The 72,089-nt window shown below is 39.4% G+C and overlaps 1 protein-coding gene across 2 annotated transcripts; it reads right to left on the bottom strand.

The window, feature by feature from the left end:
- Positions 1–32,846: 32,846 nt before the first annotated feature.
- LOC126272444 (p53 and DNA damage-regulated protein 1) lies at positions 32,847–52,782 on the bottom strand. 2 transcript variants are annotated; one of them, XM_049975319.1, is made up of 3 exons: positions 52,657–52,782; positions 50,473–50,709; positions 32,847–33,163 (listed from the first exon to the last, which is right to left on the bottom strand). In XM_049975319.1, exons 1-3 carry the CDS (start codon positions 52,685–52,687, stop codon positions 32,994–32,996), a joined length of 438 nt encoding a protein of 145 aa, XP_049831276.1. In that variant the 5' UTR covers positions 52,688–52,782; the 3' UTR covers positions 32,847–32,993. The 2 variants fall into 2 exon arrangements, 1 of the variants encoding a protein (XP_049831276.1); XR_007549224.1 differs by lacking the exons at positions 32,847–33,163; positions 52,657–52,782 and adding an exon at positions 51,494–52,650 and having other exon boundaries at positions 50,627–50,709.
- Between the last annotated feature and the right edge of the window lie 19,307 nt (positions 52,783–72,089).

The following is a 72,089-nucleotide window of genomic DNA, read 5'->3' as shown; positions in this document are numbered from 1 at the left end:
CATAATTTTTTCCGAGGGCATGCAGCTCTACTGTATGGTCAAATGATGATGGTGTTCTCTTGGGTAAAATATTCCAGAGGTAAAATAGTCCTCCATTCAGATCTTCAGGCGAGGACTACCCAAGAGGACGTCATTATCAGGAGAAAGAAAACTGGCATTCTACGGATCGGAGCGTGGAATGTCAGATCCCTTAATCGGGCAGGTAGGTTAGAAAATTTAAAAAGGGAAATGGATAGGTTAAAGTTAGATATAGTGGGAATTAGTGAAGTTCGGTGGCAGGAGGAACAAGACTTCTGGTCAGGTGAATACAAGGTTATAAATACAAAATCAAATAGGGGTAATGCAGGAGTAGGTTTAATAATGAATAAAAAAAATAGGAGTGCGGGTAAGCTACTACAAAGAGCATAGTGAACACATTATTGTGGCCAAGATAGTCATGAAGTCCACACCTACTACAGTAGTACAAGTTTATATGCCAACTAGCTCTGCAGATGACGAATAAATTGAAGAAATGTATGATGAGATAAAAGAAATTATTCAGGTAGTGAAGGGAGACGAAAATTTAATAGTCGTGGGTGACTGGAATTCGGCAGTAGGAAAAGGGAGATAAGGAAACATAGTAGGTGAATATGGATTGGGGCTAAGGAATGAAAGAGGAACCCGTCTGTTAGAATTTTGCACAGAGCATAACTTAATCATAGCTAACACTTGGTTCAAGAATCATAAAAGAAGGTTGTATACATGGAAGAATCCTGGAGATACTAAAAGGTATCAGATAGATTATATAATGGTAAGACGGAGATTTAGGAACCAGGTTTTAAATTGTAGGACATTTCCAGGGGCAGATGTGGACTCTGACCACAATCTATTGGTCATGAACTGTAGATTAAAACTGAAGAAATTGCAAAAAGGTGAGAATTTAAGAAGATGGAACCTGGATAAACTGACTAAACCAGAGGTTGTACAGAGTTTCAGGGACAACATAAGGGAATAGTTGACAGGAATAGGGGAAAGAAATACAGTAGAAGACGAATGGGTAGCTCTGAGGGATGAAGTAGTGAAGGCAGCAGAGGATCAAGTAAGTAAAAAGATGAGGGCTAGTAGAAATCCTTGGATAACAGAAGAAATATTGAATTTAATTGATGAAAGCAGAAAATATAAAAATGCAGTAAATGAATCAGGCAAAAAGGAATACAAACGTCTCAAAATGACATCAACAGGAAGTGCAAAATGGCTAAGCAGGCATGGCTAAGAGGACAAATGTAAGGATGTAGAGGCTTATTTCACCAGGGGTAAGATAGATACAGCCTACAGGAAAATTAAAGAGACCTTTGGAGAAAAGAGAGCCACTTGTATGAATATCAAGAGTTCAGATAGAAACCCAGTTCTAAGCAAAGAGGGGAAAGCAGAAAGGTGGAAGGAGTATATAGAGGGTCTATACAAGGGCGATGTACTTGAGGACAATATTATGGAAATGGAAGAGGATGTAGATGAAGATGAAATGGGAGATACGATACTGCGTGAAGAGTTTGACAGAGAACTGAAAGACCTGAGTCGAAAAAAGGCCCCGGGAGTGGACAACACTCCATTAGAACTACTGACGGCCTTGGGAGAGCCAGCCCTGACAAAATTCTACCATCTGGTGAGCAAGATGTATGAGTCAGGCGAAATACCCTCAGACTTCAAGAAGAATATAATAATTCCAATCCCAAAGAAAGCAGGTGTTGACAGATGTGAAAATAACCGAACTATCAGTTTAATAAGTCACAGCTGCAAAATACTAACGTGAATTATTTACAGACGAATGGAAAGACTGGTGGAAGCTGACCTCGGAGAAGATCAGTTTGGATTTCGTAGAAATGTTGGAACACGTGGGGCAATACCGACCCTACGACTTATCTTAGAAGGAAGATTGAGGAAAGGCAAACCTATGTTTCTAGCATTTGTAGACTTAGATAAAGTTTTTGACAATGTTGACTGGAATACTCTCTTTCAAATTCTAAAGGTGGCAGGGGTAAAATACAGGGAGCGATAGGCTATTTACAATTTGTACAGAAACCAGATGGCAGTTATAAGAGTCGAGGGGCATGAAAGGGAAGCAGTGGTTGGGAAGGGAGTGAGACAGGGTTGTAGCCTCTCCCTGATGTTATTCAATCTGTATATTGAGCAAGCAGTAAAGGAAACAAAAGAACAGTTTGGAGTAGGTATTAAAATCCAGGGAGAAGAAATAAAAACTTTGAGGTTCGCAGATGACATTGTAATTCTGTCAGAGACAGCAAAGGACTTTGAAGAGCAGTTGAATGGAATGGACAGTGTCTTGAAAGGAGGATATAAGATGATCACCAACAAAAGCAAAACAAGGATAATGGAATGTAGTCGAATTAAGTCGGGTGTGCTGAGGGAATTAGATTAGGAAATGAGACACTTAAAGTAGTAAAGGTGTTTTGCTATTTGGGAAGCAAAATAACTGATGATTGTCAAAGTAGAGAGGATATATAATGTAGACTGGCAATGGCAAGGAAAGCGTTTCTGAAGAAGAGAAGAGATGAATACACTAAGCAGATTCAGAAGGATGTAGGTTGCAGTAGGTACTGGGAGATGAAGGAGCTTGCACAGGATAGATTAGCATGGAGAGCTGCATCAAACCAGTCTCAGGACTGAAGACCACAACAATAACAACTTACATAAAAACGTTAGCGTTTTAGAAAATTCTGAAAATAATAATGATTTTTTGAAAATAATTTAGTTTTTTGCCTGAAACAGAATTGAATCATTTAGTTTTTACCCCTCAGAAAATTTCATTTTGCCCCTCCTGGGATAATTACCCCAGGCTGGGAACGACTGTCCAACATAATGGCCAGAAATTACTTTTGACATGAGAGTACTGGACCTTTGCAGGGCTGACAGTTTTGGATGCATATGCCAACAGCTGCTCTGAGTCACCTGTATTTCAATGGGTGAGGCTCACCCCCACACTATGTTGAGAGGTATCCATAACCAAAACCACTGTTTCATTAGGATCAAAGGATACAGCGATGACTGGAGACATTCCTTCGGCATGGCGAAGGACTGGTCATGTGCTGGATTCCACACAAACAGAGCACCTTTGCATAGAAAGAGCTTCAGTAGGTTTACAATGGTGGATACCCCAGGAATGAACTGGTGGTAATAAGCAATTTTACCTAAAAAGACCTGCAGTTTACACAATGATGAGGGACGCGGCTGGTCCTTAATGTCCCTGAGAAGACTCTCCTTGAGTCAGATGCCCTACCTCAAGATGACATGGCTCAAATACTCAAGAGACTGCAACACAGATCTGTGGCCTGGAGGTTTTGAAAGAGGGCCTGGAGGTTATGCAGGTGATCACTTGTAGTATGACCTGTAATGATGATGCCACCATCCAGATAGTTGAAGCAGTGCAGACTATTAGACAGGACATATTCCAAATAGCATTCAGAAATTCCAAGGGCACTTGCCACCCTAAACATCAATCGTTGGTATTGATAACAGCCAAATGGTGTGTGAATGACTATGATAAGCTTGGACTCATCATCCAGAGTTAACTGGTGATATGCTTTGGAAAAACCAAGTCTGGATAAGAACTGATCCCCCTGCTAAGCACGTGAACAGCTTGTCAGGATGTAGCAATGGGTATGTGTTGACCATGGACTGTGAATTCATGGTGGCCTTAAAATCACTGCAAAGGTGCAGTTTAGCAGAGGGTTTCTTGATGATGACAAGGGATATGGTCACTTCATTACAGAAACTGGGAACCACAACCCCAAGAGATGTGAGACAGCACAATTCTGTCTTCACTTGGGAGCAGAGGGCCAGAAGAATCTGCATAGCACAAAAAAATCTAGGACAAGCTGACTGCTTCAAGGTTATGTGAGCCTGAAACACTGCAGCACACTGAGGCACCTGTCTAGAACCTGTGAACCAGGAGAATGACTCATGCTTGTATAGTGACAGATTGTCTGAAGCAGGTTCAGTTGAATATGTAGTTCTAATTTTCGTGTGCTAGAGGACAGTAGTGTACAGGGAAATTCAAGAAATGGGTGCAGATAATGTTTTGTGAATTGTTCTGTTTACACCTTGAAGGCTTTTTTGTTTATTTATGTTTGTAAAGTTTTTTATATGCTTTTAGTAGTGTAAATGATATGTGAATGTGGTCTAAAGTAAATATGTAGATCATTGTTCTACTGATAAACACTGTATGAACTAGTGTGAGAAATTTTTAATACAGTGAATGCAGACGATGGGGAACTTTCTATCATAATATGTTAAGTAAATTTATGGTAAAAGGAAAGCTAATTTGAGCGCAAATGAAAATAGTTAATAATGTAAAGTATAAACAAAACATCAGAATGCTAAATATTTACTTTGGGGGAAAGTACAGTTCGAAAGTGTGTTATATGTTGATTGGCTGGTCGTGAAAAGCACAAACTAACATGGGAGAATAATGTTTTTCTGTTGGCCTTAAAGAAAACTGACCAATCAGAACAGAGTATTCTTCATGCGTCTTTTCTCTTGGAGATATAGCATGCTTACAACTGCCTCAAGTAGTCAGAGCCCAGCCTTCCAATGGTATGGTTGTGTGTAGTATGAGCTCTGAAGGAAGATATAATTTGCCAGTTTTAATGTGCTACAAGCTTCAAAAGTGCTTTAAAGTGAAGGCATATTTGCTTTGGTATGTTTCTAAGAAAGTACATATTTCTCAAGTAATTTTGTGTATGAGAAAAGACAGTAACTCCATGTGGCATATTGAGCAGATCGGTGACTAAAAACTTGAGTGCATTATACTCTGAGAAACTTAATAGTATGGTGAGCATTTTCATTTCAGAACAATCCATGCTTAGTAACTGTTCAGATTTCAGGAAATATGTTACTGTAAATATGCTAAAGTGAATGAAATAGTTTGCGCATGACTGTGATTAGATTAGTGCGGGATTGGCAGTGAATGTGTACATTATCAAGGTACAAAATATACTGAAGTTTTGCCAGTATTTCCACCTTTCATTCAAAATTAAGGCCTTTTCTCCACTCTTGGAATAGTTATGTTGCATGCAGCCTGGTGCGAGTTGAAGTACACTAGGTTTCTGTTTGACAATCTGCTGCAACGAGTTCACAAGTAGGTGCACGTAATGGATGAAAGAAATTGTGTTGTTGCAACACCATAGGCCTTCTGCAAAGATATCCTGAAATTCTGTGCACAGAGATTCTAAAGAGTGATAGGGGACTTTGGCAGATACCAACTGTATGAAGTCCGTGACTATAAAGCCAAAGACCTGAAAAGATCAAACACAAAAAGTTTAGCTGAGCTAGTGTCATGTAAGAAATGAAAGTAACAGGTCAAGTCACTGATTTACAGGTGACTTCCACCATGAATTCACCAGGCAAGGGGATTTGCTGTTTACTTTATCCCCAATGCATCTGTTTACCAGCCACAAGTGCAAAGAGCTGAGGTCTGATTATGTTTGGGCATTAAGCAGGGTAACTGCTGTACTGATGTCTACCTGCAGCCACAGATATCACAAGAGAACCAAAATCTCAGTAAAAACCTTATTGGAATCATAATTGGGAACTGGCCTAGATGGTAACATCCATGGTCTATCATGCTGCATCCTGTGCAGTTGAGTAGCAGACAACCACAATTTGGCCTTTTTCCCAACACTTACAACAAATGGAAACAGATGCAAAAGGATGTAGGTTGCAGCAGGTACTGGGAGATGAAGAAGCTTGCACAGGATAGGGTAACATGGAGAGCTGCATCAAACCAGTCTCTGGACTGAACACCACAACAACAACAACAACAACAATGCTGGGGCACTCTTATCTGTCTTTTTCAGAGTAACAAGACACACATGATTGCAACAGGGAGTGGCAGCTGGAATGCTGTATATGCACTACGTGGGAGCTTGCAGATTGACCAGCTTACACTGACATGAGATTGTGCTCTCTGGAAGCAGTGGATATAGCCACCCTGTACCACTGCGAGACTGAACCTGGGCAGTTGACAAAACCTCTTTGGGGAAAGGGTGGAGTTTAAAAAACGATCAAGTTTTCTGTTACACATCTATTTTCACTTATCATACAATATCTTTAAAAGTGTTTAATCAGCTCAATTACTATACAAATTATAGCACAGTCTTTTTATGGCATAAACCCATTGCTCCAGAGATAATCAGCACTTCATAGCTGTTAAATCCTATCACCTCTGATCTTTGTAACCAAAATGTCTATTTAGTTAAAAGTCAAGTTAATAATTAAGTGTACTTCCTGAAAAAGTGGTTAATGTTTATTGCACATCACTGTCCCCTTTCTTACTTTTAAGTTCCCTGGAAAAGAAAAGTTTCAACGTTTGGTCACTAGACTGCGGAATATACTGCTGCCAAAGATCTTCACTTTCTCAGCCACTCACATTTAAGCTTGAACAGTATTTTCATTTGGTGAAAAATTCCTCCAATAAGAACGTTTCCAAAATCCAACAATATAATGAATTCACAATATAGTGGAGATGTTGAGTAGCACAAAGACACAACAAACAGACTGTGGTTGCACACACACACACACACACACACACACACACACACACACACACACACACACACACACACACACACCTCCCTCCCCCCCTCCCCCCCCCCCTCTCTCTCTCTCTCTCTCTCTCTCTCTCTCTCTCTCTCTCTCTCTCTCTCTCTCTCTCTCTCCCTCTCATCAATCAGTGAATGTAGATGGCAGTGAAATGTTTCAGTGTGTACTACTTTGTTCTTTTGATCTGGTGTTCTGGTGCTACCTCACATCATTTGTAATTTGTGCTTTAGTGTAAATATATTAAGTTATCTAGCTAGTGTGGAGCTTATTATTTCTCACCATCAATTCTATTCACTTAAGGTAGGTAGCTAAAGTGGTGACTTCGTTGAAGAACTAGAATCATTATTAACATTACCAACAGCATTACATTCAAATTGGTGTCACAGTAGGAACTTCAAAATGAAGCTACAAAGGTTACCACAGCAGAATCAAGCTCTTAAAATGAACCTACAGTCTGTACAATTCAAGGTAGAAACTTTTCAAATGTTGATCCTCCCGCCTTCTGGATGAAATGACTGCACCTATAGTTCATGCAGGTAAAGAGCATATTTTTGCAACATGACAGGTTTCATTGTGTAGTGGCATATTTGTAGGAGGCACAAATTGCGCAAACAGAGGACTTGTTGTGCACAGAGTTATGAGATTCTAAAAGCAGGTTTAATTAAAGAGTATTCTTTAACCTCATAGAGCAGACTGCATAAACTGTTACAAGAAATGACGACTGGTAACACTGCCGAAACAGATTTTGGCACAATTAAAATCACTAGCTGGCAGTGATTTGTAGCCTGAGGCTTCCTTTTGGTTATTATGGCTTAGGCAGCTACCCCCAACACTTAGCATTGTCTTAGCAGCACACACCGGATTATCCTTGGGAGTCTTGGTGACAAAGCCGAGACAATGGCTGAATATTCAGAGCGTAGGGGTTGTAATATTGTCAAACAGGCTGGCATGACTGAAGGCCACAAACTGAGCATTGCCATTATAGGTGGGCAAGGTGCCCCCAGCTCAGGTACATTTCCAGCCACACTGCTAAGCAAGTAGAGCAACAGATGGAGTGTGTGACGGATTTACAAGCCATGGTGGCAGCTCTGAATGTGATTAAAAGCTATTCCAGTAATAAAAGTCAACACAGATGAACAGAAACCATCATTTAAAATTTCATGATGTTGGTACAATTGGTGTTTTGGCAGAAATGCACACCAATGCCTCAGTCAGTGCAATTTCCCAAACTATTTTGACAATCCCAGAAGGGCATATGTGGCCATCACCAAAAAATCACCCTACTACTTCTTTTTCGCCCACATCTACCATGCCGGGTTACAGGAATTGATCATAACTGTATTTGGGAAATGCGGAACATACCCGGGTATGTCATGTGAGCAGATGCTCACAGGCTCACTGATGAGCGTCAATCAATAGGTCACATATCTATGACATGTAATGGGATGCGTGGGACTATTTTTATACTGATGGAAGGTATCGACTGCTATGAAACTCAGAGGCCTGTGAGAAGACAGGGAATAACATTTATGGAGGGTTTGAAAACTGAAGTTTTGAGGAGTTGCAGCTTGGAGGAGCTCAACTGGCAGATAGAAGGCAACTGAAAAAACAAACAGATTGGCCTGGCGTACATAACTGAAAAGCAGTCTCGCCAGTTAATTGTGAAGGACAACACAAATGGAACGTTTTGGTAGACACAGGTGATAGTTCTGATAACTATAACAGCTGAAAGTAATTCCAGACTTAGATCACAGAAAGAAAAAAGTTTTTGTACTTGGTCTTAGGTAATGCCCCACATTCACAAGGCCATTCCTTGTGGCAAACCAATTTTGGGAGCTGATTTTTTGCAACTTATCTGACTGGCTCCAGACTTATCTTCTGACAGACTACTAGAAGTGGCTCAACTGATGCAAGTTTGCAGTAGATGTGATGTGGTACTGTAAGCATTTCTGGAGATACAGAAATTAGGGAACTGGGAATGGCTTGCAAGCATGACATCCAGCACTACATTCGGTCTTCACCCAGCCGACCAGTAATGGCCAACCCAAGCAGTCTCATGCTAGAAAAGTTCACCGGAGCTAAGTATGAAATAAACAGTCGGATTAATGAAGGCATTGTGTCTCTGTCAGATAGTCAGTGGGCATCATCTGTCCATCGGGGGGGGGGGGGGGGGGGGGGGGGAGGGGAAAGAAAGAGTTACCTGAGATGGCAGACTGCAACAACACCATAGTAGGAGTGAAAGTTTTCAGTGTTATTGACTGCCTCAGGGCATTTGGACACATTACGTTCACAAAGGGTGACAGGAAGACAGCTGCTATTACTACACAAATTGGTTTGTCCCATTTCAACTTTATGCCCTTTGACCTTAAAATGCCGCACAATCATTGAAAAAATTTATTCTTCCATTCCTGTTTTGTTACTTGGACGACATTCTCATCTTCTCTAACATTATGGAACAACATAAGGAGCACCTAAAAACCCTTTTTCAGAAGCTTAAGGTCTCTGGAATAGTAATCAACAAAGGCAAGTGCATTTTTGGGAACAAGCGTATACAGTTTCTCAGTTTCATCGTTTCCACAAAAGGTGTAACCTGAAAGAGGACAACTCATCTGTGACTTCCTGGTTCTGAGAACCTTCAAGGAATTACAAAGATTGTTGGTAATGATTAATTTCTACTTCCACAGGCAGCTGGTGAAACAGGCTCCTTTGGTTGCACTTCTGAAAGGAATGTTTGTCTCGGGGTACAAGAAGGTACCATGGAAAAAGAATCTACGGGAGGTGTTTAAGGATGTAATGGCGGAGGCTGCGCTATTACACCATTCAGTTTACAATGCCAAACTGACATTCATGATCAACACCAGCCAGGAGGCAGTTGGCACAATATTGCAACAGAGATCGATGGTGATTGGCAACCCTTCCTGTTTTTTCCCCCCACCTTGTGACAGAAGCACAGCACAAATGGGGTGCTCAGACCATGAATCACTAGTCATCCACACAGCTGTTAAATCCTTCGAAGAAAACCTGGAAACAAATTACACAAATCATGCATCACTTAAAGCATTCTTTTTCAAAAGGGCAAACCTAGTATCACCCCATCAATGTCACATAGCGGACTATACCACACAGTACTCCATAGATGTTAGAGAATAGTATTGTGGCTGATTATTTATCACATAATTGCGTCAGTACTGGTGGCAGTCAAAGCAGACTGCTAGGAGAAAATGCCAGTTGATCAAAAGGAAGATACTGAGTGGGCTCAGTTGTTGGATAATCAGTCTCATGGTTTGGTGTTTGATACATTCCACAAACACATAGGAAAGAGGTTTTCGGGGCCTTTCATAATTTAGCACACCCAGGAATCAGGGCTTCAACCAAACTGCTGGCAAAATACATCATATGGCCTAGAAGAAGAAAGGATTCCTGCCACTGGGCTCAATGTTGTTTACAGTGTCAGAAGAGTAAGACTGGTAGACATGTGCATGCACCCACAGGAACATTCGCTGAATCTACAGCCTGTTTCATGCAGCTACATGTTGATTTGGTGTGATATCTTCCATGTTTAAAAATTCTAGCTATGTATTGATGGTGGTGGATCAGTTTACCCATTAGCCAGAAGTGTTTTCTATTCTCAATATTTCAGCAGAAACTATGGCTGTGACACTACTTTCGGTCTGGCTGGTTTGCTCGTTATGGCGCACCACAATTGACCACAAAAGACAACTTGAGGCTTGTCTATTTCAAGAGCTGCTTCAGACATGTGGCTGCAGTCACATTTGAACAACTAGTTAACATCCAGCAAGAAAGAGATTAGTTGAAAGATTTCATCAATTTCTGAAGGCCACATTAATGGCACACAGCTCTAGGTAGACGGAAGGTTCACCTCTGGTGTTGTTATGCCTTTGATCAGCAGTGAAGGAACATCTAGGTTGTTCACCGGCAGAGTTGGTGTTTGATGAGCAAGTATGCCTATCTGCTGATCTACTGACTGACAAACCTACAATTGTACCATCTGAGGAACACACGTCCAGTTTTGGTGGTTGATTAGAATGTCACAGATCAACATGCATCCTCTGTAACATCATGGCAACAAAGTAGTTTTTGTATGCAAGGATCTGACCACATAAATGCACATTTTGCTATGGGATTACATTGTACATCCCTCTCTCCACCAACATTATACAGGTCCATTCCAAGTACTGCTCAGATTGCCAAACTACATTGTGACAGATTGGAATGGAAAGTATGAAATGGTCTCCATACAGTGGCTCAAACCCACTGTAATGTGACACCCTCCTCTAACATTACCTTTTTTTATATATATAGAAATAGTAGATACCAGGAATATTTTCGAATCTTATATAGGTGAACATTATCTCAGTTGTATACAATCTATTATATTTCAGGCTGAAATGTATAAAAAGAAATTAATTTGTAAAAATTGATATGTGCTGGCTCTGTGTGTGCAGTTGGAATTGCTCTTCTTTTAGAAATATTTGAAATTACAAAATATCTGGCATACTTAAAATTCCTATTAGTAATCTGCAAAATCTGATGATATTTATGAAATTTTTTCTGGGCACATTTATAAAATAATGATATACATTGGTGAAGATTCTTCTTTTGTCAAGAAAGTTTGTAAACTCTTTGGAATACTGTTAGTACCGCAGAATGAATTAGCAGTAGTGGGAATGCCTCTGATGGAATCGGACATGTTTTTAATTTTGGAAATAACAATGCAATTATTGGTTTTATGGAAGTGGAGATTGTAAAGCCAGTGTGATATAGAAGAATGGTATAAAATAAAAAAAAGTCATAGAAACAGAAATTACTTCATCAATTATCACATCAACTGGAATCCACAAAGTCAAAATTTCAGCCTCAAGAATCTACCCCTAGACTTGAGAACTACAGCCAACAATGAGAAAATGAAGATAAGTAAATTTTTTTTGTATATATATGAGTATCAGGTATTTGTGGAGTTTAAGAATAATGAAGTTTCAGAGTTGTTTGTGAATACAGATAAGGTAAGTGATGTTTGTGATGATGTAAGTGAGAGACATGGAATACCAGTCCAGTCAATGCAGTTTTTCATTAACATCATGCAGAGTAATGATTCAAACAGTAAAGGTGAGTTATCTGCAAGCCTAGAGAATAAAGGTGAAAACTTTTTGAAATTTGTTTGGAGCCAGATTGATGATAACATAGATAAATGTGCATTCTGGAATAAGTTAGCTGTGGTAAGTCAAAAATTGTATCCAGATTGGTTGAATGAAGTGAAAAATTATCTAAGTAGGAAGTATAATTTTGACAGTAATATATTTTGTGTTCCTTTTGTAATAAATGATGTTAGTTGTGCTATGGGACCCATTCAGTGTCTGCAATCATTACCTGACAACATGAGTAACCAAAGTAATGCTACAATACCAGTAAAGTTGATAAACCCTGTAAAAACAGTGTGTATGTAGCATTTGATGAAACTGAAAGTGATCTTTTGCATGAAGTGTGTAATACCAGAGATGACGATTCAGATTTTGGATGTCCTTACATTAAGATTGATCAGTGGGAAGGAGACTATTTGACTGATACACATAGCCCAATTTGTGGTATATCTGAGCAATTTAAGAGACAAAATCCAGTACAGTAAGAATTTTGCGGAAATGTCCATTGCACAAATAAAGGCACGAAGAGCTACTGGTAAGCAAAGCGAGTATGTAAAATGTCAGGTACTGTTAATGTTTAGTGTAGAGGATAAGACCTATGTAAATGAATGCATAATGATCCCTAGTCTGGAAGAAAACATACACTATGTTGGTAGATTTATAAGACTATGTAATTGTGTTTTGTCTGTCCTGAATGCAGTATGTAAGATCATGTAATTTCTAGAGTTCTTTCTTATCCATTGTCTGAGTTTAAATCTATCTGTAGATTCATAAGGCTATATAATAGTGTTTTGTTTGTCTGGAATTTAGTATGTAATATGATGAAGTGAATTTTGAAGTTCTGTCTTATCTACTGACTGAGTTAAAATCTATGATACACTATATAGTTATGTTCTGTAATGGATATGTACTTTAGGATTTGATACATTTATGCCTTGAAACTAAATGAATAGATCTGTGGCATCGATAGGTCACATCGATCACACAAATTACAGTCTTTGGAATATTAACTTCTCTGATAAGCCGCCATGTTTAATTCAGTCTGCCTTTGTACATCATGCAGTGTTCATGTGTATCAGTCTTTATGGTAAAAATATATTAAAAACAAAGATTCCAAGACTTACCAAGCGGGAAAGCGCCGGTAGACAGGCACAATAAAATAACACACAAAAACACACATAAACTTTCTAGCTTTCGCAACCAACGGTTGCTTCTTCGGGAAAGAGGGAAGGAGAGGGAAAGACGAAAGGATGTGGATTTTAAGGGAGAGGGTAAGGAGTCATTCCAATCCCGGGAGTGGAAAGACTTACCTTAGGGGGAAAAAGGATAGGAAGATGCCTCAACCCCATGAAGTTGTGGCCGACCCAGCAGCAAATTAATGAAATTCTGGAGGCAACCATTCTACAGCCATTGGACAGCAATTGGTCTTCACCAATTCACCTCGTCACCAAACACAACGCTTCTTTTTGAATGTGTGGTGATTACGGACGTTTAAATGCATGCACTGTCATGGACAATTACCCCATGCCAAACATAAACAATTTCACTCATATGTTATCAGGCACCACAGTCTTCAGTGTGATTGACTGCATGCATGCTTATCACCAGATTCCTGTATCACAGGAAGACATTCCAAAGACTGCGATCATCACGCGGCTCCATTTGTTCCAGTACAAATTTATGCCATTCGGTTTAAAGAATGTAGCACAAACATGGCTACATTTCATTGATTAAATCTAATGACGATTCGAGTTCTGCTTCACATACCTGGATGACATACTCATTTTCAGCAAATTAACTGAAGACCACGAAGATCATTTATCCCAGGTCCTCCAGACTTTGGCATCCAATGGTGTCAAGGTCAACACAGAAAAATTCCAATTGCGTCAGTCTTCTGTGACATTTCTGCGTTACACTGTCTCCACAGACAGAATACAGCCTCCCAAATCCCACGTACAGGCTATCACATCATTGCCATCCCCAGCTACGTACAAAGAACTCAGACATTTCCTAGGTACGATAAATTACTACCACTGTCACCTACTTTCTGCCGCCGCCATGCAGGCCCCACTGATGGACCCGCTCTCCAGCAAAAAACTTCGGTCATTGAACCAGTCCGTTGGACTAGACCCATGCTAGAGGCTTTCAGGACTCTTGAAACAGCTTTAGCTCATGCAGTCACACCCTGATCCGTCTGCCAATTTGTTCATAACTATGGACGTCAGCAACATCGCGGTCAGGGCAGTATAACAACAGAGCAAAGGCGACACAGTTTCACCAGTTCATTTCTTCTCTAAAAAACTGTCTACAGCACAGAAGAAATATTCCGCTTTTGATAGAAAGCTTCTGGTGGTGTATGAGGCCGTCAAACATTTCTGCACTGATATCAAGGGCCGTCCTTTCATTCTTACTGATCACAAACCACTGGCGAATGCATTCTTCAACCTGCCAGAGGGTCCTGCCCCCCCCCCACCCCCCCTCCCCCAATTGTTTCCGCCACACCAACCTAGTCTCTGAATTTACTATGTACGTACACTACATGAAAGGCACAGAGAACATTCCCACTGATTTCCTCTTGCGGATCAATGCCGTTTTGGACAAGGACACTAAGGTTCTGCTCATGAACCCGCAGTCTTCACTCATGTTTACCAAGGGCTAAGTTCCCTGGCATTTCTGACAAAGTGTGGTGTGACCTTCCATGAGCATTCTGCAGCCTTTGCTTCTGCCCACGCTGCACCGACAGGTTTTTGACGCCTTGCATAATCTCGCCCGCCCGGCATTCAAGCCACCACTCGCCTCATCACCGAGCGTTTTGTGTGGAAAGATGTGAAACGAGACTGTCAAACATGGACACACAGCTGCATTTCCTGTCAACGAAACAAAATAGGGGATCACACCTCTCTACCACTCGACAAGTTTGACATCCCTAAGGGATGTTTCCGTCATTTACATATCAACCTTATTGGTCCCCTGCCTCTACAGAGGGCCACAGATAAATCCTATCCACAATAGACCCAATGTCTCATTAGGTGGACACTTTCCCCTTACCCAACATCACAGCAGAAATTGTGGCCAACAGATTCATTTATTCTTGGATCACTAGGTTCGGCTGTCTGTCCATCATTACAACTGACCAGGGTCGACAAGTCGAATCTGCACTTTTTACGATTCTCTGTAATCTTTGCGGCATTAAAAAGATCCATATGACAACCTACCAGCTGCAAAGCAACGGGTTGATGGAATGATAGCATTGCACACTTAAAACTGCACTCAGGTGCCACGACTGTCTCTGGTCCGAGGCACTTCCTTGGGTGTTGTTGGGCCTACGTTCTACATTTAAACCACATTCACATGGGACAATTTCCGAATTCGTTTTTGGCGAAAACCTGGTTTTACCTGGGGAACTAATTCTTCCCCATGATCCTGGGGATTCCCCCTCCTTCCCAGACTTTATCGGAAGGATGCGTGCACACTTTAGAAACGCCCGGCTACACCCACCTGTCAGCCATACCCCACCTGAAACTTACATGATGACCGCACTCAGCTCTTGCTCACACATCATGCTCAGGGACGACTCTGTCAGACAACCCTTACAACCCCCTTACCTCAGCCCCTTCAAAGTACTCTGGAGGGGCGAGACAACATTTGCGATTATGATAAAAGATCGCCTGCGAACGGTTTCTCTACACAGACTCAAGCCTGCCTTTGTAGATTCCGACACCCCTCTGCCATCCCAGTCGGACTGCTCAAGCAAATGTTCTTTTAACGAACCCGATAATGAGTCCGTTCAACCTACGGTTGGTTTTCTCTGTCCAATAATTCACCACTGCAGTTTGCAGGTTCCTTAAGTATGTCATCATCATTCCCATTCACTGGTTTTGAAGACATTTCAGGTACTAGAGATGCGGACGCCCTGTCCTTGTTTTGCGCTGCAACGTACCACCTGACCACATTGACAATGTGTCTATTATGATGTTAGATAATCGTGTGTGTGCTTGTACTGCTCACTGACAGCACAGACCCCACCCTCACCGAGGAACTCAGCGTAAAGATAGTGCACAGCTTGTCCCTCCCACAAGAGTTCGACCTGTCATGTTCGAGCTTTCATTTCTTTGGACGGCTCAGTCTGCATTCGAGAAAGGCACACTCACACGCCGCCAACTCTCCCATACCACTACTCCCAAGTTGGTTGACGCATCATTCCCTCCCTCTCCCACTATACATGCTGACCCGACGGAGATGGAGCTTCTGGTCATGCGCCTGCCACCTCGCACCACTCATGCCAACGCTGACACCCACACGGACTTCCCCCCCTCCTCCACCCTCCACTCAGGTCTCATAGGCCATACTCTGTACTGCAGGAGGGGGGGGGGGGGGGAGGCATCGATAGGTCACCACACAAATTACAATCTTTGGAATATTAACTCTGACAAGCTGCCCTGTTTAATTCAGTCTGCCTTTGTACTTCATGCAGTGTCCCTGTGTATCAGTCTTTATGGTAAAATATGTGTGTATATAGAAAACTTGGGAGCTGTTTATTGCATATATTACGATCCATATCCAGAATCCCATTGATCCTTTTATAATTTTGAAATGTAATGGTATTCATAATTTGTACTGTAAAAATTAGGGATAGTATCTTAGAATATCTAAGTGTATCACCTTGTTATTTCTTTTTTTTAATTTCATTCAACTCTGTCCATAGATGTTTCATATGTGAACACTTTTTAATCACACCTGACATAAATCCCATATAACTGACTTTGAAAAATGAATATGGAGAGCATATCTCATGTGATGTGAAGATAGCATTGAACAGCATATTTAGTTTGCAAAACAATGTTTCAGGATTTGATGTGAATTTATCTACCTGTTGAAGTGTGTGATGAGAACTCTGGGCATGAAACTGAGAGATGTGGGTGGATCCAGTCCCCACACTGCTGTATGGCTGTACCCTGCTGGAACAGTCAACTCACAAAAAGATCATAGGTGCTGGGTAATGTACTTGAGCATCTCTCAACTACATTAGTGTTGTGACTGATGCTTGTGAATTGTTAGCCAACACTGCTGAACAAGTGTTATTCTGCATAAATGCATGTTTTTTTCAAGAAGGGAATTGACTTTCCAATACATTATGTAACTATAAATCAGTATGTACTTTTTTCATCAATTGTAAATGAATCTTCTAAGTCTCTATGTACATAGGTTAGTTTGCACAGATTTTGGTCCTCAAGCTACTGGGGTGTGTCATCATTCAATGCTCTGTTTATCTGTATTCATCCTCAGTATTGCAATATTGTATCTGACTGGAACATGAGTTGGGGCAGATTCCAGCTTAACTCTGTTTTGGTGTGTGTGTGTGTGTGTGTGTGTGTGTGTGTGTGTGTGTGTGTGTGTGTGGGAGGAAAGGGGGGGGGGGGCTTGGATTCATGGGACGGTTCCCACATCGTAAACTTAGGCCCTAATATTTTTTCATTATTTTGTCCTTTGATGAATCAACATAACCGTAAATACTATGGTTTGTGTAGCTGATTGAGTCCTATTCATGATTGAGTATATTCTGCTGGTCTATACCCGTCATTGCAAGTCTTGAGTCAGCTCGCTCATTGTACACTTCGGCTCTGAAAATTTCCTCTTCTCTTTTGAAGATTCTGAATGAGTGATTTTATGGATGTAAATTTACAATTTGTAATTCTAGTAACTTACATTTTTTCTTAATTATTTCTTTAGTTTAGTACAGCAGTGTTGTAGTTTTGACTTTGTACTATTTGTCTTATGAGTTCTTTCACAGATCTGAATTCCATGTCGTGAGATTATGACTCATATAGTGGATATTTTTCTTATGTTTTCTGTGATATGTTGAGACTCATATACTTCGATACATCTTTGTTCTAACTTTTGGCTTCATTTAGTAACATTTTGGCATACCTTATAGTCTGTCACAAAATATTGTAAACACACTGTTCCCAATTTTTGTGAGGGGGATATTCTAATGGAACACCCTCCTCTAACATTACCTTTTCTTTTTGTAGAAATAGTCGATACCAGGAATATTTTCAGATCTTGTATAGGTGAACATTATCTCAACAGTTTAACTAAATGAATTTCATATCATTTTGTATATGATCTACTATATTTCAGGTTGAAATGTATAAAAATAAATTAATTTGTTAAATTTGAAATTACAAAATATCTTACATTCTTAAAATTCCTATTATTAATTTGCAAAATCTGATGATATTTCTGGAGCCTCTTATAAAATAATTTTATAACTTAGTAAAGACTCTTCTTTGTCAAGAAAGTTTGTAAATTCTTATGTTTTGTAAACTCTTTGGGATAGTGTTAGTACTGCAGAGATGAGTTAGTAGTAGTTGGTATGCCTCTGATGGAATAGGTCATGTTTTTAATTTTGACAGTAACAATGCAATTGCAGACTGTAAAGTCTGTGTGATATAGAAGAATAGAATAAATTTAAAAAGTCATAGAAACAGAAATTATTTCATCAGTTAGCACATCAATTGGAACCCACAAAGTAAAAACTTTCAGCCTCTAGAATCTACCCCTAGACGCAAGAATTGCACCCAACAACGAGAAAATGAAGATAACCAAAAAAATTTGCCTCCCGAAACTTTTGAAACTAATGAAGAGACTGAACTGGTGATGTGTGGGATGGTAAGATTACATCAATCACCTTCACGCACAGGACAATGGGACATCACATATAGTCACTACACACCAGGATCTTTGGGGACGCACAGACCTCGGGCTATGGACTACACTGTACTGCCTACAGACCCTCCACTCTTTGCTCCAGTGATCATGAGGACCGGAAGAAATGTTCACTAGCAGTTCCACGATATACCTGGGGCACCGAACTTCGAAAAGGAGGGAAGGTGTAGTGACAAGTGATGTCGATCAGTGGGCTGGGATGGCAGCGATATGTTTCAGTGTGTTCTATCTTTATGGGTGTACTACTTTGTTCTATTGTTCTCATGCTTGCTCTCAATATGGTTTGGTGCTAACTTGTCATGTTTTGCAATTCATACTGTAATGTAAATATATCAAGTTATCTTGAAATTATGGAGCTTATTCTTTCTTTCCCTCAATTCTATTCACTTAAGCTGGATAGCTAAATCTTGTTTCAACAGGTATCTGCCAACTAGGGGATGTAACTGTTTAGCTGGTGTTTGTTTTGTGTTCTTGTGACTCTCAAGATGCTCTCCACTGTCAAATTGCTACATTCCACTCATGGAACAAAGAAATAACAAGTTGTGCAGACACAAATCTGAATACTTTCCTATTATTTATAGTAAAATTCCATTCTTATTAACACACTATTCCATGTATGAACTCACCATGTAGCATTGATGATGGTACAACCAACAGTGACTTTCATAGTGTATTATGTATCGCTGTACTCTTCATGCTGTTCTTATATTCTGCAGAACAGGATATACTGACGGTCAAAGTTAGCACAAACAAATCCTGTGATAGCCACTACCTCCAAACCTTATTTTGTTTTAACATTTCCAGTTTTCCACATATGTCTGAGATGTGTTCATGAGCTGCTTCAAATTTCTGTTTGTTAACCTTTTTCAATTGCCTTATATCATCATTAACCTCCTGAAATTGTCCATTCATTTCATTTCTCACAGTATCACATTGCTTTACTCCTGACGGCAACTCCTTAGTTAAACTAGTTATTATTGTTTGTAAGTTAGAAATTAAAGTACACACTTGCTTTTTCTCTTCTTTAGATCCCTTTATATGTGTTTTTTTTTAAATTCTCATTCATTGCAGATAATTCTGTTCTAATATCTACTATATTCGTATCAAATTTAGTAGACAATTCTGTTCTAAGGTGTATTATATTTGTATTCAACCCTTTGATTGCCTTATTGAATTTAGCAGCCATGTTCTCTATAAACACTCTTAATACCTCTTCTTCCAGTTGTGACATACTTTGGGTGACTACAGGCATACACCAAACAATAACATGTCTACTGTCTAACCTTCACTGCAGCCAACTGTCTCAGAATTGACCTTACACTGCACCAAACAAACTAACTTTATGGGACAATTGCACTCCTGATCATGTCACACATACACCACAACACTGGAAAAAAAATCAGTTTGAGTCAAACACGGGTCACCAAAAGCTCATGATAATTTCTCCAAGTAGCACTACTGTCAAGATGCTAACACAATATGGGGAGTGAACCGCTACTCAGCAGTTGCTACCACAGTTGTCACTTAGTGCTGACCAAAAGCACCAATCTTTCCAACTTTAGACTTAATCTTCTCTTATGATTCTCAGCTGCTATCATGGGAATTAATCTTTACTGTTCAACAGTTTTTTGATGCCTCACAAATTTTCCATTTCAACTGCAATACCAGTAATAACTCAAACACAGAATAATTTGAGTTGTTGACCAGTTGCTATTGGACAACAACTGCAAATTCTAAGGGAAAATTTTCTTCCTAAGGCAATAATTTCCTTTTAATTTTGACTCTTGTTATCTTCTCAGTCAAATATTACTACTTGCTGACACACCCCAGTACAGGTAGCAGATAGTGATGTATCTTGTCTGTAATGGTCCACGTGTGTGTGTATTATATTTGTATTCAACCCTTTGATTGCCTTATTGAATTTAGCAGCCATGTTCTCTATAAACACTCTTAATACCTCTTCTTCCAGTTGTGACATACTTTGGGTGACTACAGGCATACACCAAACAATAACATGTCTACTGTCTAACCTTCACTGCAGCCAACTGTCTCAGAATTGACCTTACACTGCACCAAACAAACTAACTTTATGGGACAATTGCACTCCTGATCATGTCACACATACACCACAACACTGGAAAAAAAATCAGTTTGAGTCAAACACGGGTCACCAAAAGTTCATGATAATTTCTCCAAGTAGCACTACTGTCAAGATGCTAACACAATATGGGGAGTGAACCGCTACTCAGCAGTTGCTACCACAGTTGTCACTTAGTGCTGACCAAAAGCACCAATCTTTCCAACTTTAGACTTAATCTTCTCTTATGATTCTCAGCTGCTATCATGGGAATTAATCTTTACTGTTCAACAGTTTTTTGATGCCTCACAAATGTTCCATTTCAACTGCAATACCAGTAATAACTCAAACACAGAATAATTTGAGTTGTTGACCAGTTGCTATTGGACAACAACTGCAAATTCTAAGGGAAAATTTTCTTCCTAAGGCAATAATTTCCTTTTAATTTTGACTCTTGTTATCTTCTCAGTCAAATATTACTACTTGCTGACACACCCCAGTACAGGTAGCAGATAGTGATGTATCTTGTCTGTAATGGTCCACGTGTGTGTATTATACAGTTACCTTCCAGCACTTTGAAGATGTTGCAGAAGTACCATGGCCCAGGTTAGTGATGCCAGATATAACAGTCTCGAAATCAGGAGACAGAAACTTGAAGCAGCAGGAGATAGCTGCAGATATTAGACAGCCTATTCTCCATGCTAGTACTTCACTCACAATGAATTATGAAATGACTACTACAGTGGTTTCACAAACAATTAATCTAAAATCATTTCCCTTTTTACTACATTTAGTCAACACTTACACTTACCTCCACTTCCCACTCACTAATGTAGTTTTTTGATTTTTTTCACTTTTTTCCAAGCTCTGGATGCACTCATTTCCATATTTAAGTCTTTCAAACCTTTGCACATTAACTGCAGGGCTAGGAACATAAACCACACACAACTAACAGCAAACTGAGGCATCTTCACTTCAACAGTGAAACATGGTAAGTCAACATTTGTTAGTGTATGCACTGCAATAACCAATTTTATTATTTACATTTTCAAACACTTCACTCATGTCATTCCATTAACTCAAGACAACTGACACGACCTGACACATCTTACCATCACCACTACTCTACAATGGTTTGAAATGATAGCTTTGAAGGCATGTCAGTGATTGTTACCCATGTTTTTTTTTGCAAAATATTAGCTGTGAAAGCATCACTTTCTTGGAATGAGTAACACAGCAGTTACTGCAGACTTATTTTGACAACATTATATTGAAATACACTGAAGAGCCAAAGAAATTGGTACACCTGCCTAGATTCGTGTAGGGCCCCGTGAGCATGCAGAAGTGCTGCAACACGATGTGGTATGGACTCGACTAATGTCTGAAGTAGTACTGGAGGGAAGTGACATCGTGAATCTTGCAAGGTGGTCTATAAATCCGTAAGAGTACGAGGGAGTGGAGATCTGTTCTGAACAGCATGTAGTAAAGAAGCCCAGATATGCTCAATAATGTTCGTGTATGGGGAATTTGGTGGCCAGCGGACGTGTTTAAACTCAGAAGAGTGTTCCTGTAGCCATTCTGTAGCAATTCTGGATGAGTGTGGAGTTGCACTGTCCTGCTGGAATTGTCCAAGTCCATCACAATGCACAATAGACATGAATGGATGCAGGTGATCAGACAGGATGCTTACGTATGTGTCACCTGCCAAGAGTCATATCAAGATGTATCAGGGATCCCATATGACTCCAACTGAACACTCCCCACACCGTTACAGAGACTCCTCCAGCTTGAACAGTCTCCTACTGACATGCAGTGTCCATGGAGTCATGAGATTGTCTCCATAGCTGTACACGTCCCTCCACTCGATACAATTTGAAATGAGACTCGTCCAACCAGGCAATATCAACAGTCCAATGTCGGTGTTGACAGTCCCAGGCGAGTCGTAAAGCTTTGTGTCATGCAGTCATCAAGGGTTTATAAGTGGACCTTCGGCTCCAAAAGCCAATATCGATGACATTTAGTTGAATGGTTCACACACTGACACTTGTTGATGGCCGAACGTTGAACTCTGCAGCAGTTTGCGGAAGGGTTGTACTTCTATCATGCTGAATGATTCTCTTCAGTCATCGTTTGTCCTATTCTTACAGGATCTTTTTCTGGCTGCAGCAATGTCGGAGATTTGATGTTTTACCAGATTCCTGGTATTCATGGTACAGTCGTGAAATGGTCGTATGAGAAAATGCCCACTTCATCGTTACCTCGGCAATGCTGTGTTCTATTGATTGTGCACCAACATAACACCACATTCAAGATAACTTAAATCTTGATGACCTGCCATTGTAGCAGCAGGTACCGATCTTAACAACTGTGCTGTACACTTGTAGTTTTATATAGGCATTGTTGACTGCAGCGCTGTATTCTGCCTGTTAACATATCTCTGTATTTGAATACACTTGCCTACTTACCTACTTGCCTATACCAGTTCCTTTAGCACTTCAGCACGAATGACAGGCATTTTATTTTTAGTTTAGACTGTTATGATTCATCACACTGTGCTACAGCAATCAGCTTAACTTTCGCTGTCAGGCTTAGCACGGATTATAGTTTCCCACACACATATAATAAACAGAGATTTTAAATAACATCCATGAGAGGAAAAAACATAGATTAACTTGACTCAGAGCTTGTAGCAGATAAAAGCCTCTGGGGTGATGAATTCATGGAAGGGATGTCCAAAACATAATTAATATCTCGAGAAATAAAGAGTTAATCAACTGGTGCACCGACATTCATCCAAATAAAAATTACTTTGAAGGAATAGACATGAATGTGATACAAATCAGAAGATCTGACCTATTTGCTTTATAGCAGTAGAGCAATAGATTTTTAGAAAAGCAGGAAATCTCCTGCAAAAACAATATCTGACAATGCTGACCTAGGTATCTTGGCTTCACACTCCTCTCCTCTGCTGCAATGCCTGTGTCAGCCCGGAAAGCTACTTAAGATACCAGCTACTGTTGAATGATTTTGTACTCTTCTTCTTTGCTATACATTTATTCATTTTTCTGTTACAACGAGTACATTGCATTTCTACAGTTATTTACATTCCATATCATACAAAATTTGCCTTGTAAATTATCTCTCGTACATTCTGCCTGTCAACCAACAACAGACTTCTCTTCTCAGAGATGCCAACAAGCAAATCTCCCATTCCCTGGGGGTTCTGTGGAGTTGAGAATATCTCCTAGATGGGATGCAAGCAGCATGGAATAATCACTCACTGCAGCAAGTGTCGCAACACATCATAATATTGCCATTCTTTTTCTCAGATACAGTGCATTTATCCCAGCATACGGTAATGAACAAACAAAACAAAAATTCTGTGCACAGAAGGTGGTTCCCAAATGTTTAATAAAGTAAAAAAGAAATTTCTTTTTTAAAAGTCGTGGACATCAGTCATCAGATTGAAAGGGTAAGGCACAACATATTGCTTTAAGCCAAAGCGATCTGTTACACCTCACTGTACAAGTAATGCCTATTGACAAATTTAAAAGCAGAATGAAAAATCTAAGGTGGAACCTCACTTAATCAGCGTCCCTCCCCCCAAATTCACATAATGAACAAAACATATTGTAAAAAAACGACGCACTTAATGAGCAATTTTTGCAAAATGCATCAGCAGCTGTTTGCACGCAGGGGGAAAATGTTCAACAATATGAACACCTTTCATCGTCGGCAGCGGCAAATGAACAATGTCTTCAGTATGTATCATCTTGTGATCACACATTTTTCTAAACTGTGTTCACAAAGTGTTTTTTGCGTGAAAATTGTAATAATCTTTACAGTAATGTCCCTGAAGATACAGCCACAAGATAACCATAGAAAAACGAAACGATCTTAGAAATGAAACATAAGATCATTGAAAAATGTGAATGTGGTGTGAGCATTGTTAATTTAGCAGGAATATTAAATGAGTCTACATCAACTATTTGCACTATTCCCAAGAACAGGGTCACGTTTAAGGAGACAGATGTTTCAAAGGGAGTGACAAGAGTATCTAAATAATGTTTTCATATTCTGGATGATGTCAAAAGGATGCTCCTTCTTCTAGCACAATAAGAGAAATGCTGTAAGCTTGGGAATCGGTTGCATCGTACATTGAAAATCATGCCAATAAAGCTGTGGCGACATGTGCTACAAATTTATTTGACAATAATGCTGCATTGCATTTTCACCAATTGTTGAAGCATCAGCAGAAACGAAATACTAAAAATAGTTTCCTAGTAAAAAAAGAATTAGTTACCTATGATGAATAATAAAGTACATAATACTGTATGCATAATTTTCTTTGAATAAATGGCATGAATCAAATAGAACTTTTAGTATTTTTCTGGATGGACTGCATTATTCTACTTTACATTAATTTATGCAGGATAAATTGTATTTCACTTTACGAGTAATATTCTGCAACGAATTATGCTCGCTATGCGAGGTTCTACTGTATTTTATTTCTCATTTTTAAACAAATTAGTTCACAACACAATTGCATATTTATTTTTAAGTTTTGTTCAAAAAGCATGAAAAACAATATGTTTAAGCATCAATTGGTATTCTATTACTATTAAGATCATATAGACCAAGAAAAAGTAGTGAAGTTTCAGTTAATGCTGTGATTTGACATTTTATTTTCTCAACATGAAAGAAAGACATCCACAATTTCTAATGTCATGAAAAGTGGAATTCTGATAACTTCTTCAGCTCATGAGTTTGGGAATAGTTATAGGAAGTCTTTCTATTCTGAAGTGCTGCTCTGTGTCAATCAGCAGAAGGCTTCTCAAATATGTAAAAAATAAAAATAAATAAATAAATAAAAAATAAAATAAAATACAGCCCAAAGACTGAAAATTCTCTTGTAGAGGACCAGTAATGAATATTTGTCAGCCTAAGCAGACCATGCCTGAAGGCAAAGTAAGCCCTTGCCTTGCAACTTGTCAGCACTTATTACCCAGCTTACGTAGTATCAAAGGCTCCTGAAGTCACTGAATTTTCATGTTGACTTTTCCATTGTAAAGAACAGCTGTTGGTTGAACAGCTTAGAGATGTTTATCATTAGTTGAAATGTTGAGAAGGCAACGGCCTTGCTGCAGTGGATACACCGGTTCCCGTGAGATCACCTAAGTTAAGTGCTGTCAGGCGTGGTCGGCACTTGCATGGGTGACCATCCAGGCCGCCATGCGCTGTTGCAATTTTTCGGGGTGCACTCAGCCTCGTGATGCCAATTGAGGAGCTACTCGACCGAATAGTAGCGGCTTCGGTCAAGATTACCATCATAACGGCTGGGAGAGTGGTGTGCTGACCCCACGCCCCTCCTATCCGCATCCTCCACTGAGGGTGACATGGCGATCGGATGGTCCCGGTAGGCCACTCGTGGCCTGAAGAAAATGCTGAGAGGATCATCAAAGCAAACGAGACCTTCCATAGGCTGCTGACCTACAGGAGACAATTTCACCCATGTGCCACTGATGAGACCAACATTAACTGAAATGTTTACCCTCACCATAGCTCGAGTGCCAACTGCAATACTGACTTCGTCAGAAGGTCTATCACAACAATTGGCATTTTATTTATGGTGCTTTTTCAATGCTGGCTTTCCTGCATCCTCTGACATTTGTTTTTTCAGTACTTATCAACAGTGTAAGCTTTATAAACTTTTGCAGTCAGTTTGCAAGTCCCTCCTGGTTCCACGCAACGTAGTGTGCATTTGTTGGATAGATGCCAATCAACTGCTTCACCCTCTCTGCTCTTAGATCAGCTTTAGAAATAACTTTGCCATACAGGATATCTTTGTCATCAGATGTGAACGTGGCGTCATGAAGTTGATTAAGCAATACAATAAAGACATTATCTTGCTGTTGTATACACTGACTGAAACTGTAGAGGTGTTCGTTAAGACTTTCCTTGCTTGAAAATCCACGTGCCAAGAACAGGCTGCAACTGAAACAGGTTTTCCATGAGAACAATGTTTAAATTACTAAAGTCACCATTTGATGTTGCTTTGAATTCTCTGCATTGCCTATAGATCACAGCTAACATTTATATATGAACAGTCATCAATTATTATCAACGAATGTCACTGAATTTTACTACTTCTTTCTCTAATTGTTCACCAGCCAATGGCACACAAGTAATTTGATGCTTCTTGTCATTTAAAAGACTAAAAGCATGATGGCAGGTCATTCCATTTATGTTCTTAGCTGCAACAGCAGGTGGCACAGTGACAAGAATAGCACCAACCTTACTGTACGCAATTTTATCAATTTGCACATCACACTGAGCACATAGTTTTTACCAGTTCCACCATCTCCATAAATGAATAAATGTAGGGGTGGAACATGTGCATGATTGACATACATGCTGATCTGACGTTTGACAATATCATACTTTTCTCCACTAAATTGCAATAAACTATAGTCATGTATAGAGCTGTGATGACACTGAGGCATTACCATAGAGACATTTACAAAATCTCTTCCCTAGCATCTCCCGTTCTCCTAATACCCTGAATTTAATACTCTATTCAAAGGACGTCATTTTGACAGTTAAATATCACACCACTGCAAATTTTTGTGTGTGTAACAGATAGGCCTAGATGAGATAAACTTTTTGACACTTCATTTACATAGGTAACAGCAGCCAATCATGAAATACTTCAATTTTCCCTCAAATCACTAATAACATTTTTCTTAAATACCCTCATTTACTTCAAGCAAATAAATCTCTTTTTGTGAAACTACATGTCACACTTGCCCATGTGATACCCCATTTTTTCAGTTTCCTGCTTATCATTTGGTTATAAAACTTAGGACAATAACCCAGTCTGTACTTTTTTAGGGAAACATGTTTTCATTACATTCAAACATTTGATTAAAAACGATACCTAGTTTTTGAAACTGTGGATTGCTTATTAGGGACAAAAGAGAGGGAGTCTGGAGAAGGCTGGTAAGGAACGTTATATCACTCAGGTTGCAGGTTGAGAGGAACTCAGCTGTTGTGAGGACGAGGGTACACAACAATGAATGGTATACTGTATGACAAGATAAATAAGAAAATTCTAACAAAGGAAAAAAAAGACTTCTTATGAGGAAAAAGGAGAGTGTGGTTGTGTGGATTGTTAACCTAATTCAAGTCCAGGAAGGTGGTGGTAAGTGAGGATGTGAAGGTGACGGCAAGTTTCCATCTCTGAAGTTCAATGACAGAAATAAGTGTGTTCTGAATGTCCTGGGACCATTGTGTCCTCTGGATAGATTAGTCAGAAAGTCTGAATGGTTCTTAAAGCCCCCTCATCACCAGGGCAGTGTATTCATGGTCTTTAAAATCACACAGGGAATTTTAAGTACTAAACAGTGAAGTTCTCAGTAGTGAAACCAGAAGTAGGAATGATTTTCATTTGAAATGCATACCAGGGCTCCATACCAGAAAAGTATGTTATATCAACCTAAAGTATTCTTCAATGTATTTCACGCAGAAATAAAGAATATAAAAATGTAAGCCTTATTTAAAATTTCTAATACCAAAAGTTTCTATAGCACCAAAAATACATAAATTATTCACAATGAGACAAGTCTATCGCACTGTTAAACAATATGGATGATGTGTTTACTATGTCTTTCACATAAAGAATACTTCCGCTGCTGTCAAACTGTTTTCAGTGATTCAGTGCTGTCAGGTACTCAGAGAGTGAACCTGGCAAATCACAATATAATGACTGTAAGAGTGTTTTGCTCTAACTGATATACAATGAGCAGATCCTCTACGGTGTGTAGTGTAATATGAGTTTCTTCAGAGTAACATGTTCCATCATTATCCTATTATGCTTATGAAAGATGTTTACGAGAAAGAAAAACATATACAGATTGTTAAGAGGAGAACATTCCTCTGTATGTGCCTCTGTACAGATGTCAGCTCCAGACATCAGCAAGGCATGATGACAAAATGCCCCACCTGCTGTGATAGAGTGCTTGTTCTTTGGAATCATGACTTGGTGGTACCGTGGACTACAAAAAGCAAAACAAGATGCATCACACTGACGTGGTTTCAGTTGCCCGACACTGCAGTCATGTGTGTGGTGTGTTGTCGACAAAGGCCTTTGGCCGGTAGCTTTAAGTGTGAAAATCTTTTTGTTGTGCCTATCTGCGACTCAGTATCTCCACTATATGGTGAGCAGCAACTTTCCTTCCCATAATAATATATTAGAAATAGTATCCCGAGAAGGGTTATGCAGTCTGCACAGCTAATAACAATAAAATGTTATTACTACAGAGAAAGTACACAATAACGCTAGCTACTGAAACAGCTTCCAAGAAAAAGCAGCATAAATATCATCTGGATCTAATCAAGGTTTGTCACAAATATAATAATGGTCCTGAATGTACAACCTGAGCACACTATTGGTCACTATTGTGAAACACTGCCACAGACATATTATATAGATGGCACTGGAGATGACTGGTTTCACTGGTGCATGCTGCACTCCTGATGAGTACACTGGCAACATTTCCGATGTCAAATCAAGAATGAGGTATTCTGGAAATCACATTGAGTTTCAAGCTGCTGGGCAGTGATGACCAGTGCAGGGTAAGCCGTAGTGTGGACTGCTTTTGACTGTGCTGGAATTAGAAGATGGAGATACACAAATCATGGACTGCACCTGAGTTGGGTGGCAAAGAGCAGATTAGCTGAGCATCTTGCAGAATGTGTAGAATGGGGAGGGGGTGGTAGATGCACAAAAGGCAAAATCCCTTTGATTATTGGAGTCATAGGGATACATTTTTACATCATAATTTGGTTATGTAAAATTAGTTCATTTCATTAGATGATTAGAAAGACTGAAAAATAAGGTAGATGAGCTTCTTGTATGTCTACAGGATATGAAAACTTTGTAAGTGATAGATGTTCTGTGTCTCTCTGAACCCAATGTAACCACAAGGATAGAGAAATTAAATTTAAGGGATTATAGACTACCATCATTTAGCATTGAGTGCATGTGCAAACAGAAGTTGCAACATATGTAAAGTTAGAGACACAGTCAAAAATATTGATAGTAGTAGTTTTTGAGTAGATCAGAACCAAGAAGCTTGTATTTGTGAGTTATTGCTGCAGAATACTTCTTTGGTAATTGTAACAGTCTGCAGTACCCTCTAGGAAACTTTCAGCTATTTAAGAGAAAACAGATCATTATTTGGCCTTCTTAAATCTGATTTCGATGGTATATTTACCAACTTACGTACAGCAAGATAATGATAAAGATGCACAGTTAATGGAAATAAAGACTGTAGTGCCCTACAGTAGATATTAAAGAGAACAGGTTTCATTAGCACAAGAATTTTTTTCAGGCAAAATATCAATTACTGAACCTCTTTATATAAAATGTGACAAGAAAGGCTTAGACAATTATTATCCCATTACTGCACTGGCATATTTTCCCTAAATATTTGAAAAACAATGCACCCTAGTTTCTGATTTAAATAGAAACAATTTAGCAAAAATATGAAGTTTGGATTCCAGAAGGGTTGCTTGACTGAGAATGCTATTTATACATTCACTTATCAAATATTTCAATCTTTAAATAATAAAATATTGCCAGTTAGTATCTTTTGAGATCTTTCCAAGGTGTTCATGTAGATCATATTAGACTCTTAACAAAAACTCAAGTTTTATGGAACTGATGGCTTTGCACACAAATGGTTTGAATTATAATTAACCAAGTACAAAAGTTATGCTGAATAATTCAAACAATGTTGAAAAGGGAAAATTTTAGTAACTAGGGTGAAATCAAGAAGGAAGTCCTCACAAGGTTCAATTTTGGATCCACTCCAAATCCTTATGTATATGAATTATCATCCATTCAACATTCATCAGGCAGAAATGGCCACTCTTGCAGACTGTACTAGTGTTATAGTAAGACAAATGAGATAGAAAGTATATGAAGTGATTGCTACTTATGCTTTTCAAAAAATTATGAATTGGTTCTCTGAAAATGGACTCTCCCTTAATTTTGAGAACACTCATTGTGTTCAGTTGTGAACCACAAAGAGTTATGCTAACAAAAACTGAAGTCAGTAAACACAGTAGAATGCTCTAAATTTTTGGGTGTTCTTACTGATGAAAACTTTGAACTGGAAGCAGCATACTGCTGAGCTGCACAAACAATTAAATGCAGCTACTTTTGCTCTTCTTATAACTGCTACAGAAACCAACCTCTGAAAAATTTCAACTCAATGTCATATGGAATAATTTTCTGAGGTAACTCATCACTTAGAAAGACAGCATTGATTGCACAAAAGCAGAAAGAGTAACGTGGTATTTACCCACTGTCATCATGTAGGTACCTCTAGGAGTTAGGCATTTCAACTGCACTATCACAATGTGTGTACCCCTTTGCTAATGAAATTTTTATAAATAATCCAGGACAATTTGAGAACAACAGTGACCTACTTTCGTGCAACACTAGAGGAGGAAATGACCTTTAGTATCCATTACTAGAGCTGTCGGTGGTTCAGCAAGAAATTAAATACACAGCAACAAAACTTTTTGATCATTTGCCAAGTAAAATAAAATGTCTTACAGGTAGCAAAGCTAGGTTTAAATCTAAAGAAAAATCACGTATCCTGGTCAACTCCTCCTATTCCAAGGACAAATTTATATTTAAGAAGTAGTAGCTAGCAAAAACAGCTCTACTTTTTAAGTGTAGTTCCGTGAATAGTAAGGAGTTAAATAATTATATGTCAATTAATTTTAACATAAATCACAAATATATGGAACTCAGGATTTCTATTACACAGTTATAGGTGTCTTAAAGAGCACTCAGGAAAGCCGTAAAAAAAATTTGGTGTCGTCTTTGATGGCATCATGTCACATGTCATCAGAGAACAACCCAAACAACTGAAGCACAAGTACATCAGCTGCCACTCAATAATTGATAAAGACAATGCATTACAGAATAGTAGATTAGATGCTTTCCAAATAAACCGATGTGTTACTCATCTGTGGTGAAACTAGATGAAGTAGTTGATTAGCACGTCACCTGTATCTCAAATGATTTCTGGGTTGTGCCTGTCCGTTACAGGCCATTTTAGCAAGACTGGAACAATGGCTTCAAGAAACTGGCACCTTCAAGACAAACAGGGTCAGTTGTGTTGTGGCCAGATACACCGCACTGCTGATGTGGAAGAGGACATCCCCCAAGTGGTCGGTCAGAGTCTGTTGATGGGTATCCGCAACATAGTAGGCCCTGTGGATGTACCCCAGAACAGCAATGGCAAGTTCTCCATGAACAGCTACTTCAGGCGAGTGTAGCCAATTTTGCCCCACAAGCCGACTACTGTACATGGTTCCTACACCATTGGGTTGGCGTTCCAGCCTTTCCTCTGGTCATTCTTTTCATAGATGAAGCAAATTTCACAAATGACAGTCTACTAAAGCCAAGAGCCACATTTGGGATGAGGGAAACCCTCATGCCACACATTCCCATGGATTTCACACATTGTTTCAGTATTAATGTGTGAGCTGGTACTATCCATGGTTGGGTTTTAGGTGGTTTCCCCACATCTAATTATGTGAATGCTGGGATGGTACCCACATCCCAGTTCAGTTACATGATTCACAAACATTTAGGGGGGGGGGGGGGGGGGGAAGTGTTCTCACACTTTCATAACAGATAACACTAGAATAAGACAGTTGAGAGGACACAAATTCTTTCCTGGGAAAGAGGGGGCAGGTGCGCAGCTGGAGGGGCAAACAATAATTAACATGTCCACCATGTGGAGATACAGGATAAAGTCTAGGAAAAATAAGAAGAAGAATAAACACACACTTGTGAATATGTAGTATGGCAAAGGTATCGTGGCAAGCCATTGAAAGGTGATGAATGGTGAGTTGTGTCTTCCCAAACACTGAAGTAGTACCAAACCCTCAGGTTTAATTGTACATTTTAGGCATCTACCTGTGATAAGCAATAGCAATGCTGTGTGTTCATGAGCATTATTGGCAGGAAAAAAGGCCAGAACTGTCATAGGGGGACAAACTGGAAAGTCTCCTGCTCATACATATTGCATATTAAAATTAGTTCAGCAAGCACAGAAGAACACCGAGAGTGGAGTATGCATACTATAGGGATATCACTGAAAGTAAAATTCTGTACATAAAGGCAGCTTCCCACAGGACACAAATGTGACGGGATAATACATAATAGCCCAAAAGTGATTACTATTAAAAGAAAACAAAACCAATGTTAACACATCCTCACCAGAACGCATTTAATATTTATTCCTGGGTTGTATACAATACAAAATACAGAGTGTGTAAAATTTCTTACATATCAATCAATACTGTACAATTGTTTTTCTTTAATATCAATGAACCACTGCTTGAAATTTTCAGTTACTGAAACCCATTGCAGTTTTTATAGCACCCATTTCTGAAGATGTCAATGCATTTAGCATCAGACCAGGTACTGGAGCTTGGTGTTCCATGTCACGCAGTTTATTCACTTTAAGTTTCAGTTCACTGCGCATTTTGTTGATTTCAACGTCAACTTGAATCTGATCTGAAAAACAAAACAAATGTAATACAGACTAAATTTGGATATTTGTGAAGCAGAAGAATTCTTTATATTTTCAAAGATAAAAATCTAACAACTTTATATCTAACACACAACCAACATCCTACAAATGACTGAACACTTATGAAATTTCAAATATAAAACCTATTAATATCAAATATACATTATTGGATTTATTTATAAATATCAAGACTCACAAACTGCTCTATGACACTTAGGCACCATAAAAAATAATGGGAAATTTGGGACAAAACAACAACAATATCAAATAGATCGAGTGCTAAAACAGGCTAGATGAAAGAAGACTGTAAGGTATTACAAGCTATCAAATGGAATCCTCCTAATGATGTAGAAAAACACACATACCTCACTCACATTCATATGGCTTTTGTCATCTCTGGCCATTATGCGCTGTCTGTGGTGAGAAGTCATCGCCACAGTGATGAAATCAGAAAAACAATCTACATCCAAACCTCCAACCTTCAAATTTGCAGTCTGACGCTAACAATCAAGCCAAGATATCATCAAGAGAGGACACTGTCACGAAGATTAGACCCGAAAGCACAGACACATTCTCAAATCTTGGAAAGTAACTCTGTTTGCAAAGTAGGGTGGTTTTTCCTGCATTAGGACTATTAAAAGTCTACGCACATTACTCTCAAGCAAAACAAGTCTGCTCTTTCTTGTTCAAACTGTAGGCCTTTTAATGTGTTTTTGTGACTGATTATTTGTATATGTGAAGTAAGGTGACAATAAGACAATTAAAAACCATTCCACAAACAAAATATTTAATAGGAAAGTGGTTCTTGAAGACTTAAATTAATGATTATTTTACAAGGCTCTTACTAAATAATCATCTGGTGGTGGCCAAGCTTGTCCACCAAGGTATATTCTTAGTGGTATCCCCGACATAAGGTGAACAGCGCTGTTATGAAGAATGCGGCTGTGCTTAGTCAATTGCTGGGTTTACATCCCACTTCACACTTTGCCATTAACATGCAAAGCACAGTTTCAGTACCTTACTAATATAAAATCTGTTTTCTTTGCTTATCAGGTTTTACTTAAGTCTGATTTCTACCACAACCATCAAAGTAACTTTTTTTATTTCCAGTCAATTGTGCACAAACTGTTTCTGCCAGTACAAAATTGATGGGGTGACACTTTTAACACCTTTCCTGAAATGCATGCTTCACAATAATGATCCGGGGAGAGGGGGGGTGATAAATTCCCAACTCCAAATTCTTAACACTAGAACCACCAGAGCAGTCAAAATGACTGCAACACATTTTCAAAACGTTATTTTGACTGCAGTTTTTCTCGTATTGCAAATGAGATTAAGTGACTTTTCCAAATTAAAAGTCAGAATCACCCACACTTGTTAACAAGTGTATCTAGAACCACAAGAGAGGTCATTCTGACTGCGGTATTGATTAATGTAATAAAATGTCTTACAGCATGCCCTCCTTCCTCTGGTTGAGACTGAATCTGTAACAATCAGTCTCTAAACAGCAATAATATGCACAATAATGAAACTCTTAATTTACTGATGTCCACTGTTTGTCTCCGCGTCTCCAGTCTTATTGTCACTCATTAGCTTGTAGCAACATAGTAATCACAGCTCGCAGATCTGTCGCTTACCGAAGCAGAATGGTTCGCTCTCTTACATGATATTCCAGATGATAAGTCTGAAGCAGAATGTGACCTAGATGCAAAAGACTTAAGCGAAGATGCAGGCGGAGATTACTGTCAACCAAGCGATCATTCTGGAAGCACTGATTCAGATTATGCTGAAAACGTAGTTGTTCAGCCAGGTTAGTAATAATTATGAAATGCATTATTTACATGTCAAAATTCAACTTTCATATAAAATTCAGGATTTAGATGACAATTACTCTGAACAGATACTGGCCCAGGACCCAACTTCAGGAGGGTCTACTTATTGTGATGCCCTCATTTTTGTCTGTGAAGGGGTGCACACTGGAATGGCTTAAGGACAAGGTGCCCACAATATCCTCGTGGGAAGATGAGAAGCTGCTGGTCAAGACGGCAGCGGAGCTTCTTAAGACTGCAAAAGTGTCAATATGGGTACCAAAGATCCTTAAGGAAGTCTCTCCTAAGACTCTGTTCAAGAAAATAAGTGCCCAGAACCTAAAAGTCTCAACAGAAGAGTGATCAACCACAAGGTTGTACCGGAAGGACGAACGCTGGTCGTGTAGGTCGGAGAGAAGTCCCTGAAGGCATAGCGGGAGCAGACCTGAAATCGTTTTTAGGGTTCTCGCAGGTCACTGTTAGGGTTCTTAAAGACCTCAGAGATGGCAGCAAGACGGAGACTGGAGGTGCTGCAGATTAATCTGCAGCACAGTAAAGGGACCTCTGGTGCTCTGAGATGCTGCGTGGGGAGGCAGGAAGTGGGCGTGGCCCTGATACAAGAACCCTATTTATATAAAGAAGGTGTATCGGGCCTCATGGCACTGGAGGTAAGCTGATTTATGCTAGGAATCTAAGAAGCTCCAGAACATGCATCTATGTAAGAAATGGAATTTCTTTCATGCCAGTCATGGATTTCTGCTCCAGGGACTTAGTGACCATTAAAATGCAGCAATGTGAGGAAGGTATCACGAGGGAAACTATTCTGGCCTCAGTATGCCTCCCTTAGCTCTCCTCCTCCTTTGGAGGTGAGGAGACTGGTAGAGGCTTGTCATTGGCAAGGTGACCAACTGCTGGTGGGATGCGACACCAATGCCCACAACCTAGTGTGGGGCCGCAGGGACACCAACAGTAGATTTCTTTTCGCTAACAACTAGGGCTAATGAACCTACATTCAGGAATAGCAGAAGGGAAGAAGAAATTGACATAACCTTTGGTTCCATGATGATGGGCAGCTATGTCAAACAATGGTATGTGGCATTAGAGTCATCCTCATTGGACCGCATGTACATTAAATTCAAGGTTGAAATGGGAATCAGACAGACCAAGACCTATAGGAATCCCAGGAAAACAGACTGAGAGGGACCTTGAGTTAGGCTTATCAGAAATTAAAACCTCGATAAGGAATTCAGTAGAGTTTGAGGAAGTAGAAGTGGCTGTTACCTCTGCCATAGTGACTTCGTATCAGGAAAACTGCATGATCACCAAGAAGCGCACAAATGGGAGTGTGCCTTGGTGGAACAATAACTTGGAAACACAAAGAAAACAGGTACAGAGACTGTTTAACATTGTGAGACGTAAAGGACAATGGGGCTTAATATTGTGAGGCCCTTGTCAATTACAACCTTGCAATCAGACAAGCAAAGAAGGCATCCTGGAAGGTATTCTGTGAGGAAGTGGAGAGCATGGCTGTTCAAGACAGACTTCACAGAATTCTCACTAGAGTACCAACCAATCCAGGAGGTATGTTGAAAAAAGAAGATTGGGAATATACAAAGACAGCACGTAAGACGTTGGAACTGCTGCTCAAAACTCACTTTCTTCAATATGCTCTGCTGGACAACACAGACCAGAATGAGATCCCAGAGAGACAGGCACTTGAAGACAGGACTGGAAATCAGCCAAGGAGTGTGTGGACTTCAATAAAATCCAACAGGCAGTGGGAACATATTCAACCGTTCATGTCACCTGGCCCAGATGGAATTTTTCCAGCTCTCCTGCAGGCTATTGAGGGTTAGCCTAGCAGTAGGACTCATTCCCAATGCTTGGAGGACAGTGAAGGGTGTCTTCATTCCAAAGCCAGGGAAAATTGATCATACCAAGGCCAAGGATATGAGACCTATAAGTCTGTCCTCCTCCATTCTCAAAACATTGGAAAAAAACTGGTTAATGTATACGTTGGGGAGAGGAGGCTAATTAGGGACCATCTCGATAGGTGTACCAGGTCACCTCATTCACCTGATACGGAGTTTATACCTTGACCAAGAAGCCATGGTGAGAACTATGTATGGAACAATGAAATGGATAAAGATTCAGAAAGGGGTCCGGCAAGGCTGCATACTGTCACCGTACCTGTTCAATCTGTATGCAGATCATGTTATGAGGAATGTGAGGCTAGATGAAGGAGGAACAGGAATTAAAACAGCTGGAATAAATGTAAACAACCTCAGGTACGCGGATGATACGATCCTGTTGGCAGAAAGTGAAGAAGAATTGAGAACACACTTGCTGAAGGTGAAAGACGAAAGTGAAAAGGGCAGTCTTAGGCTGAATGTGACGAAAACGAAAATTATGGCAACTACACATACCAATTTGTGGGATATAGCAGGAGAAACAATGGAGGTAGTGATCACATTCAGTTATTTCGATTCCCAGATCTCTGCTCATGGCGACTGCAGCTATGAAATCTGGAGACGCCTGTTGCTCGGTAGACAGGCGATGTCAAACCTTGACAAGGTTATAAGGTCCAGAGATATAACACTAGCAACAAATACCGTATTGTGAGGGCTATGGTCTTTCCTGTTGTGATGTATGGATGTGAGACCTGGACCATTAGAAAGGCTGAACGGCGAAGAATTGACTCCTTCGATTTGTGGTGTTGGAAGAAACTTCTTAGAGTTCCATGGACTGCAAAGAGAACCAACAGATCAATATTGTAGCACATAAAAGCAGATTTCTCCCTGGAAGGTCTAATGTTAAAACAAAACCTTGCTGGAAAAAACATTAATGCTGGGGAAGATTGAAGGAACTAGAAGAAGAGGACGACAGAGGATGAGATGGATCGATGGCATCACAGAAGTAATGTGTTCCAACCTGGAAGGTCTACGGGAGAAAGTGCAAGACAGGAAAAAGGTGACGTGATTTGGTTCATGGGATCACAAAGAGTTGGAACCGACTAAACGAATAGAGAGAGAGAGAGAGAAGAGAGGAGAGAGAGAGAGAGAGAGAGAGAGAGAGAGATATTCAAACCAACATGCATCTCAACCAGGTAAATCATGTGAGACAACTTGTAATGGAACTGACAAATAGACATCATTTTATTTTATTATACACGAAAGTCATGTTAAAAAAGCTTTTGCTTAAGATAATACAAAGTTAGGTGTTGCGATCAATAATCGATATTGAAATTGTATGTTCTTTGTAGCTTATGACCGTGATCTTTGGTCTACAACGGGTTTACGGCCACTTGAGTGTTGGCCACGGTTGAGTGTAGTTGTGTATACAGTTTTGGCAATAAATGTGTTTTCGATACAAAGAAACTGTGGAGTACTGCATCATTTTTCGATAGTCCAGTAATAATTAAAAAACCCGTACCTCTTCTTGGACCCAGAGCATCAAAGGAATCATCGCCTAGACAACGAGAAGCCACATGGACAATGCAGACTCAGCAGCATCAACAAAGGAGACATCATGGCCAGCTCTACTAAAGTATTATGCAGCCATTAGTCACACCGTAACGGTGTCCTTATGGAAATAACTTTTCCTGAACAGTAGAGCGGGTTCGTGACAACTGGGGGCTCGTCCGTGATTAAGACATTTATATGTACTGGATTGACGAAATCTGTTTTGCAGAAGTCTAATGACCACGTGGTACGAAGATGTGCAATACATGGAAGTCAAGGGAGACGAAACGAAGCAGTAAAGTGGACTGACTTTGTTAAAAAATTTTTGGAGGGGGAATCTTTGTCATGGGCCAATCAAAATTTTTCTATGGGCGTGTCTTATGCCGAATTTGAAATTGAGTTCTTAAGACGGTTCTGGTCTGAAACTGAACAAGCCAGGATAAAGAGCGAGTTCCTGAATGGACCAAATTACAGAGAAACACAGGGGACTATGAAACAGTTTTGTAAGAATCAACTGAAGAAACTTGTACATTTGAGTAAACCCTTTGATGAGCTCACACAGATAGATGCTTTAAAGAGGAGGTTGCCAACAGATGTGCAATGGGACCTAGTGTATGGACCAGATGACAACATTGAACAATTTCTAAACTATGTGGACAAACTTGACAGGATTATAGACAAAGTGGGGAAACCAAAACACTATTTCAATCACGCACAAAGAGGTGGGGATCATAGTTGGGGAAACACTAATTTTAACAGGAGGGAAAACAGTAGGCCCAACAACCATAGTTTTCATCATAGGGAACAAAATAGTCACAATATTAATAATAATTTCCATTCAAGGGAAAGCTATAATTTCCATTCAAGAGGACAATCTGGGAACAATTGGAACAGAAGTAATTACAGGGAGTCTGAAAACAGGAATTGGCGTGAACATAGGGACGCTGGGAGTCAGAATGCTATGGGAAGTCATGAAGAAAAAAACTAGCATGCGCTCGATTGTCGGTCCACAAGGTAGGGGCGAAAAGCATAGATAATAGATGGACCAATAACACTGACTACGTTGCATCAAGAGATACATCTCAAGTAATGAGTAGTTATCTTATGACTGTACTACCCTCTAAACACAGTACCTGTTAAGAACGAACACATTAGTTGCAATAAAGACCCAGAGAAAATAATTGACTTAGTTGAATTTTATGTATGGCCAGAAGCTTGTAGTTTGTCAGTTGATCAGCAGGTTAACGGTTTAAATGATTTAGGAATTTATGCACTGATGAAAGAACCAGGTGAGCAAATGGTTGACACTGATTTAACGAGCAAAGAATTAAAAACACTTGGGTGTGAAAGCAACATTTTAAGTTTTCAGGAGAGAGAGGTTGATGATTGTAGTATTTGGGAAAATGAAGATTTAATTATACATGATGATGGTGAAAAATATTTTGTTTGCTTTAAAGAGGAAATGAAGGCATTAGGTGTTGTGGAAGAAACTGATATGCATCTTGTAGATGTACCCAAGGATGTTATTAACAGTTTAAGTGGTGATAATGCCAGTGTCACAACCAATAGGCTCTGTAATCCAACATCTTACGAAGGAACCTGGGCAGTTTATAAAGATTCCCTGAACAGTAAAACTGACTGTGCAAGTAGGCTACCATTTGCAATGAACAAAGGTGAGTTATTTCTTTATAATATGTGACTAAATAGTGATGCAATTAAAAATGATAGCAATTTTAGAAAAATGGTTCTTAATATGTCTCAAATTTTATATCCTGATTGGTGGAAAAACACTAAACATATTATTGTTGAACAACTGAAGGATAAATACCTTAGTGGTGAACAATGTTATATGGGTGAAAATATTTGGATTAATGAAATTATCAATGCAAGTGACAGTCCTAATGATGTGTGTGTTAATGTTATGACCATAGATAATAAAGGTGACAGTAATATAGGTACTTGTAAGTCAGAAAGTCATTGTTTCAGTGAAATTCAGAATGATTTATTGTATGAATACGTTCAGCCTCAAAAAGGTGATGACATAGGTAGTCCGTTCATTAGAGCAAAAGTTGGTACCTGGGAAGGCAAGTGCCTTATAGACACAGGGAGTCAGGTTTAGGAATATCTGAAATTCTAAGCAAAAAGCTGAAGTGCGAGAAAGATTACATTGAAATGCCAGTCACTGGGGTGAAAATAAGAGGGGCTACAGGAAAACATAGTAAAACTGTGAAAAGACAAACTTTGTTATCTTTTACAATTGAGGGAGTCACATTTACACGTGGATGCCTAATTATACCAGGCCTCAGTGAGGACTGTATTCTTGGGATGTCATGGATTCGGAGTGTAGATGCAAGATTTGATTGGGGAGGACAAAAAATTATCATAACAACACCAAATGGGGGGTGTATCTCCACCAAGTTTGTCAGATCAAATAGAGTGTTGTGTAATGATAAATTTAACACTATAAATCTTGTAAAGGAGAAGAAATATGTTGACAAACACATAACAGAGCTGGATTTAAGTGAAGTAGATTTCAACACACTGGTAAACACAAAGATTTCCGAAGCTAGTGGTCTAAACAATGAGCAAAAACAGGAACTAGAGTCTTTGTTATGGGAATACAGTGATATGTCTTTAGCAACATTCCAGGGAAAGTTAGGGGTTACGAATGTACTTTGCAAGTAAGACCATATGACCCATTTTTCATAAAACCATATGGTGTGCCCATAGCAAAATGTACAGCAGTTGAGAAAGAATTACATAAGATGGAAGTGTATGGCATTATTGAAAGGAGTATCAGTGCTTATAATAACCCGCTGGTAGTTGTGTCAAAGAGGGATGGGGGAGTGAGAATAGTTCTTGACTCCAGGCCTTTAAACAAGATCTTATACAGGGAAACAGACCACCCTGAAAACATTGATGAGCTGTTGCACAAGTTCAAGGACATAAAATTAATGTCAAGTCTAGACTTAACCTCAAGCTTTCACCAAGTACCCCTGGCACCCAAATCTAGGAAATACACTACTTTTCTGTACAATGGCCGTTGCTATCAGTATTGTGTAGTCTCGTTTGGCTTGAACTCATCGGTAGCAGAATTCATTAGAGCTTTAGACCATGTGCTTGGGCAGGAACTTGTATCCAAATTAGTGATTTATGTAGATGACATTTTAGTAACTGGGTAAGATTGGAATGAGCATGTTGGGCTTTTAAGACAGGCGTGCGAGAAACTTAGAAGCGGGGGAATGACACTAAAACTAGAAAAGTGCAAATTTGCAGTACCTGAGTTAAAATTTTTGGGGCATATCATAACAGAAAAAAGAATTTTGGCTGATCCAGACAAAATTAAAGCTATTGCAGAGTTTCTTATACCCCGTAACAGAAAACAACTGAAATCATTTTATGGGCTATGTGGCTTCTACAGAAAATTTGTAAGTAAACAAAGCTTAAACACACCCTGTCTAAGTAACTTGGTAAAGAAGGACACTGTTTGGATATGGAGTAAAGATTGTCAAGAGGCTTTCGACATAATAAAAAAGGAACTAAATAACCAGAACCTGTTACACAGACCAGATTTCAATTTACCTTTCTGTTTACATACTGACAGCAGTGATTATGGGCTATGTGCTGAATTATTTCAAGTAAAAGAAGTCAATGGGGAGACAGTTCATGCTGCAATTGCATTTGCAAGCAGAGTGTTACTGAAGCATGAAAAGAACCATACAGTAACAGAAAAAGAGCTATTAGCTATACAGTGGTCATTTGCAAAATTCAGGACCTATTTACTTGGACATAAGGTAATAGTGTACTCTGATCATAAAGCCTTAAGCTATATACAGGAATGCAAGCTCTATCATGATAGGCTTACAAGATGGGCATTGCATTTACAACAATTCCACTTTGAAATTAAGTATATTAAAGGCACTGACAACATAGTTGAGGATGCTCTATCAAGGCTACCAGTAGGAGGGGAAACAGAAATTTTTGATCAAAATGAAGAAAAACAGTTTAAAATGAGGTATATTAAAGGGGTCACGGATGAAAAAGTTGTTAGAACATTGTGTAATAAAATCAGGAGGAGCCAGAACCGTGATGCAGATTGGAAATTAGTAAAGAGCTGTTTAGGGAAAAAAAAACTATAAAAAATTAGACAAGTACTATAAGGTGTTTAAAGGTACTCTGTTTAGAACTGATGAAGACTCGGACAATTGGAAACTATGCTGGCCTGAGGAGGAAGCTGAGAGGTTAATTAGGTATACTCATGAGAGCTATGGTCATTGTGGCATACAGAAGTGTATGCAGAAATTACAAGAAAACATACTTCTACAATATGGCCAAGAAAGTTAGAAAAGAATTGTCAACTTGTTACAAGTGCCAACGAGTCAAAGTAAGTAACAGAAAATGTCAAGGTGAAATGCAAAACATTATTCCTGCACAACCTCTAGACTTAGTCGCTGTTGATTTCTATGGGCCGCTTCCACGGAGTAGGAATGGCCACTGCTACATTTTTGTCATGGTGGATGTATTTTCTAAACTAATCAAGTTGTATCCTGTCAGAAAAGCCACAGGTAAAGAGATAGTCACAAAAGTTGAAAAAGACTATTTCTTAAATGTTGGGGAACCAAAAGCAATCTTGTCAGATAACGGTTCTCAGTTTTTGTCAAAAATTTGGAAAGCCTTTGTTGATAAATCAGGAATCAAACATGTTCAAATATCTGTATATAATCCGTCGTCAAACCCAGCTGAGGTATATGCGCGAGATTGGTCGTTTATGTCTTACATATTGCAGTCATAAACATCCTACATGTACGAGACTTTGAAGATGTTATGAATAGCTTGCAGCACACTTCCACAGGATTTTCACCTCATGAAATTATGTTTCATCTAAAACCAAACAACATTATCAATGAACTTGTAGAATTTCCACCATGCACAATGATGACTATGCGAGAACGTGAAGCCATAGTCAAAGAAACCATGATAAAAAGGGGGAAATGAGAAAAAGACAACATGATGGCAAGATCAAAGCAACCAAGTTTAAAGTTGGAGATCATGTTTTAGTAAAATCACATGAGAAATTAAAAATTCTAACTTCTGAAATAAGGAAATTCTTTGATATGTACATGGGTCCATTTGAGATTGTAGAACATCCACACCCGAATGCATACCGGTTGGTGTATCCTAAATCCAGGAAAGTTCTCGGGCTAAGGAATATTGTCTCGTTGAAATTGTATAAACAAAAGGGATAAGACTAGTCTGATAAAGTGAAAAGGTGACTGAACAAAGGTTTTTCACTGGAAATTTTGTATATAAAAAATTGTCTGATTTTGTTACAGTTTTGTGCCCTTTAAAATGTTTATTATTTGTTTAATATGTATTCACTGCATGAAGTGTTTTCAATGGATTTTCTGTGTAATATGCTTGCTATGTTCTTGATATTTCTGTATGTTTATGCAATTTGATTGATATTTGATAATTTGTGTAATAACTTTCTCACGCCACACTTGAGACATCATTTATAATGCAAGCCTTTAATCAGTACTAAATCTGTCTTGCAACAATTAAGTTTAATTTTTTAAAATCTTAAAGGCAGAGTCCTAATTACTACACACTTAAGTGCTTGAGATGTCCAACTCTACTAGGAGAAAATCATTTTTAGTAAACCACATGAATTACTGTACATTTCTTTCTCAACAACTGCAAAAGTTTAGGCAATAATATTTTTTTAATTTTGATAGATACATACCATTCCAAAACTTTCATCCATGATTTTACCTTTGCACTTTTACTGTGAATATGAATCCTTGTAACAAACCGCCTGTAACTTTACTTTTGAAAACATTCTAATTTTGTTATCCTTGAAGTAAGTGTTATAGTCTGTAATAAGACATTTTACACCCAATGTGTTGATACATTTGTATTACATGTTTATTGAATTTATTAGTATTTAAAGGATCTGTGTTGGACCAGTTCATAACTTTGTAGTGTTACTCAGACAGATTCTGTAAACTTCTCCCACTAGATAAACATTACCAGAAGGTTAACTATGCATCCTAACCATGTACTTAATATAAACATTATGTAACCAAAAGGTGATCTCTGTATGTGATTTTTTTTTTTTTTTTTTTGATAACATGGCATTATAGTCAATGAAGTGATACAAACAGCTAAGCTTTGGAAAGACGCACTGCAGGACATGCAGAAATCAGACCTTTAACGGAAGTCACCTATGTGTAGATGGTCAATGTGGGACAGACTGTGAATAGTGTAAAAAGTGGGCAACAAAAGAAAAGAAAACAAGCCTGCAATTAAAAGTTAGTCTTTCAATGGTTACATGTGAAGTGCTGCAACATTATGGACTCTTCTAAGTGAAAATTGTGAATCTTCTTTTGTATTTCATTTACTCTAAGGTTAAAAATTGTATGTTTTCCTTCACTTAGTATAACAATTTCCGTGTTAGCACAATTAAAAGGAAACAATCCTATTAAAAATTTTAATTTATTTAAAATCATAATCTTGGCAGTTCCATTATTCTGATGTCAGAATTTTGTTCGCATTTTCATACTTACAACACTAAAGTCATGTTAAAAAAGCTTTTGCTTAAGATAACACTAAGTTAGGTGTTGCGATCAATAATCGATATTGGAATTGTATGTTCTTTGTAGCTTACGACCGTGATCTTTGGTCTACAACGGGTTTACGGCCAATTGAGTGTTGGCCACGGTTGAGTGTAGTTGTGTATATAGTTTTGGCAATAAATGTGTTTTTGATACAAAGAAACTGTGGAGTACTGGGTCATTTTTCGATAGTCCAGTAATAATTAAAAAACCCGCACCTCTTCTTGGAGCCAGAGCATCAAAGGAATCATCGCCTAGACAACGAGAAGCCCCATGGACAATGCAGACTCAGCAGCATCAACAAAGGAGACATCATGGCCAGCTCTACTAAAGTATTATGCAGCCATTAGCCACACCGTAATGGTGTCCTTATGGAGATAACTTTTCCTGAACAGTAGAGGGGGTTCGTGACAAACTCTCCACCAACTCATTGGGAAAGTGGAGAAAGCACTTCACTTCCAAGAAATAGCCCTCCGCATCTTCCTGGATATCGAGGGCAACTTCAGTAACACAACCTTCGATTCTATAGTAAGGGCAGCAGAGGTGCATGACTTAGGGACTACTATATGTAGGTGGACCAGGGCCATGTTTAGAGGAAGGAAGGTAGAGGCTACCATGATGAATGAAAAGATGGTAATTAACACCATTAGAGGTTACCCACAAATAGTAGTTCTGTCCACTTTATTGAGGGATCTAGTGGTGAATGAACTCACTGAAGAATTAAATTCCAGACAATGTATCTGCCAAGGATATGTAGATGACCTTGTCATAGTAATACTCGGAAAATTTATTGACACAGTTAGAAATATGGCACAAGAAGGATTGTACATTTTGCAAAATTGGTGCATCGAACAGGATCTGAGGGTTAATCCTAAGAAGAGTGTTGTGGTGGCTTTACGAAGAGGCATATCCAACACTCAAGTTGGAATCTAAAGCTCTTCAATGAAACTCTACCTGTGAAGGGGATAGTGAAATATCAAGGGGTAACCTTATATGAGAAACTAACATGGGCCCCTCTCATTAAGAGCAACCCTGAAATCATTGGCAGCTCCTGCAACAAGATCTAAGATTGTTACAGAACGCCACAGGGCTCTGGTGGAGTTAGGGGGAAGCAACATGGTAAACCTAGTGTGGGTCCCTGGCCACCCAGGGATCTGTAGCAATGAACAAGCCGACAGACTAATCAGGATGGGGGCAACGACTCCATTTATTGGACTGGAACCTGTCCTGGCAATAACCAAGGCTATGATCAAACTAGAACTATGGAACTGGCTTAGGAAACAGCATGTAGAATATTGGACCAATGTCCATAAACAGAAACATGGTAAGGTAATGATGTCCAAGCCATGTTTTAAAAGAAGCTCTGCAATCCTGGGATTGAACAGGAAAAGAGAAACTCGTGACTGAACTGATGACAGATTAAGGGAATTCCAAAAAACACCTCCACACAATGGGTATAATGGAAGAAGACCCTAAATGTAGGATCTGTGATGAGGTTGAAGAAACTCATTGCACTTAATCTTTGAATGCATGGCACTGGAGAGCAAGATACAGAATCTTCGGGACAACTAGACCGAAAGAAATTGTGTCTAACAAAAAACTCTGAAAGAGACTTCTTGCACTATTCAAGGGCACCGGTTGGCTTTGCTAGATATACAGGGAGTGATACCACACAATAAACTCAGTTTCGGTGTGGGCAAGCTGAGAACTAATAGTACTTGCACTGTTGGAACAATTAGATGATCAAGAAGAGAAATCTCTTATGCTGTGAAGGATAATCTTTACAACTCAGATCTCTTCAAACATTCCAGTGGCACTCTTACTGTATATCAGGCCAAACAAAACAAGAATGTGCTTCTGTATTGCACTTTGCATTCAGAAGTTGAACTTCAAACTGACTGGGGGCGGGGGCATCACTCCAGACAAGAGATTTCTAGAGCAATACAAAATATGGCATTGATGTGGTGGATCAAATGGCAAGAAAATACACTGTTCGAGATGGTATTCGAAGATGGCCAGTTCATGTATTTTATAATATTCTCGACTCGGCAGCTATCAAACAGGGACAAAGATCACTTGTCGAAATTATATCCTAAAGCTAGCAGAGGAGCTTCGTACGGGGTACATGGACTCGAAAAGTAAGTTGGTGGAAACAGAAGGTAAATCGGGAAACACCGTGGAAGGAAATAAAATGAGGAGACAATGTCAAATGAAGTGTAGGAATAAGACAAGTTATATCTACAAAAAGTGCAAACGGTGAATGTATGGCTCTTGTTCGGAAGACACAACTAAGGACGTACGTAGTTCCTCCTGCTAAAGATAAATAATTCACATCAGTGAGTGGAAATAAACTGAAGAAAAAGTCTGGCAGTGTTTTACAAATATGTGGCATGTGGATTTGGCAAACAGATTTCATGACTAAGTGCACTACATAAAATATTACAGTAATTAATTTTATTCCATGAACCATGGACCTTGTCGTTGGTGGGGAGGCTTGCGTGCCTCAGCGATACAGATAGCCATACCGTAAGTACAACCACAACGGAGGGGTATCTGTTGAGAGGCCAGACAAATGCGTGGTTCCTGAAGAGGGGCAGCAGCCTTTTCAGTAGTTGCAAGAGCAACAGTCTGGATGATTGACTGATCTGGCCTTGTAACAATAACCAAAACGGGCTTGCTGTGCTGGTACTGCGAACGGCTCAAAGCAAGGGGGAAACTACTGCCGTAATTTTTCCCAAGGCCATGCAGCTTTACTGTATGATTAAATGATGATGGCGTCCTCTTGGGTAAAATATTCTGGAGGTAAAATAGTCCCCCATTCGGATCTCCGGTCGGGGACTACTCAAGAGGATGCCGTTATCAGGAGAAAGAAAACTGGCGTTCTACGGATCGGAGCGTGGAATGTCAGATCCCTTAATCGGGCAGGTAGGTTAGAAAATTTGAAAAGGGAAATGGATAGGTTAAAGTTAGATATAGTGGGAATTAGTGAAGTTCGTTGGCAGGAGGAACAAGACTTTTGGTCAGGTGAATACAGGGTTATAAATACAAAATCAAATAGGGGTAATGCAGGAGTGGGTTTAATAATGAATAGGAAAATAGGAATGCAGGTAAGCTACTACAAACAGCATAGTGAACGCATTATCGTGGCCAAGATAGATACGAAGCCCACACCTACTACAGTAGTACAAGTTTATATGCCAGCTAGCTTTGCAGATGATGAAGAAATTGAAGAAATGTATGATGAAATAAAAGAAATTATTCAGATAGTGAAGGGAGACAAAAATTTAATAGTCATGGGTGACTGGAATTGGAGTGTAGGAAAAGGGAGAGAAGGAAATGTAGTAAGTGACTATGGATTGGGGCTAAGAAATGAAAGAGGAAGCCACATGGTAGAATTCTGCACAGAGCACAACTTAATCATAGCTAACACTTGGTTTCAGAATCATGAAAGGAGGTTGTATACATGGAAGAACCCTGGAGATACTAAAAGGTATCAGATAGATTATATAATGGTAAGACAGATTTAGGAACCAGGTTTTAAATTTAAGGCATTTCCAGGGGCAGATGTGGACTCTGACCACAATCTATTGGTTATGAACGGTAGATTAAAACTGAAGAAACTGCAAAAAGGTGGGAATTTAAGCAGATGGGACCTGGATAAACTGAAAGAACCAGAGGTTGTACAGAGTTTCAGGGAGAGCATAAGGGAACAATTGACAGAAATGGGGGAAAGAAATACAGTAGAAGAAGAACGGGTAGCTTTGAGGGATGAAGTAGTGAAGGCAGCACAGGATCAAGTAGGTAAAAAGACGAGGGCTAGTAGAAATCCATGGGTAACAGAAGAGATACTGAATTTAATTGATGAAAGGAGAAAATATAAAAATGCAGTAAATGAAGCAGGCAAAAAGGAATACAAACGTCTCAAATATGAGATCGACAGGAAGTGCAAAATGGCTAAGCAGGCATGGCTAGAGGACAAATGTAAGGATGTAGATGCTTACCTCACTAGGGGTAAGATAGATACTGCCTACAGGAAAATTAAAGAGACCTTTGGAGATAAGAGAACCACTTGTATGAACATCAAGAGCTCAGATGGAAACCCAGTTCTAAGCAAAGAAGGGAAAGCAGAAAGGTGGAAGGAGTATCTAGAGGGACTATACAAGGGCGATGTACTTGAGGACAATATTATGGAAATGGAAGAGGATGTAGATGAAGATGAAATGGGAGATACGATACTGCGTGAAGAGTTTGACAGAGCACTGAAAGACCTGAGTCGGATCAAGGCCCCCGGAGTGGACAACATTCCATTGGAACTACTGACGGCATTGGGAGAGCCAGTCCTGACAAAACTCTACTATCTGGTGAGCAAGATGTATGAAACAGGCGAAATACCCTCAGACTTCAAGAAGAATATAATTATTCCAATCCCAAAGAAAGCAGGTGTTGACAGATGTGAAAATTACCAAACAATCAGTTTAATAAGCTACAGCTGCAAAATACTAACTCGAATTCTTTACAGACGAATGGAAAAACTAGTAGAAGCCGACCTCGGGGAAGATCAGTTTGGATTCTGTAGAAATACTGGAACACGTGAGGCAATACTGACCTTACGACTTATCTTAGAAGAAAGATTAAGGAAAGGCAAACCTACGATTCTAGCATCTGTAGACTTAGAGAAAGCTTTTGACAATATTGACTGGAATACTCTCTTTCATATTCTAAAGGTGGCAGGGGTAAAATACAGGGAGTGAAAGGCTATTTACAATTTGTACAGAAACCGATTTAGCATTGGAGGGCAGCGTGGAGGGTAAAAATCGTAGAGGGATACCGAGAGATGAATACACTAAACAGTTTCAGTAGGATGTATGTTGCAGTAGGTATTGGGAGATGAAGAAGCTTGCACAGGATAGAGTAGCATGGAGAGCTGCATCAAACCAGTCTCAGGACTGAAGACAACAACAACAATAATGAGTACACAATAAAATGTCAGCTTCTTTACTAAAAGAATTTGAAATAAAAATTGTGTTTGTTAATTAGTTAAAACATTTCTAAAAACTCATTGTTGTTTGTAGTAAAAAGAAAAAAATATTGAATTTGAGATATATAATTCATCTTATTTTAGTTTTATAAAACTAAAACACATATTTGAAATGAAGATAATGAGAACAAAAATAATAATTTCCACATAGCAGTCAAAATGACCACATCAGCCATTAGGCATACAATATGTTCAAGCGGTTCTAGTGTTAAGAGGCGATCTACACACATGATGATTATCGTCCTCAGACCCTGCTAATCTCATTAATCACACTGTACACATAGCGAACTACTGACTCGAGAGTCTTCAGCTATCGTGCTATCACAGGCTGCAAGCAGAGCAAAGCAAAAGCAAAAATAAATTTTAACTAACCTCTTTTGAGCATTTCAGTAGCTTTCTTCTCTGGGATCTTTATTAAAAGAGATCCAACTGACACCCAAACTTTATCTGCAGTAGACTTCTGTATAGCTCTGAGAGCTTCTCTGGTATGATTTCGCCTACGGTCCAGGGCTACAACTTCATTACGATCTCTTAGAATTTCTTCTCCAACTTCTTCAATTTCACTCAACAGTCGCAGACTGTGCTGAGGATTCTCCAAAAGGCCCAAGCCTGTAAAGCCATGTTGCCTATTACATTAATAAACACAGCATTCATTTTGTAAAAATGAACATTCAATTTTTCAATGTTCTCTGCTAATCAAACTCTGTTAAATGCAAACCAATGTTTACTCAGTATCAAGTACTAGCATCTACATAAAGATATATATAACAAAAAAATGGTTAATTGAAACTAAAACTGCTACTTGAAAGTCAAATCCAAGACTTTCAATACTGAGAGTGGCAGTTTTAGTGTCTTCAGCCTTCCCATTTATTTGTTTCACATGTTCAGATAACAAATGCGCTATTTTAACATATTTCTTTCTCTACATCCAGTGGAAATAATAACCACTACATGAGTTAATAAAAAAATAGACAAACAAAATGCCACATTTCACAAATTTAAGAAGACTATGTTTTGTATTTTATAATTCAAACCATAATGTATTTTTCAAAATTGATAAATAATAACAGCCACATTGATATTTCAAACTAAATGAACTTTTAATATCATGACAATGTAAAGGTAGTGTGTTAACATACAAGATCTCTCTTTATCATTACTATTGACACATTCACAGAATAAAATCAGGAAGAGCATCTGTCCAGAACAAGGCCCTTTAATAATCAGTGTACACACAAATCTTTAAAATTACCATCACATGTCAACAAGAAAGTGTTGATCACCAACAAATGTAAAGTATCTGCACAAAATTATGCAGGTCTCAGCCATAAGTAGAATGGATGACATGTAGGTGCAGTAGAATGTTTTAATTAAGACAGTATTTTCTGCTCACCTCAACATACTAGTTCTCAAGACGATACAAGAGTACAAACCAGTATCAGGTTCTTAGCTTAAGATTTTGCGTAACATTCTCTCCTTCCTTTTCTCTTTCAGAGAACAAAGTTCCCTTTTCTTTCTTCCTTTACATTTTTTCTCTATCCGGACAGCTTCAGTAGAAAAAGGGTCAAAATGTGTCACTCTGGCTGGCATTTTTGTAGGTTGACCGAGTCCCTGCCTATCCTTTCTTAACACAGTTTTTAAAGGAAACTTTTGACCAGATCCTTCGGGACCCAGTCCCTTTTCCTTGTCCCAACCAGCTTTCAACAAAATCTGGAAACCTCTATTGCTCTCTGGAATAGAATAATAGGTTCTGCCTGCACCAGGGTGAGAGTTAAAAAGATGAACAGTTGAGGTGAGATGTTTCTCTTTTTCATCACTGAAACTGCGTTTACAAACAGCACAGTAGAAAGTACCTACGTCCTTTTTTCTACGAGATTTTGGTTTCTCTTCTGAAACGGGCCCAGAACTCATGTAATTAACAATATGAAAATGCTTCATTTTTTCCGCAATACTCAAACAACTATTCCCACTTCTGTCTTTCACGTCGATGTCAGCGCCGCTGTCAACGAGCAGTTTTACTACATCAAGAGATCCTGAGGCAGCAGCGCACATCAGAACTGTCCAACCATACTGATCAACAGTATTTATGTTACTCTCTCTTCCTTTCAATAACGACGCAACGCTGGAAACGTCGTTACTTTGAGCAGCCTTCATTATATTGTTGATCCAGTTACATCCGTCTACATCCAAGGGCGTGCTGCTCACGGGAGAGCTTTCAGTGAGATCGGCATGCCGCACACTTTTCAAACATATTTCCGCAGATTTGGCTGCAGAAGTTACATTCCCCACCGATGACTTTTCGGGTTCTTGTTTCACAATTTCTTCATACAGCCGCTTAGCTTCGTCACCAGTGAGATTCTGGCTTGAAACAGGAACAGTTTTTCCTTTACGGGGCACGTAGGAGTCTCCCTCTCTTACAAATGTTTTCCACTGGAAAACGGCAGTAGAAAGAGACTGCCAGTTTGGATGCAAAGCCATGACAGCTACAAGGAACACCAATTCAGTTGGAGCAAGAAAACAGACGACACTGGGGCCATCCACATCAGCACAACTCACCACCGTCGGCTTTCACACCAGACATAACCATTCCTGCAATTTTTTTTTTTTTATAATTCTCTATCACAAGACCAAATACATAAGTTGAAAATTTTCAGCCACTGCAGAAACCGCACCAAAGAACACTGTGACAAAAGATAACAAAGGTACTATTTTCTTGATGCTGCGAGCTAGACAAAGCTCATGCATTGAAAAGTGGCGCAACGCTAATGCATCATAATCGTCATTGTCATCATCATCAGCATCATCACCACCATTATTATTGTTATTATCAGAGAGTGAATCCTGTGTATAATTAATGATAACTCTATAATTATTAAACAATTGACATTTCTCACAAAGATATAAGCGAATAATTTCTAAAAAGACATACAACATATCACCATTACTTGCAAATAATACGGTACAAATTAAGATAATCTGCACCGGCTGGAAGACCGACCAGAAGATAATCTACTTCTCTGAAACTAATTCTTAATAAACAGAAAAACAAGCTTCCCAGAACTCAGGAAGAAATTAGCCATTCCTGTCAGATGTCAACTTACGAAAGTCGGTAACCAAACATATACAGGTTACATAAAGAATGCAAGTCCAAAAGAAAAACAGATGGAACTGATAGGAGTTGATTTGGGTGTAAAATTGTAAAAGGTAACAGGAGGTTTTACTTGAGCTTTCATCTTTATTGTAGTTGATCTGTTTTCCAAATGAATATGTTTTTCGAAATTGCATTCTTCAAATAAATAAACCAATAACAAATGATATTAAAAATTAAAAGAGTCTACTTTGGCTTGTAGATGTGTAAGATTATATCTTGATTTTCGTACTCTGCATGGGATATCATGTTGTACCTTTATTTATGCCAGACTATTTCCAACAAGAATGACCAAGATTTCGGCTCGCGGGCCATGCCCAGGTCATAATGCCAAAGCGTTCAGCCATGTTTTCCGAGCTCTAGAGGGGGGAACAGTGGAAAAACAGCAAACGCGCCGCATTTAAATGGCAGTGCAGTCGAACTGCATACGATTTGGTTTTATATTTCACATTTCTGAACAACATAGATCACAAACAAAATAAATTTTAAGTATTACTTGTTTATTTTTGGCTCGCTGAAGACAGAATACCGTTTTTTTTTTTTCGGCGCAGACCATCGACATATGGTTGCCACGTAATCGTGACTATTTTAATTTCATAATCGGAAAAGATTTTTCGCAGAAATATGTCGATCGAAATATTGTAGCACTTTTGCAACATGATTATGGAGACTTCTAAAATCTACCTGAGAAAAGCAATGTAGACGTCCTGGACAGATTTAAGCGTAGAAAGACTTGTCATTAAAACTGGAACTACTTTGTAGGTCAATTAATGACGTCTGCACATGCAAGGGGGCGCTTTCAACTGAAGTGGTGAACGGGTTGGAAAACAGCTCGAAAACAGGCGTAAGACTGACAGTGTCCTCAAAACTTTCCTAAAATTATCCTCGTAATTCACATAAGTCCACAATGAATTCTTCACACCTTCCACTTTCTTTAATGCCAGTGAGTTTACGGAACTGGACTACCTATGTCGGTATGTGTCCCATCGACAAAGCGATTTTCTTTCTTAATATTTCTCCACTAAATCAGAAAGAAGTTACCTTGCAATGTCTGTGGGCAGTGTCTGCAATCCATTCTGGCTGTTCCAAATTTTGTTCCTGTACTCCGTTTTCTTCCACAAGGTCAACAACAGCGAGTTTTAAATCGAAAAATCATACCAGACATGCTCCTTGATTTAAACAATGCAGCTTTCAGTAATTTATGAAGTCTCCATAATTGTCGTTTATTTCCACTGAAGACTGTTGCAACTGACAATGGAATAATGGGCGCAACTTCAGAAATTTTACTATTTATACCACTCATTTTCCTTAACTGCTCTACACCTGCAAATTTAGCACAAAGTGCTTTTTCAGTTACAGAACAATGAATACCGTCTGTCGATCGTTCTAATTTTTTGCTGTTCCATTTTCATCTAAATGTTTAAATTCCTTCTACATCTACATCTAAATCTGCATGGTTACTCTGCAATTCACACTTAAGTGCCTGGCAGAGGGTTCATCGAACCATTTTCATACTACTTCTCTACCATTCCACTCTCGAATGACGCATGGGATAAAGGAACACATAAATCTTTCCGTTCGAGCTAAGATTTCTCTTATTTTATTGTGATGATCATTTCTCCCTACGTAGGTGGGTGTCAAAAAAATTTTTACGCATTCTGAAGAGAAAGTTGGTGATTGAAATTTCGTAAATATATCTCGCCGCAAAAAAACCGCCTTTGTTTCAGTGACTGCCACCCCAACTTGCGTACCATATCAGTGACACCGTCACCCGTATAGCGCGATAACACGGAACGAGCTGCCCTTCTTCGCACTATCTCGATGTCCTCCATCAATCCTACCTGGTAAGGATCACATACCGCGCAGCATTATTCCAGCAGTGGATGGACAAGTGTAATGTAGGCTGTCTCTTTAGTGGGTTTGTCGCATCTTCTAAGTGTTCTGCCAACAAAGCACAGTCTTTGTTTCGCCTTCCTGTCAATATTATCTATGTGGTCCTTCCAGTTTCAGTTGCTCGTAATTGTAATTCCTAGGTATTTAGTCGAATTGAAAGCCCTTAGATATGTGCTATTTATCGTATACACAAAAATTATCGGATTTCTTTTAGCACCCATGTGAATGACCTCGCACTTTTCTTTGTTTAGTGATAATTGCCACTTTTCGCACCATACAGAAATTTTCTCTAGACCGTTTTGTAAATGGAATTGATCGTCTGATGATTTTACTAGATGGTAAATTACAGCGTCATCTGCAAACAATCTAATGGGGCTGCTCAGATTATCACCTAGATCATTTATATAAATCAGGAACAGCAGAGGGCCTTGGGCTTTACCTAGTGGAACGCTAGATGTCACTTCTGTTCTACTCAATGATTTACCGTCTATCACTAAGAACTGTGACCTCTCTGAGAGGAAATCAAGAACCCAGCCACACAACTGTGACGATACTCCATATGCATGCAATTTTATTAATAGTTGCTTGTGAGGAACGGTATCAAAAGCCTTCTGGAAATCTAGGAATATGGAAACGATCTGAAGTCCTTTGTCGACACCACTAACTACTTCATGGGAATAACAAGAACGATATTTTCTGAATCCGTGTAGGTTATATATTAATAAGTCATCTTCATCAAGGTGATTCATAATGTTTGAGTACAGTATATGCTCCAAAATCCTACTGCAAATTTAGGTTAGTGATATGGGTATGTAATTCAATAGGTTACTCCTATTTCCTTTCTTGAATATTGGTGTGACCTGTGCTACTTTCCAGTCTTTAGGAACAGACCTTTCGTGAAGTGAGCTAAGAAAGGCGCTATTGTGCCTGCATACTCTGAGAGGAACCTGATTGGTATACCGTCTGGACCGGATGATTTGCCTTTCTTAAGTGATTTGAGTTGTATCGCAACACCTAAGATATCTACTTTTATGTCACTCATGCTAACAGCTGCTCTGGTTTCGAATTCTAGTATATTTACTTCGTCTTCTTTCGTGAAGGAATTACGGAAAACTATTTAGTAACTCCGCTTTAGTGGCACCATCATTGGTAACATTCCCATCGCTATCGTGCAGTGACGGTATTGACTGTTTTTTGCCACTGGTGTACTTTACATACGACCAGAATCTCTTTGGGTTTTCTACCATATTTTGAGACAATATTTCATTGTGGAAACTATTAAAAGCATTTCGCATTGAAATTCGCACTAAATTTCTAGCTTCCATGAAACTTAGCCAGACTTGGGGATTTTGCGTTCTTCTGAATTTGGCATGCTTTTTTCGTTGCTTCTGCAACAGTGTTCTGACGTGTTTTATGTACCACGGTGGATCAGTCCTGTCTCTTATTAACTTATGCAGTATGAATCTATCTGTTGCTGTCGATACTATATCTTTGAATTTGAGCCATATCTGGTCTACACTTACATAATTAGCTAGGAAGGAGGCTCTCTCTTAGGAAGGCACCAACCGAATTTTCATCTGCTGTTTTAAATAGATATATTTTGCGTTTATTTTTAGTGGTTTTGGTTGATATGGTTTTGACCTTCACTACAATGACCTTGTCTTCACTAATCCCTGTATCTCTCATGACACTCTCTATTAAATCAGGATTATTTGTGGCTAAGAGGTCAAGTGTGTTTTCGCAACCATTTACATTTTGTGTGGGCTCATTAACTAAGTGTTCAAAGCAATTCTCAGAGAAAGCATTTAGTACAATTTTGGAAGATGTTTTCTGTCCACCTCCGGCTTTGAACATGTATTTTCGCCAACAAATCGAGGGTAGATTGAAGTCTCCACCAATTATAACTGTATGAGTGGGGTACTTATTTGTAATGAGATTCAAGTTTTCTTGGAAGCGTTCAGCTGTTATATCATCTGAGTCGGGAGGCCGTAGAAGGAGTCAATTATTATTTTGGTACGGCAGTTGAGTATAAGCTCTACCCATAGTAATTCGCAGGAACTATCTATTTCAACTTGACTACAAGATAAACTACTACCAACGGACACAAACACACCACCACCTACTTTATTTACTCTATCCTTTCTGAGCACAGTTTGCGCCTCTAAAAATTTCAGCAGCATTAATCTCTGGCTTTATCCAGGTTTCTGTTCCTATAACGATTTCAGCTTCAGTGCTTTCTATCAGCGCTTTAAGCTCTGGTACTTTTCCAACACAGCTACGACAATTTACAACTACAATACCGACTGTTGCTCGGTTGATTCTCATTGTTTCTTTGCCCTGTAACCTTTGAGACTGGAGCCCTTTTTGATCTTTTCCAAGACTGTCTAACCTAAAAAAAAACGCCCAGTCCATGCCACAGAGCCCCAGCTACCTGTGTAGCCACATCCTGTGTGTAGTGGACACCTGACCTACCTAGAGGAACCCGAAAACCCACCATGATCCTGTAATGCCGTTGCATAGCAAATGTGTAGTATGTGTCGATGTTGTTGTTGTTGTCATCAGTCCTGAGACTGGTTTGATGCAGCTCTCCATGCTACTCTATCCTGTGCAAGCTGCTTCATCTCCCAGTACCTACTGCAACCTACATCCTTTTGAATCTGCTTAGTGTACTCATCTCTCGGTCTCCTTCTACGATTTTTACCCTCCACGCTGCCCTCCAATGCTAAATTTGTGATCCCTTGATGCCTCAAAACATGTCCTACCAACCGATCCCTTCTTCTAGTCAAGTTGTGCCACAAACTTCTCTTCTCCCCAATCCTATTCAATACCTCCTCATTAGTTACGTGATCTATCCACCTTATCTTCAGTATTCTTCTGTAGCACCACATTTCGAAAGCTTCTATTCTCTTCTTGTCCAAACTAGTTATCGTCCATGTTTCACTTCCATACATGGCTACACTCCAAACAAATACTTTCAGAAACGACTTCCTGATACATAAATCTATATTCGATGTTAACAAATTTCTCTTCTTCAGAAACGCTTTCCTTGCCATTGCCAGTCTACATTTTATATCCTCTCTACTTCGACCATCATCAGTTATTTTACTTTTAAATAGCAAAACTCCTTTACTACTTTAAGTGTCTCATTTCCTAATCTAATTCCCTCAGCATCACCCGATTTAATTTGACTACATTCCATTATCCTCGTTTTGCTTTTGTTAATGTTCATCTTATATCCTCCTTTCAAGACACTGTCCATTCCGTTCAACTGCTCTTCCAAGTCCTTTGCCGTCTCTGACAGAATTACAATGTCATCGGCGAACCTCAAAGTTTTTACTTCTTCTCCATGAATTTTAATACCTACTCCAAATTTTTCTTTAGTTTCCTTTACTGCTTGCTCAATATACAGATTGAATAACATCGGGGAGAGGCTACAACCCTGTCTCACTCCTTTCCCAACCACTGCTTCCCTTTCATGCCCCTCGACTCTTATTACTGCCATCTGGTTTCTGTACAAATTATAAATAGCCTTTCGCTCCCTATGTGTCGATACGCGAATTGAAAAATCTCATGCTTCTCTTTTGTCATTCCCACTCACTTTAAAAGATTGTGACGTTAGATCGCTTGACTGATTCTTTTTGCGCAAACAGCCACTGGACCTGTGAACGTCCTTCATGCCACAAACAAGTAGTGAAAGGTAAACATCTCTGACACCACGATTCTGTTGAACTCATAGAGAGTTGTGCCTAACGAAAACTGACACGCAACAGGGCTAAATGAAATGTCGTACTGTTCAGGATTCTTCCAAGAAGGACTGAGCAAAGCTGAGTGATGGGCCAGACCTTGGTGTGCACACAGCCGCCATGCATGAAGTTTGGCATGCCATTTCCGGCCCTGATTTACATGGCAACAAGTTAGTAACTAGATAAAGATTTTTGTCAAGTCAGTCATCATTTACCTGAGGACCCATAAGTGTGTATATGTTGATTCAGCCGATCAGCTGAAATATTAAGGAAATTCATTCTACTTTTACAACTCCTGTATTATGCCTTGAATTCTCTCATTTACATAATACACTCTAGACTTGATGATGTTACTTATAAACATAATACGCATGATTACCTTTCACTATGTTACCTCAACATGTCAACAGAGGACGGTGAATACATTTATAAACGAAATTCAATGGGAAAAAATGGTTCAAATGGCTCTGAGCACTATGGGACAACATCTGAGGTCATCAGTCCCCTAGACTTAGAACTACTTAAACCTAACTAACCTAAGGACATGACACACATCCATACCTGAGGCAGGATTCGAACCTGCGACCGTAGCAGCAGCGGGGTTCTGGACTGAAGCGCCTAGAACCGCTCGGCCACAACGGCCGGCTGCAATGGGTACTTAACACATCTATGATTATCGATTGTCACGTTATTGAACATTAAACATATAGGGAAATCCTTCATTTATGCACACTTCAAGTTATGCAACAAATGTATACATATGTTACACTTGGCTTTCACATGATATTTAGCACTGCATGTTGCTCAGCGCGGTCTCAAACATTTTTTTTCTACACATAACTGAAGTTATACATATTTACAGCACTTGCTTCCTTTGTGAGTAGATGCATCTCTCTTGTCGCTATCACAGTACTCACTTACACACTTGGGTGCATTCCTCTATGGTAGTGAATGTCAGAGTTGGCTGTATATCTCACCACAGGGTCAAGCTTTGATTCTTCAGTACTCTGAGATTGGAGACAGTACACAATGAGCCAGCTGTTCTATTAAGGGGGTAGGTATGGTTATGATAGGGGGAATTAGACTAAGGGTTGGCTTACTGGTCTGTTCTTACTGCTTATTCACATGTTTGCAACGAACATGGATAAGAGCACAAACACTTTTATGACTTTGGTAGGCGTAAATTATAGACAAGGTTTATAACCACCCCAGTCGATGACTGGATTAAGATTCAGGTATACACTGTAATATGAGGTACTACAGACCATGAATCATGTAGGTACCAGATTCTATTGTTGTAATGGATCCAAGTACTGCTTCTACTTTCACTCTGGGACATTCTAAAATAATACTTCTTCTTTGCTATTTAAAATACTCGTGAGGCAAGTGCCTCTCTGCTCAATCACTAAGGCAACAGGCAATTACACGTGTTTGCAACTTCTGTTCCTCCTGTCAGATCTGTGTTCTGCACTGTTATCCTTAACACCTTTTCTTCTCACGGGCCTGTTCATATAAAATCACACAGGCTCTCTTTCCTTTCCCTCTGCTGCTTATCTTTGTTCCTTGTTTCCATCAGTTGCGACATCTTATCGCCTTTTACCTCTTCTGCTTCCTCGCTTCGGAGGTTTCTCTTCTCTCTCGGCTTTAAATCTAATCCTTCCTGAATTCCTGCTGATACCTCCGGTGTTGCATTTTCCCTCGCTACCCAACTTTCTCGGCACTGTTTTCTCCTGATCCACAAGGTTTTCATGTTCAGCTACAGTTTCTTCTGTTATCGTTTTGATCGCCCTTGACCGATAGCGGCTTCCTTGCAAACTATATGACTATCCTTAAATCCTCGCAGAAGTGTCTGGCTAAAATTTTTTCATACTGTACATCTTATTCATCCTCTCCAATCTAAAACTTGTGTTCGACGCACATCGTCATTTATCGTCAGCGTTTAAATCGCGGCACCGCGCGTGTCTCTTACTTCTTTAGCTATCCCTTAAGTTTTAGTTTTTCGTCAGCGTTACTGTCCACCATAATCTCCAGTGCTGTTTCCTTTGTTACGCTCGCTTGAGCGGCAATACCTACTACGAAATTCGTGGTTCCTCTTCTCGTGATCTCATTATTGTTTTAATTATCTCATCTTCGGTTCCCTGTGTGAATACTGCACGTGCCATCTTCACAACTAGAGCCTAGCTACTCAAAACATCTGATGCCCTCATCACCCCCTGGGCAGATGCTCGGAATAGGTGTTGCAATGTGTCAACATGACTCGCCTATTCGTCCATGCTTTCGATTGTTTTCTGTCTACTTGAGAATAATAAGTACACATGGTAATCCAAAGTGTGTTTCGAATAGTAGTTCACCAGTAAAATTCCTTTCATACCTGGCCAAGACGCTTTCAAGTCACATTCGAGTGTCGTACTTTGAGCTGCACCCACAATCCTAGTTTTATCAAATTTCAGTAGCTCACATTGACTATGGCTTGGCGTTAGTTCGATTGCTAGGTCAAAATTGTCTACAACCTCTCGAAGTTCATCTGTGTTTCCATCAAGAGCTCTTGGGATCAACTTAAATGCGTCAGACAAGATTAGATGCTCAATGGAGACCACACTATCGTCCAGATTCATATTTGACTTTTTTTCGTCCCTTTTCGCAGCTGTAGACCTTGTTTCCGAACTATGTTGTGATCCACTCAAACCTGTTTCTCGGTCAGATGGCGTTACTGTGTTGATTTTGCTTGCGGATGGAATTCAATGTGGTCAGCAAAACACATGCAGCTGATTGAAGTGTTGACATCCCAAACTTCTGTTGTCATAACTGCTGTGTCAGCATCCTGTCTTATTTATTACCTTGGGGCTGCTCACTATGGTCTCGGAATTCTTCGATATGAGCGTACGACTCCTTCTTTCTTGTTTCTCTCTTGCTGTACAGTAGAAAGGACTGCTGTGCCTGGTACTCTGATCTACCTCAAAAGCCTAAGCTGATCTGTCCTAAAACGGAGCGTGCTAGATTTCCAAAGAGAAAATTCTGTCTTCCTACTCTAAGGAATCTTACTTCTTACTAAAGGTACTTAGCCATGAACCGAAGCCTGGAACCCACATGTGACACTAGTTTTAAATGTCATATAACCCGTCATGGATCAAGACATACTTACTTTGGAAGCTCACACTCAGATCAGAGATGAAGCAGCATTTTTGGTCAATCATTTTATAGTATGCGAGCGACTGTGTATAGGAGTGAAAAGCTGATAGGATCAAGCTTTGACTTTTTAGATCTCTGTGGTGGGAGACAGTACAGAAAGAGCCAGATCTTAGACTAGGGGTAGATATGGTGATGACAGAGGAAATTAAAATCTGGGTTGGTTTACTGGTCTGTTTCTGACTGCTTCTTCATGTGTTTGCAACAAACATGGAGAAGAGCACAGATACTACACTCTTGGAAATGGAAAAAAGAACACATTGACACCGATGTGTCAGACCCACCATACTTGCTCCGGACACTGCGAGAGGGCTGTACAGGCAATGATCACACGCACGGCACAGCGGACACACCAGAAACCGTGGTGTTGGCCGTCGAATGGCGCTAGCTGCGCAGTATTTGTGCACCGCCGCCGTGAGTGTCAGCCACTTTGCCGTGGCATACGGAGCTCCATCGCAGTCTTTAACACTGGTAGCATGCCGCGACAGCGTGGACGTGAAGCGTATGTGCAGTTGACAGACTTTGAGCGAGGGTGTATAGTGGGTATGCGGGAGGCCGGGTGGACGTACCGCCGAATTGCTCAACACGTGGGGAGTGAGGTCTCCACAGTACATCGATGTTGTCGCCAGTGGTCGGCGGAAGGTGCACGTGCCCGTCGACCTGGGACCGGACTGCAGCGACGCACGGATGCACGCCAAGACCGTAGGATCCTACGCAGTGCCGTAAGGGACCACACCGCCACTTCCCAGCAAATTAGGGACACTGTTGCTCATGGGGTATCGGCGAGGACCATTCGCAACCGTCTCCATGAAGCTGGGCTACTGTCCCGCACACCATTAGGCCGTCTTCCGCTCACGCCCCAACATCGTGCAGCCCGCCTCCAGTGGTGTCGCGACAGGCGTGAATGGAGGGACGAATGGAGACGTGTTGTCTTCAGCGATGAGAGTCGCTACTGCCTTGGTGCCAATGATGGTCGTATGCGTGTTTGGCGCCGTGCAGGTGAGCGCCACAATCAGGACTGCATACGACTGAGGCACACAGGGCCAACACCCGGCATCATGGTGTGGGGAGCGATCTCCTACACTGGCTGTACACCTCAGGTGATCGTCGAGGGGACACTGAATAGTGCACGGTACATCCAAACCGTCATCGAACCCATCGTTCTACCATTCCTAACCGGCAAGGGAACTTGCTGTTCCAACAGGACAATGCACGTACGCATGTATCCCAAGCCACCCAACGTGCTCTAGAAGGTGTAAGTCAACTACCCTGGCCAGCAAGATCTCCGGATCTGTCCCCCATTGAGCATGTTTGGGACTGGATGAAGTGTCGTCTCACGCGGTCTGCACGTCCAGTACGAACGCTGGTCCAACTGAGGCGCCAGGTGGAAATGGCATGGCAAGCCGTTCCACAGGACTACATCCAGCATCTCTACGATCGTCTCCATGGGAGAATAGCAGCCTGCATTGCTGCGAAAGGTGGATATACACTGTACTAGTGCTGACAATGTGCATGATCTGTTGCGTGTGTCTATGTGCCTGTGGTTCTGTCAGTGTGATCATGTGATGTATCTGACCCCAGGAATGTGTCAATAAAGTTTCCCCTTCCTGGGACAATTAATTCACGGTGTTCTTATTTCAATTTCCAGGAGTGTATTTTAAAGAAGAGCACAGGAAAAGTATGTGCTTTGTCCAATTTATCAAATTGTTCAGGAGAATAAGTTTGAAGTCTGAAACCGAGTTTAATGGGTAGTAATGGATAAAATTAGTGAATACTAAAGCCACTTGCAAGTGTACAGTGCATACATTAAATTTAATATAGATTGAAACCTTAAATATTTAAGCTGTAGTTTTATTGGTGCAACATTTAAACTAATGTCATGCATTACAAGTGAAAAATGTGCTACTTTTATATAGCAGAATAGTAGATATTGTGAGTAAAACTGTACTTTCTTGCTAAACATTAGCTGTCAAAAGATTTTATAATGAAATCAGTGACTGAAACAATAAAAATACTTCTTGCAAAACCATTTCTCTTTGCTATTTTAACTTCATTTGATAAAGAGGAAATAAGAATAAAATATCATCTCATGTTGTCCCAACATGCACTTCTGAGCCTAATTTAAAAAATTTGTTTAAAACACTCTAGCTTCTTGTCCAAGACACTCAAAACCTGGAGGTCCTGATGCTTTCTTTCGGTGTTCCCAGAGAACACATAAAAATTATTATTTTTATATGAAATGATTCTGAAAAAATATTTTATTATATTTTTGTATTCCAGCTCTGTAAGGAGGAAATGGATGTTCGCCAGACTGATGCTTTTGAAGTCAGTGTGAAGCTCTCACCAATAGTGAAATCCAAGCTCCATTGTAAGTTTCTTGATGTTGAATGGGACAGAAAGGTTTTTTTTCTGATGAATACCTGTTTGATGGATCTTGTTAGAAAAGGAAATTTCCTGAAATATTTCTTCTCCATAAAAGACTCCCAAATTGTATCATATCATGTTTGACCACCACATCGGAAGCTTTGGGTTTACATCAAACATTAATCATGATCTGAAACAAGTTCATTGGAACTTCTGCTACTGCCCCTGTGTTAATCACTCCCATATTCATATCACACTCCATAAAATAGTATCCACTGACAGGGAATGTTACTTTCACTGTCTCCAAAAGTTTCAGTTCACTCACAGGATAATTAAGATAACTTAGAATAGTGTAATCCTTGTTCTGGCCTGAATATGAATCATAAAAACTTCAAGATGTTTGACTTTCTTGTCTAATACTTATATCACAATGTGGTTTAAAAAGGAAACCACTTCACTGGACCTGTTTCTTTCAGTGTCTTCAGTGTAAGTGTAGAACATTGTAGTTGCATTTGAAGACTGATGAATACTGAAAGAGTAAACAGACAACTGCCTTTTGTAATGGACTGTATTAGTACTTACATTTGGTAAGCACAGCCTTTTTTTGTAGTCGGTGCAGATTGACACTGTTTCAGTAGATGGTTCAAATGGCTCTGAGCACTATGGGACTTAACATCTATGGTCATCAGTCCCGTAGAACTTAGAACTACTTAAACCTAACTAACCTAAGGACAGCACACAACACCCAGTCATCGCGTTTCAGTATACATTTTTTTTTTAAAATGAACATTTCTATTCCTGGAATAAAATATTTCAGCTTATCTTTGTGTACCTTGTGGTCAACAATGATCTTATTCATTTGTTTCAATGCTTCTTTTTTCATGCCATCATCTATATTTTCAGATAATGTTGCATTTAGCGTTTTCATCACAGGTTGAGAATGTATCACTTCTTCGATATCCAAAAGCTACACTGAATTTGGTGTTATGCAGTCCACATGAAATGTCAAAATTCACGTATATTTTCTGGAATATTTCATGCATTTTTTCACTGAAAGTTCCTCTGGGAGATGCAGCTTCTTGGTCTTGCTGTAATACGTTCATATACCCTTAAATGAATCATTGTGATCATAACTGCCTCTACTACTTCTTCCATGGTTTTCTATTGTCTATTTCCATGCTTACCCCTTTACAAATTTTTGAACTGCCATTAATCATCATCTTGTCATTTGATGTATTGCCTTGAAGGTCTTTCTGCATAGAGGAATCTCATATACAATGTTCTCAAATTTAACTCTCATTCTGTAATTGCATTTACACTCTCCAAGCTGTGCTTCATTTTCATTCTTCTTTGATCGCCTTCTGCGAACTAGAAGTATTGTAATGAGGCCTGTCAAATGCAATTATTGTTCATTTCAGTCTTTCATATCATTACATTTTCTTATAATATTTGATCTTTCTTCACCATTTACTTTCTCAATGTACTTTAACTTACAGCTGCAGTCTTCTCCTAGTTCATGCGACTGAATACTTAATTTCTTCAAGACTGTACTCATTCGCCCTCATACTTGCCTTTTCTGATCACTGTTGGAAGCTGAAAATAGCTGTCTTTCAGCCTCAAATGGAGTACTCAACATTCAGTATAAATAAAATAGTAATATTGAAGCCATGGAGGTGCCAGATTATTTTGTTCTAATTTAACCCTTAGGTTCAAGTGCTACTCAACATGTAAGTGACATTCACTCATAGGTATATGTAGACATATGAACGGTGAAAACAAGTAACCCTAGCCCATAATTATGTACAGGGAAGCTTTAAAAGCCTTTAGTGCTTGGAAGTTAACTGAGTACGAATGCTCACTTACATAGCATCTGTTGTAGACTCATCATCTGTAGCAGCTATTGCTGGATCTCTCAAACTCTCAGATTTTGCAAAACTCTACCTTGCTAGGCGGTTCATGACCTCCATAAACTGATCAGGCAGAAGATTGTGACCACCTACCTAGTAACCAGTATGTCCACCTTTGGCACAGATTGCTGGAGGGAGCTGGCACCACATCTGCACACACAAGTCGCCTAACTCCCGTAAATTCCAGGACTGTGGGCAATGAGCGCTGACACCACGTTTAATCACATCCCAGATGTGTTTGTTCAGATTCATATCTGGTGAGTTGGGAGGTCAGCACATCTACTGGAACCGGCCACTGTGTCCCCAAACTACACTATCACTCTCCTGGCCTTGTAACATGGCGCATTACCTTGCTGAAAAATGCCACTGCTGTCGGGAAATATGAAGGGTGTACTTGGTCTGCAACCAGTGTATGATACTCCTTGGCCATCATGGTGCCTTGCACGAGCTCCACTCGGCCAATGGATGCCCACGTGAACGTTCCCCAGACATAATGGAGCCACAGCCATCTTGTCACTGTCCCATAGTATGGGTGTCAAGGAGCTGTTTCCCTGGAAGATGCCGGATTCATCAGTCTATGAAACGCTCTGTCTATGCACCAACGTCTAGTGTCAATGGTCATGTGTCCATTTCAGTCATAGTTGGTGATGTCATGGTGCTAACATTGGCACATGCATGGGTCCTCAGCTGCAGAGCCTCATCTTTAGGAGTGTTTGGTGCACTGTGTATTCAGACACGCTTGAACTCTGCCCAGTATTAAAGTCTGATGTTAGTACTGCCACAGTTCACTGCCTGTCCTGTTTTACCAATCTACCCAGCCTATGACGATGTACATCTGTAATGAGGAGTGGCTGCCCAACCCTACAATGTCTGGAAGTTGTTTCACCTTGGTTTCGCCACGTGTTGAAGACACTCACCACGTCACTCCTCAAACACCCGTCAAGTCGTGCAGTTCCTGAAACGCTTGTGCCAAGCCTCTAGACCATCACAATCTGATCTCGGTCAAACTCAGGTAGATCACATGCCTTCCGCATTCTACACATGGACAGCATGCTCATTGATACTACAAGCAACATACATATGTCAAACATTATTCCTCATCAGGTGACGGTTCTATCGCCTGGACGTATTTATATCGATAGTAGGTCGGTGGTCATAATGTTCTGGCTAATCAGTATATATGGCGTTTGAGGCTCTTAGCTTGTAGATGATACAGGACTGCGTCGCTTTTTTACCTCCGATTCTCAATTGGTGCACGTGAAATCAGCGGTTTCTCAGTGCATTTTACCTCTTAGCGGCTTGCACTGTCTGCCTTTACCTACTGATAATATTCATACTTTGAAGAATTTTTTCCCTTTGGGATGTTGTCGATAGAACTAGAGACTCGTAGAGTTCCCATGAATAGAAACATAATGGCATCTGAACTACAGAACTCACTATCAAGGTGAGATAGAAAACTAACGGGAATTTTTGGTTTTCTTAAACAATCTTTATTTACTGATCAACATCAACTCCGTCTCCTTCAAATTAAACCTCCTGAGATATGATACACTTCTTCCAGCACTTTTACCAATCTTGGAAGCAGTTCTGGAACTCACTTTTTGTTATGGTGTTCCACTTCTTCAGCGATTCAGTTCCTATATCATCAATGGCGGCAAAACGACGTGTTTTCGTGGTTCTCTTCAGCCTTAGGAACAGAGGTAAGTCACAGGGGGCATACCTCTCTGGCTAATTAGGCGTTTCTACATGACCGTGTACCTTAAGTACCTAATCTGCTGGGAAACGGCCTCTACTACGAAGAATAATGCAAAACCGAGAGAAGTTGATGAAGTTATAACTGAGTCGCCACTGCTCAGTATTTTAGCAATGGCAATTAGAAACAAAGTGGGATTAACTATATATATTTTTAATTGCATTAACTAGTTTTTTAATTAACAGTAGTTAGTGGAAAATTTGGAGGAAAGGTTTTTAAAGTATGTCATTAATTAAATAACCAATGGTCACCAGTTCATCACTGGAAGAAGAATAATTAAATTGAAACTGAACATTATACACGTAAGCAACATTACATAAGAATAGTTATTGATGTCATGATGTAGGAGCAGTAACTAATGCACACTTTCCTGTACTTTATACCACAAATGTCACAGTAGTCAGATAGTAATCAATTTGCAAACAAATACAACATATCATGTTAATTTTCAAAGATCAATTAAAAAAAATTGTTTTCAGGCTGTGGACAGAAACTGTTTTGTTGTGTTACTCACCATAATACTATCTGTTGTAAGTGTAGCAAGCAGAAAGACTTTTTGAATTCAGCAGTTACTTTGATATTTCTTTGTAATAAGAGCTACAAACTATGCCCCAAGCTATAAATTAGAACTGTGCTTTGACAATGAAATTCAGTGTCCAAGTTACATAAAGTTTTACTACCAATTTTTGTATTATGAAAGTGACTCATTTTTCGCAAATGAAATAATATTGGCTTTTGCATCATTCTATTTCTGACATTACTACAACCAAAGATTTCATTATTAGGTAATTGTCCGAAAAATTGGAAAAAGTATGTTCTGATAATCTACTAAATTAATGTTCACTTTATTTTCAGTTCATTTTCTGATTATCTCTGTTCATACAGAGGAATAGGATGTATACTACTTGGGCAACGATGTAGGAAAATTATGTACGTGACAATATGCACGAAATCAATGTTATTCAAACAGTAAAATTCCAACTACGTTTATCAGTCTCTTATACTTTAGTTATAAAAGGTCTAGATCTTACTTGGTTTGTCGAGTGGCTTCATTTAGCGGTAAATACGGCACTGGTTGATTTCCTTGCTATACCATAGTAAATAGCAAGGACCCACAGTAATCTTAATGTTATGTGAATTGAGTCGTTTATTTCAGAAACCAACTAAGTCATACTTTTAACAGAATGGAGATTTTGATAGGATGTTACTATTTTCAAGTATATCGTTTATTAAACTTTCCTGGCAGATTAAAACTGTGTGCCAGACCGAGACTCGAACTCTGGACCTTTGCCTTTCGCGGGCAAGTGCTCTACCATTTGAGCTATCTAAGCATGACTCACGCCCCGTTCTCACAGCTTTGCTTTCGCTAATTGCCAGTGAAGTTTCATAACTGCGGACGTTCAGCTGCAGAGTGAAAATCTCATTCTGGAAACATCGTTTATTGCTGAAACAGCCTATGTTCCATATAAGGATTGCTATTGGGGAGCTGTGTAAATAGCACGTTTATTTCAGAAAGAACCTAAGCAGTCACTTAGGTTCTTTCTACAGTAAATTCATTCCACCACTCATGACGGTTGGTGGCCCTGTTAGGATTACGTGTTTCGTGACCTTTCTTTTGTTTTTACTGAGTATGTTCTGGTTATGGCAATACATACGGAGTGATTGAGTGTGTGTTTGTAGTGGAAATATAGGTGTATTTAGTGATTATTAAGTACTGTACAGTTCTTAAACCAGTCTGACAGTTCAGTCGATGAACCTAATCCTAAGTGTAAACATGGAGTGAGACATGAAGAAAAATACAAGTGGAACGTTGCCTGGAAAAGTAGAGTCCAAGGAATGAGGTATGTACAATATGTTCATTCTAGATAACCCTGATCTACAAGACAATGTATAGTTTCTACTACAAATCTTCAAAAGGAACTTCTCATATTCGTTTGGTCAGCCACAAGTTGACATTTGCTCAATGTGCGAAAGATTATCTGTAAAACAGAAAGACAAAGCTCTGAGTGAAAACGCTAAACGGAATGTAGCAGCTGAAACTGTTTTGCATAACAGAAGATAGAAAGAATATGATTCAGCTATGAAAGTAGCGTCTCAGAACAAAGACGATGATACTGTGGAATTGGCATCTGACTTCATGCAAAACCTACCTTTCCCTCATATACCTGTACAGTAGGTATTTTATATGAGACAGCTCTGGTTAAATGTTTTTTCAGTATATGACTTAAAATCTAATCGTTCGAAACTGTATGTGTACCATGAGGGAAAAGTGCACAATGGTCCAGATGAAGTCTGTTCTATGGTGCTACATTACTTTGACACTGAAATTCTATCTAATGTCAAGCACTTCATATTGTTTTGTGATGGGCGAAAGGGGCAAAATAAGAATCACACAGTTGTGCAGTTCTTATTGAGTCTCTGTGACATAGGTTGGTTTGAGACAACTATGCATAACTTTCCAGTCTGTGGACACTCTTTTCGCCATGTGACAGGAATTTTGGATGTATTAAATGGCTCTTGAGGAAGATGGACAGAATTGATACTCCACATCAGCATTCTGAGCTCTTTTTTTTAGACAAGTGTGTCAGGACGTTTTTCCATTCTTCATCTTACCTCGGACGATATTTTATGTTTTGAACACTGGTAGGCTACATCATACAAGAAAATTACAAACCCTGATGAAACATCAGGCAGGGATGTACCTGGAGAACGTGTGGAGTCAGTCAAGGTATCTATTTACAAACAGTTCCTGTACGCTAAAGATACTGAAGTAAAAGTTGTGGCGGAGGAGTTTATTGGATGATTTTCATTTACTTCCATTCTATTCAAAATTGACAGCACACCTGAACTACCTTCTGAGAAGGATTATCCTTTGGGAAAGGTATGTTGATTACAGTAAAGTTATTAGTCAGACACAAATTAGTGAGTAAGTGAAAACAATATTTTGTAGCATTACAAACATTTACTGGGTTTTTCACAAAGTAACTTTTGGTTTTAGGTTCCAGTCAACAAAAAGAAACTTGATGACCTCATGAAATTAATGGACTACACTGTTGGTTATGAAGAATTTTATGACAGCATCATTCAATGGCCAAAAGCCGAGAAAGAAACTGTTGAGGGCATGCCAAAGGCTGAATAGAGCCAGAAAGGCGTTTGCTGTACAAATTTGTATTTTGTGGCTCACGAATGTATACCCCTTTCATTTTTATAAATAAAACGGTGTTATTTACTTAATCTTTCATCTTAAAACATTCAAAGATTAATCAATTTACCTTTCTGGTTCTATATTATTGCTACAGAAATTAACAGCAAAAGTGGTTTAATTCAGAAACCAACTAAGCATGATATTTTTAAAAAATTTTTATAGTGTAGTAAATTTCTTTCAATTATTTCATTTTTCGTGCATGTTTCTAGCGCCTTAAAGTTTCGTTCAAAAATATTAGGAGATCTGACTCAACTTACAATGCTATACAATTTTTTTAATTTCCCTTCAAGCTGGAAAAGCGTACTTAGGTGGTTTCTGCAATAATTACTCTAGCTGCATTTCTACTGTGCCCAGTAAATACCATACCTTTCAGTTTTCACTGCTCTGCACTTCGGAAACAGACTTTTTATCTCTGCACTTTTGCATAGCCACGCTGGCGAATACACACAACCAATGACACCAACTGTCTCCTCACGACTCCCAACTGCTACTTTTTTGCCGCACTGACATGTCCAGCGATATGATTTATTACACTCTTTGACAATAGATTTTCCCTGACTAGGCCAGCCTGTCTACTTACACAATGTTAACATTCCATGAGTATTCTCTTTCGTAAATAACAAATAGCGTTTGTAACTTGACAACATATTTACAAAAATAATATTCAGCACAACTAACACAGCAAACTTTGCAAAAGACGTAGAAAATCTATGATCATCCACAGATTTGTGGTGCTACATGTGCCGCACATTTCATTGATCTTCATTACCTGAAACAAGGAACTGTCCAA

The sequence above is a fragment of the Schistocerca gregaria genome, chromosome 5, assembly GCF_023897955.1.
Source record: "Schistocerca gregaria isolate iqSchGreg1 chromosome 5, iqSchGreg1.2, whole genome shotgun sequence".
Classification (NCBI taxonomy): domain Eukaryota; kingdom Metazoa; phylum Arthropoda; class Insecta; order Orthoptera; family Acrididae; genus Schistocerca; species Schistocerca gregaria.
The sequence above is the reverse complement of the archived record's forward strand: the minus strand, read 5'-3'. Positions and strand labels throughout refer to the sequence as shown.

What these genes read in the sequence shown, in the direction of transcription:
- LOC126272444 (XM_049975319.1), bottom strand. Translation starts at nt 52,687, where the DNA reads ATGGTTATGTCTGGTGTGAAAGCCGACGGTG. An exon ending in TGGTGTGAAAGCCGACGGTG is followed by an intron (nt 50,710 to 52,656) that starts GTGAGTTGTGCT and finishes ATGGCTTTACAG; the next exon opens with GCTTGGGCCTTTTGGAGAAT. An exon ending in TACTGAAATGCTCAAAAGAG is followed by an intron (nt 33,164 to 50,472) that starts GTTAGTTAAAAT and finishes TTTGTTTTTCAG; the next exon opens with ATCAGATTCAAGTTGACGTT.